The 72,089-nt window shown below is 36.3% G+C and overlaps 2 protein-coding genes across 3 annotated transcripts; both read right to left on the reverse strand.

Annotated features, from left to right (window-relative positions):
- Positions 1-26,541: 26,541 nt before the first annotated feature.
- Positions 26,542-42,470, reverse strand: LOC129001298 (protein yellow-like). Of its 2 annotated transcripts, XM_054428547.1 has the most exons (10): positions 42,250-42,466; positions 39,511-39,721; positions 37,669-37,818; positions 34,879-35,060; positions 33,305-33,431; positions 32,102-32,365; positions 31,190-31,343; positions 30,317-30,449; positions 28,936-29,106; positions 26,542-26,787 (listed from the first exon to the last, which is right to left on the reverse strand). In XM_054428547.1, exons 1-10 carry the CDS (start codon positions 42,250-42,252, stop codon positions 26,632-26,634), a joined length of 1,551 nt encoding a protein of 516 aa, XP_054284522.1. In that variant the 5' UTR covers positions 42,253-42,466; the 3' UTR covers positions 26,542-26,631. The 2 variants fall into 2 exon arrangements, with proteins under 2 accessions (XP_054284522.1, XP_054284524.1); XM_054428549.1 differs by lacking the exon at positions 28,936-29,106 and having other exon boundaries at positions 42,250-42,470.
- Positions 42,471-47,533: 5,063 nt separating this feature from the next.
- Positions 47,534-54,959, reverse strand: LOC129000910 (uncharacterized). Its single transcript, XM_054427990.1, has 7 exons — positions 54,817-54,959; positions 53,721-53,831; positions 52,171-52,641; positions 50,265-51,311; positions 49,510-50,116; positions 48,519-48,664; positions 47,534-47,732 (listed from the first exon to the last, which is right to left on the reverse strand). Exons 1-7 carry the CDS (start codon positions 54,868-54,870, stop codon positions 47,568-47,570), a joined length of 2,601 nt encoding a protein of 866 aa, XP_054283965.1. The 5' UTR covers positions 54,871-54,959; the 3' UTR covers positions 47,534-47,567.
- Between the last annotated feature and the right edge of the window lie 17,130 nt (positions 54,960-72,089).

Below are 72,089 nucleotides of genomic sequence, written 5' to 3' on the forward strand. Positions count from 1 at the left end.
CTTAACAGATTAACAGAATCATATTATACTGTGTAGTATTAAAAATGTTTGAAGTATTGCGACCATTGCAACTGTCGGCTACTCTTTCACCACTTGAAAACTCTCTATATCAGCAATCACAGATAGCTCAGTGGTAAAGTAAGAGGCTCATAAGTCGAAGGACCCGGGTTCGAGACCCGTCTGGCCCAAAAAAATTTTGTTCTAGTTTTTTTTCAAAATTTGTTTTTATGAACTATTTAATCAATTTACTCAACTAATAATTATGCTTTTCGTACTAAATCTTTATTATTTTGTGTGAAATAAAACGGTTGGACAATGGTTGGCTGGAAAACAGTTTAAAGAGGTGACATTTCTACCGTTGGCCAACTGTGTGGCTCCACAATTTACCAACGTTGGCCCAACCATCTGTGCTACATGGGAAGCAATCAGAACATTGTGTTCTCGTTTTCCTGAGGTGCTGACGCCAAAGCTTGGAGTCACCAATCTTTTGGAGTACGAAATCCGTTTGACTGACACCCGTCCAGTTCGTTCTCATCCTTACAAACTTGCTCCACCCAAGATGGAAACACTTCGTGGAATCATCAATGAGCTTCTTGAAAATGGGGTAATTGAGCCTTCTCGCTCAAGTTACGCTAGTCCAGCTTTTCTAGTTCCAAAGCCAAATGGCAAGTCTCGAATGGTTCTAGATTATCGCAAGTTGAATGCTCAGATTGAAATTGACTCTGTCCCTCTCCCTGATTTGCACTCTGCGTTCGATTGGTTCGGTAAGGCCAAGTATTTTTCCGTCTTTGATTTGAACCAGGCTTACCATCAGATTCCTTTGAAACCTGAATCTCGACCTCTCACTGCCTTCTGCGTTCCGTGGAACTTGTACCAGTTCACACGTGTTCCCATGGGCCTAGCTGTGGGGGCCCAGACCCTCACCAGACTTCTGGACTCCATCTTTCATGACGTCAAGTTCAAATTCGTGTTCAACTATCTTGACGATCTTTTGGTGTACAGTGAGAGCTTTGAAGACCATCTGGTTCATCTTGAGGAAGTCATGAATAGGTTGCTTAGGACTGGCCTTACCGTAAATCCCGAGAAAGTTAGTTTTGCTCAGGCTGAGATTTCTTTCCTAGGTCATCTAGTATCATCTCGAGGTGTCTGTATCGATCCGGCTAGAACCCAGGCTATCAGGGATTTTCCTCCTCCCAGAGATGTCAAAGGCATTGCCCGTTTCATTGGCATGGTGGGTTTCTACCGGCGTTTCATCCCCAATGTGGCTGAGTTGGCGGCTCCTCTCAATGAGCTTCGGAAGAAGGGCGCCAAGTTTGTTTGGGGTGAAGCACAACAGATGTCTTTTGATCTTCTGAAAGAAGCTATCATGCAACCTCCGGTCTTGGCGATGCCAGATTTCTGTCAAAAGTTTGTTTTGCAAACCGATGCTTCCTCCGTCGCAATTGCGGCTGTGTTGTCTCAAGAGGTAGATGGTGTTAGGCAGCCAATTGCGTATGCCTCACGCACTTTGAACCCATGCGAAAAGAAAAGCTCTTCTGTGTATGAGTTAGAGTGTTTGGCTGTCGTGTTTGGAGTGAATAAGTTCAGACGTTTTTTGGAACACAAAGAGTTTTTGCTGGAAACCGACAACCAAGCGCTCTCGTGGCTCCTTGCACATCCTCGCCAGCTTGGGAAAATTGGTCGTTGGGTGGTCCAAATATCTTCCCTCAAATTCCAAGTGCAACATGTTCGAGGCACGCAGAATGTGATTGCTGACACTTTATCCAGGATGTACCATTCACCTGACGACCAACCTTCTGATCAGGAGGAGCACACAGGGTGTGCCGTGCTCCTGGAGTTTCCCCTCGCCTTTTCTGAGTTCATCCCACATCAGCTAAAAGATCCCGAGCTGGCTAAGATCATTGGTGAGCTTCAAAATGGGGGAGCCCACCCCCCATATTTTCTGTCCCAGGGTGCTCTTTGTTGTCGAGACCGACAGCGAGGTAAATCCAAGGTTGTGCTGCCTAATCTTCTTGTACCCATGGTCTTTGCGTACTTTCACTCTTCCCCTGTGGGTGGGCACTTAGGGATTCACAAGACCATTGCGAAGGTTAGGGACATGTTCATCTGGAAGGGTATGGACAGGGACATTGCGGCACGAGTGCGTTCTTGTCAAACATGCTCGCTAAGCAAGCCTGCTCAGAATACCAAGTATGGGTTGTTGTCATCTGAGGTGGCGGAGAGACCTTTGGAGAAGGTTTTCATAGACTATGTAGGGCCACTCCCACGTAGCAAGTCAGGAAACAAATTCTTGCTTGTTTGTGTGGATGCCTTCTCCAAGTTTTGTTGGCTTTTTCCTTTGAGGAACGCCACTGCACAGCTCACCGTGCAGGCACTTCGTACCCATTTGTTTCAACACTTTGGAATACCCGCCACCATTGTTTCCGACAACGGAACTCAGTTTGTTTCTCACCTTTTCAAAAGAATGTGCTTTGGGCACGGTATCCGCCATGTGACCACTTCTCCTTACTATCCACAGCCTTCCCATGCTGAGAGGTTCAACAGAAATCTTCGATCCGCTCTCATAGCTTTTCATGCTGACAAGCAGACCACCTGGGATCAGGAACTTCCTTGGATTCAATTTGCTTTCAATACTGCACACCATGAGAGTCACAAGGCGGTCCCTTTCGAGCTGTTGTTGGGCTATCCACCCAATAATCCCTTGGCAAATGTGTGGAAAATTGGCGACCTTCTGCCACCCCCTGGTGCGGCCAATGTCAAGGCAACTTGGCAGGCGGCTAGGAGGAACTTGATCAGAGCTAGGGAATTGGTCCGGAGGAAGCACAATCGAGGTCGGTTGGACAATCCTTTCCAGGTGGGAGATTTGGTTTTCTGTAAGGCTCATCCGGTCAGTTCGGCCGTGGACAAGAGAGCCGCTAAGTTGTCTCATGGGTGGTCAGGTCCCCACCGCATCTTGAAGTTCTTGACTCCTGTCTCCGTGCGGCTTGGAAATCCGCAGACTGGAGAAGTTTTCCGGAGGGCTCACATTTCTCATCTGAAGCCTTTCCGGGGAACAATTCCGTAGGTCATCTTTCTTTACTCTTGTGTCTGAGTGGGAAGTGCACTGGGCCAGAGAGCTTGATCACCTCTTCTGTCCCTTGTGCGCTGCTGAAGATTTTTCCCTAGTAAATTTTCCAGCACTGGCCAGTGCAAACCCTGGGGGTGAGTAGTCCCTCCAGTTGAAAGACTTTTGGCGTTCCCCACTTCAGACACTTGAGTTGATCTGTGGTGTTGAGATCTTCTAGAATTGGGAGAGGTTGTTTTTCTTTTTTTTTTGGAGAGGAAGTCCTCCTTTGGGGGGGGGAGGTTGAGCCGTGACATGCCCACCAAGCGTCCCACCAATGTCACGCCTCAGTGTTTTTTTTTATAGTGTGAGTACTGGCTTTGCGCCGGAACTCAGTCGGTTTGGGTCGGGCAGCAAACCTGCAACCCAGAGTCAATGTCCGCCTTCTGTCACATTTTCACCAGAAGGCGTGCGACTGTCAACCATCTTAGACTTTGTGATTGTTTGCATAAAAAATTGTATCCGTGTAAATCGTTTTTATGCCGTTGTTCCTCATGTTGTTTTATTCAACTTTACAACGTTTTGATCCAGTCATGTAGATAAGTGTTTTGCCAGTCGTCAGATGAGGTCCCGGATGGAGGGTTTTCAATCGGCTGCTGTCCTCAGAGAGGGTCGCCCGGGGGGACACTCTACCTTCTCCCTCCGCTGCCTACAGCCCTGCTTCTCTGGGGACCATTATGTCGTCTTCCGCCATCCACTTTCCAAGATGGATCACCGCCGCCCACCACTAGTGTGATGTGACAAAAATGTGCCACCATAACCGCAAGTTGCCTTGAACTTTATGAACTTTTTTTTAATAAAAAAAAAGGATTGCTTTTTTAAAGGGGCCCCAAAATAATTTATTATTCCATTATTGAATTTTGATAGTCAACGTTATTTATTTAATTGTTATTTCTTTATTGTTGAATTCATTGAAATATTATAGGCTTTGTTGACAACTGTTTGTTTGTTCTTATATTCACCCACGGCCTTTCACTTTTGTTAGGGTTGTGGGGCGACCACTCGCACTGTCACTATGGGGGGCATGCTTCCTTTAGTTGTTCGTCTGGGGGCGGTGCGAGGGGTCGGCTCAAAGTTCAACCTACAAATTTACTTTTTTCAGTCATGTCCTTGAGCGTAGCTAGGTCACTTTGGTGGTAATCAATTAAAACGTTTAATGTCAAAGTAAATCTGTTACTTCCTGTAACTAAAGCAGCGGTTGACACGCCCAGTCTGAAGGTCTAGGCTAACTTGTAGACATTAGTGTACATAGCCGTGTATAGTATATCCTTCTCTCTCCTGTCAATAGACAATCAGCTGTTAGTACTGTAACTCAATCTGGGTAAATATTTACACTGAGCTAATCCTAAAAAAATGATCCTAAAAAAGGTTTGTAATTGTAAATGTTTATCAGTGAAATTACAGTAATTTATCGGGCTTGAACCATCTCACTGATCTCCTTGACTAGAATATTCTTATAAATGTAGTATTATAAGAAATAATAAAAAAAGTCTGTTGAATAAAATAACTATGAATTGTATATGGTGACATCGATACATTTCGTGCATTCTACCGTTGACTGTGAAAGGATACTGAAATAGGACATCTATTTGAACAGGTTGGTGCAATTTCGTTTATTATTATTCCTTCTATTATTATTTATAATAGAGTGTAGTTGAATAATCCATCCGTAGTGTCATAGACAAAAAGAATTAAATATAGACTGTCAGCCGTGCTGCGGTTACCATGGTTACCATAAGTTCGGGCGCACACCGCTGTAGTTTACGTAGCGCGTACGCTGTAACTACCGTGGCGATCCCAGCGGTGTGCGCCAGAACCTATGGTAACCGCAGCACAGCTGACGGTCTATATTTAATTCTTTTTGTCTATGGTAGTGTGCACTATTGTCAAAATTATATTTTCCCGTGTACTAGTTTTGATTACTATGGTGGTTGATTTTACTTAAACCTTAGGTGTAATTTCATGTATGTGTGGTAAAAAGTTGCCATATTCGACTGAATTGAGTACAATTGAGATCAGTGAACTCTATTGGTGGATCAATTGAATTAAGTGAATTTATATTCTAATCCCGTCTTCTTCTCGTGGCGTTTCAGACCAGAGAGCTGAACCGTACTGGACTGAAGCTGTTATGTCCTCTCCAGCCAGAAAACCGTCTTAAGCGATCACGAGCAACCGTCTTAAGATCATAATTCTATAGTTTTAACGTAACCATGTGGTATCTACTTTCATTAATAGTCAAAGAGTCTACTCTAGCAGCATAGATGGATGAGAAAAACTAACACTTCTATAAGAAAGCTTGGTCCATCTAATACATGTTTAGATCGTTAACACTTCTCAAACATTCTAATGGTTCCACTGATGACCACAACTCGAGGAAGTTTGCTAAGACTTCGCCTCTTCCAATTAATTTGCTCGCTTTCTCCACTCGACTCAACCGCCCTTCAATGTATGTTACGTAAAACGTTCAAACCCGCAGACGATCTCACATTTCCTGCTCTATTTGGGCTTGTGATAGTTAAATATTTTGGGAAAGTCTAAATTTTCGTTTTAATGAGATTCAAATTCTCAACGCCAGGCTGTCAAAATGTAATGTGTTAAAATATCTTTAAACATATGGAACGTGGGTTTATTAACTGTGATATTGCATTACAGTAACTATAAAACGCACATCTATTAAGATACAAGGTTCATTCCAACTCGTAATTCTCACAAATCGTGCAATCTCAAATTTCAACATATGTCATTAAAATGCATTTCCATGACCTTCAGTTAAACCTTTGACTATCGTTAAACTAAAATACAGTCATCAGGGTTTGAAGCATTTATTTAAGAGTGTGAACAAAAATGTTGATACCATCAATTAATTTGTTAATTAATTAAGTTGTTTCTCGTATTGTAACATGATAAAAATTCTCGTAACTTGTTTAATATGTTATCATTATTTTCTAATATTTTGTAGCATTGTTTTATTTATATATTTATATTACTCTCCCTTGCGTCTTTTACATCTTCCCCTGGCACAATACATTCAAGTCAGCCGATTTCTACTGCAATCCGTTTTTATCATTCACAAAAGTCGCCTTACAATAAAAATTGGCCTGTTTTAGCGAATTTCCCTATAGGGAAGTAGCTATTACCGTAGGTCTCATGGTAAGACTTAGGCCCGGGACCGATTTACTTTTTCATTTTGATGTCCCCAGAGGCCAAAAACACCATTCGTTCAAATTTTTATATATGTATATATATATATATATAGATATATATATAGATTTATATATATATGTGTCCGTGAACACGATAACTTGAGTAATTTTTATCCGATTTTGATGAAATTTGGTTTGAAGGTGTAAGGCGGGATAAACTTGAATGAGTTCGCGATCCAGCATGATCGGACCATGGGAACAGGATTTTATGGGGGGTTTTATGGGGTAAAAATTGGTTTTTCTCACTTTTGACCCTCAAAACACAAAATTTTCCAATTTTTCTCTAAACCTTCTTAAAGAGCTTAAAAAAACAAACAATTCAGTATATCAAAGTGTTTTTGTACGGTTATTGGTTACGGAGAAAACTAAAAAAATTTAATTTAAAATTCCCATGTTATTCTTATGGAGAATATTGTAAAATGTTGTAGTTTGCTTGTTTATGGATATCTTTTGATCAAACTTGGCAAATATATTCATTTTATACTAAGCAATAATTATTTTACTTAATACACACTATTTATTAGTTTCCTTGTAGCAGCAAACCTAGGTACTCGTTAAACCTAATGTTATTTAAATAGATCAATTGAAAATCAATTCAGCCAAATGGAAATTCGCTTAGACGGCAGGTTTGCTGCGGCGGGGGTATTTAGAAACTTTAACATCATCGAAAGATTTTTTGAAGAACGGGAAAATACAAATACAGTATATTTTTTTTTATTAAAAGGGTACAGAAATACACAAATAACCCGAAGGAAAAACGTAAGCAAATCGTTATAAAATGGACATTAGAAAAGAACATAAATCCACCTTGTGCAAAACGGAACATAACGACAAAATTATCTATGTAAAAAAGTCACTTGTTCTACGTTTACTGTCCAAACATTGATGCTATGTTTCACTTTTTACTGTTAAAACGTCGATGATGTGATTCACAGCAGCTATATTTATGTTCTACTTTGTAGTCCTCCGCCATGTTCCATTTTACTGCCCAGGCCTTGCTCTTAGCGGTAGTCATTTCCTAACCATCCTTTCCCTAGATAATTACCCAAAGGCCAAGGTCGGTGATTAACCACTGAATCCTTCGACGATCAGGCTGAGGATGAACTGGGTCATCTCAAAGATTATATCACTAGTGTTTGATAGCTACACTACAATGTACTGTGATTAACAGCTTTAGATGTGGGAAAAGACTCCACGAGTGTTTCGAGGTGCATAAGACAGAAGAAGTACTGTAATGTAATTTATATTGTTAGCCAATATAAATAACGTATTAATAATTCAAATCCAACAAGTTTCATAGTTCCATAGAATCGGCATAAAAATGTTTGAGACTTATGATTACATTTTAAATGTTGTAAAAATAATAGTTCCAAAAGAAGGCATAAAGTTATTTGAAAATGTACCTAGCTTGAGGCAATGTCATCCAACGGTGTATTTAACTTGACAAACAGCATTTAGTATATGTATTTACTACAGCAACTTTTATGTGTATTTACCGCCTTGTAAGTCAACAGTATAAGTGTAAATATATTAATTATAAGTGTTATTAGACGTATATATTTTTGTTTTTTCATTTAGTATTTTATGTATAACGAGATGTTACATCTAAATCGAAGCATAGAACAAAGAGCTTCTCTTTATTCTGTAGTGAAAGATAACAAGTTAAAACATCGAAATTCGACATGTGGAATAGAAGTTTTTACATTTCATACATGCTTTGACATCTAAGAGCCATAAAGTAACTAAAAGGAGTTACATGTTTTTATTCGTCTCTGTTGCATTTTGAATCTTCTTTTTTTAAACCATAGACGAAGCAGATTTTTAGGAGTTAATGTGGCCTACTCCTACTGTTTTCTGTTTTAAGATTCGAGACTGGACATGTAACTAATTAGTAATTTATTTCACTATGTCGAATGTCCTTTTGAGGGATGAGGTACACACATTGAATTGTAATGATTCTCTTGTTTCAAATATATAGACTTTTCCTTCAGTTACCTAACAATGTACATGTTCTCTCACTGATTTGAGAAAGCAAAGTGGCCAATTCGCTCATCAGTGAGACAATGTTAACATTGTCTCACTCTAATTACTTTGTCTCACTCCAGATTTGCAACGTGAAGGCACGAAATAGTGGGCGCGTATCATGCAGGCAACGTCGTATGCGCGCGAAATACGTTGGCAGCACTGGCTGTAAATCAGCTGGTCAGCTGTTGTACTGTTGTATTTGTCACTTCACATTAAATGTTATATTAAAAGTTCACTTCTGTGTAAAAATAGGTTATGTTTCTTCACAAATTTATTTGTTTTATGGTAACTGTAGGAAAAGTATAGTGTGCAACTCTAGTTCAAAGTACAATTGCCTCACTCGAGAAACCATTCCTCACTCTGAGTAAGGATTTCTCTAGAGTGAGTCAATTGCTCACTTTTCTCACTAGTTGCACAAATAACTATTGATTCATTATCAGTATCAGAGAATGTTTACATATTTGTAAAAATTCTATTTACAAAAAAGTTAGCAATGACATATATGTCGTTGCATGACAAATATATACAACATTAACTGTTTGGATTATTTTCAAAGAGCCGTTTAGCCTCCAAATTACTGTGCTATATTTAAAATGGTTTCAATACCTCTTAAGATAATCCTTGGTTGCAGAGTTTCGGTTCTTAAGTATGAACCATCATCAGGCCTACAAGATGTAAAGTAATCTTTCCATTAAATGTCATCTTTAAATTTTAAAGATAGTCAACCGAGTTCAATAAATAACACACACACACGCGCGCGCGAGACACAGCAATAAAACGGTCATACTCTGTGAAAAACACGAAATACCAAACAAAAGGACATTGACAAAAGCCAACATGACCGGGCGTAAGTAAAGTATAGACTATTTGATTTGTTAAATTACCTAAACAAATAAACAAATCCCCAAATAAATTATTTGTCTTTCCATTTTCTCAGTTTGTTAATAAAATACGATTGTTTTGATGAATGCATTTTATGATCTAAATCGCAGTCTAATCAATCGACCTAAGAGCCCCATTCCCATGACAAGACACCATTAAAGGTCCCATATCGTCCCACGTGAGGTTTATAACACTTGGATCAACCTACGTTGTAACATGGCGCAACATTGGACGAAATACGGGTCGATGATCTCCTGAGTTATCAGATGATTTTGACTTGATCCGAACAAATATTAAGAATCAGTTGATTTAAGCTACTTCTATACCATTGTTAGCGAATTTCCCTATAGGGAAGTAGCTATTACCGTAGGTGGCACGGTAAGACCTAGAACCGGGACCGATTTACTTTTTCATTTTGATGTCCCCAGAGGCCAAAAACACCATTCGTTCAAATTTTTATATATGTATATATATATATATATATATATATATAGATTTATATATATATATATATACGTCCGTGAACGCGATAACTTGAGTAATTTTTGTCCGATTTTGATGAAATTTGGTTTAAAGGTGTAAAGCGGGATAAACTTGAATGAGTTCGCGAACCATCACGATCGGACCATGGGAATGGGGCTTTACGGGGGGTTTTATGGGGTAAAAATTGGTTTTTCTCACTTTTGACCCTCAAAACACAAAATTTCCAGATTTCTCTTTAAACCTTTTTAAAGAGCTTAAAAAAACAAATAATTTAGTATATAAAAGTATTTTTGTTCGATTATTAGTAACGGAGAAAATTAAAAAAATTGTAAATTTAAAATTCCCATGTTATTCTTATGGAGAATATTGTCAAATGTTGTAGTTTGCTTGTTTATGGATATATTTTGATCAAACTTGACAAATTTATTTATTTTGTACTAAGCTATCAAAATTTTACTCAAATACACACTTTATTAGTTTCCTTGTAGCAGCAAACCTAGGTACTCGTTAAACCTAATGTTATTAAAATATATTTAACTGAAAATCAATTTAGACAAATGGAAATTCGCTTAGTTGGCAGGTTTGCTGCGGCGGGGGTATTGAAAGAAACAGTGATTCACACTAATTAAGTTCGGTAAAATTTTAAAGCGGTGAGGTTACTACGGTTGTTTTTATTGTTCATAAATTATATAACATCAAGATAAGATCATTAAAGGAGCACAGAATATGACTAATTATAAAAACAAGCTAACCATTTTGAAGAATCGGAACTTTTACGACAATTTGAAACATGTACCATTGAATTTCATTCATAATTCAATTGAAAATCTTACATATTAAATACATCTCCAGGAACAATAATGGATCACTATCTTCTTTGAGGATTGGCCAGATAAGGTAATTTTAGTTGGTCCGTTTTGGGTATAATAAATTGCACCCACTGAATTTACTAAAATTACACAGAAAAATATTTTTGTTTAAAGTGGCTCTTTGCAGCTAGAGAGCAATTCAATCATCGTTTGATTATTTCTAGTCAAGCTAAAGGAACCTGGCCAATGGTTTGTATTCCCTCGATACTACAACAGTGGTTTGTATTTTGAACATTAGCAAAGTTTTATTTGGACGGACTTCTACAGGAGATTTAAACGAAGATGTACTGCGTTTTGAGAATATAACCAACTAGCTTTCATGACGACATACACCCACTTTAAGGCACCTTATGCAGTCTGCTACGTATAAAGTAATGTCTATGACCTCAGAAACCTAACAAATTTCAAATTTACAAAATAATTCGTGTCTAACGTTACGTATTTGTGTTTTGCCCAACTTCATGAGATACTTTGTAAGCTGTGATTTATCAATACCTAACATAGCATTTTTTTCAACAAATCTTCGCTGAGTGGGCTGAGCCTACTCCAGGTTGTTCTGGCCTCAAGATGAGTCCGTAGGTGTTTACATTCCCGGAACGTGTAGCGATTTGCCAGAGACTGAGTTAAGATTTCGAAATTCTCTGAATGGTCTCCAACCCACGACATTGGGGCCGAAGACCATTGCAACTCTGACGCAACACAAACGTTCGCAAGAAAATTCGTTTGGTTTGCCTGTCATTCACTCCAGTTTATTGTCAGCTGTCAACAATAGGTTGGTAACTCTGTCGTTAGACAGGTGTATACCATGCCAATAAAACTAATTGTGTTTATTTCACGGGAAATTGGTTCGTTCATACCCATTGTGACTTGGCAAAAGGTTATGTAAGGTGTCTATTGTAGGTGTGAAAGAGAAAATAACAGGAGATATACTATTATAGATAATTTTTTTAAATGCACTTATTTTCTATATCTTGCTAATATTGATGCTGGGATGTATCAGAATACAAAATATGTATCCTATCAAGACTCTGAAATAGTAACAGGTACAGTATTCATAATGCCTCAATATAGAGCCGTTGTTTGGAAATATATTTTAATTTTACTAAGCGTGATTTTACGTGCATAAAGGGTGTAATAATGCTAAATACTTCTTGTACACCATAAGCAAACCATTTCCCAACTTTATGTTCTACTTTTAGGTTATTTTTAATTTGTTACATTGTTTAGTTTGCCTTTGTAGCTTTGTTCGTCTTATTTTTATTGATTCTGTACAATACATGATTAGTTTCAAAGTTAATAAATATCTACTTGACTAGCATCGGTTGATCCTATGATACGACAGTGGTAAAATACGTCTTTTAACAATATTATACAGTATATACAAAACTGCAAAGATGTTATATTTTTTCAAAAACTCTTCTTTTAAAAGATAAGTTAAAAAGCTATAGTTACCGGTTGCTTTAAGTTGTTACTGAACAGAAGTCCAAAGAGATGTGGCCTTTTGAACCCACGTTTGGCCAAGCAAATGTTTAAAGATTGCCAAGACAAACAATTAGGAGTTTAATGGGCTTGTTTGTGAACGTTTGCTCTTCTGACGGTAATTTGTTTGCTGATGTAAAAGCTCTACGCAACTCGCTCTGACAAAAAAATATTCCTGGGAATCGGAAACATCGTTTGATGGAATGCAAAATATTTTTTTTAAGTTCTCTGTATTTTTTCTCTAGGTTGTTCTGATCTACTATGGACATTTTGCAATAAACATTAATATTTATTTTCTTAATTAGAGAGGTAGTTTCTATCATGAGGGTGGTGGGGGTGTTCTGTAGTTTATATAATCCAAGTAAATCCTGGTTTACAACGATAAACAGAAATCATGGTTTTTATTTTTGACCCCAAGTCTTGAACTTCAAAATAGTTTCCCCATCTCGTGTAGGAAGTATGTTCCGATGCATATTCTTATTTAACACGATTTGAAGAAGAAGCCCGAGGAATAAATGAACCAACCCTTAAACCCGTTTGAAGGGTTACAATTTTAATACCTACGTAATGATGTATTACATGGGAAATGTTATTATGATGGCAATTACAAAAGTTAAAAGAAGCTTCAACAATTGGCATGCTGTTCAGTAAATTGTATTCCACAATCATGTAACAAGATAGAAACTGGACTCTCTTATTTACAAGCAAATTAAAATACTAATTTCCAAAGACTATTCTGAAATTCGTAAATAATACTTCCAGTAGCCATAAACCAAGATAACCATTCATTTGGCCCCACTTCATTTCAGAAGATATTAAGTTCACGAAAAATACCTGAACTTCCATTAGCACGGTTCAAAACAACGACTTGTCATGCATATATTCAACCTCTAACAAACATCTACATTTAACCAAACCTCGCAACGGTAATCAACCATGATCGGACACACAATACGGACATTACTCAAACAAAGTCGCTGCAAGATTTATGACCAGATTATGATTCAGAGAGGAGTCTCGATAATTAACTAGATATATTTCCCACCTGACTACGATTTGGGTCCCACGTGGACATAAATATGAAGTGGTCATCTGAAAAAGGCGGAACCAACAATGGTGAAATACAATCGCTGTTTCGGGACGCCACCGTTGACACGTGTAGGCGGTTTGCGGAGGTGGGCTCCCTCAGGGTTGGGTTCTGGGACCAAATATTTTGACTTCACGAGTGAATTCATAACGTTTCATTTAACGATTGGTGAACGAACTTAAGAAGAACGAGAAACAGTTTATATAAACAAAAAGTATGAAAAGACGTTTGGTGAGTAAGAAAGGGCATTTGGCTAGCCTACAAGTAACACAAGACACAATTTATAGGAATATCAAAGTCAATTTAAAATTCGACTTAACGTGGACACATAGCTGAAATACAATAGCTGAAGAACAAAATATTTAGAGAAGTCAAATGAAACAGTTTATAGAAACAAAAAGTATCAAAAGACGTTTTGGGAGTAAGAAAGGGCATTTGGCTAGTCCACGAGTAACACAAGAAATAATTTATAAGAATATCAAAGTCAATTTAAAATTCGACTTAACGTGGACACATAGCTGAAATACAATAGCTGAAGAACAAAATATTTAGAGAAGTCAAATGAAAATGGCACATAAAAAAGCGAACACGAAAAACATATTTAACACCATCTATTCAACTCACGATAACAAAGTAGGGAACTCGGAAATGTATTTGTTGCTCGTAATGAGGCGAAAAAAACTCATTTACTAAATCCCTCTTGTTTACGATTTACCTCCACTACGTCACACCTTTGCACCTCGTGCTGTATTTCAACGGTTGTTAAGAGTTACAAATTACCTGTTACAAGGAGCCCCGAATAAGGAGAACGCGGAGGCGACGTAGGGACTTTGAACTGCGATCAGGTTCGAATAGTCCAGGTCATGGAACTGGCGAACCCACGCGCAGTGATTCACCCTGGTGCTAATGTTTGGTGAATCAGTTAAAGTAATATCGAGATTCACATATTCGCATTGACTTTGCTCTTTGCATATTGCCAGTAGATTTAGGGTAAAAGATGGGAGAAATATTTATTCTGTATTAGCACAATTTAAGCTTGCTGCATATCAGAAACGTGTTTCAGATGCAAAACTGGGATGAGGAGTCTGCTAGCAGTATGCAAAATAATGGTTATTTAACTTTTAAAACCTGAGTTTTACTGTGCCAACCAATGCAATATCGGGTCAGTATAAGTCGAATCAAATTCGTTTGAGATAGGTTGATAATACATTGCATTGGCTAAGGCTTGCATAAAATAAATACAGTTTTACTTTTGGTTTTTAGGCTAGAGATAAAGAGTAAGATATTTACACTAATTATCACTACGTAGGTACCAACACATCACTGTAGTTTACAAATTAGTTATCGTTGGTGTTGCACCTTATTTATTAGAGCCGTCCGTATTCAATTTAAGTGATGTCTTAACTCTGTATAAGTTTTGCTTTTTCTGTCTGGATTCCAAATATTAGCTTACCCGGTATGCTAAGAAAATGATAACCTATTTGAGTAAAACATTTGTTGGGCAAACCATCATGAATTGTTTACGCCTTTATATTGTTTATGTATCAATAGTTCGTGGCCTTTTTTGGATTGTTGTGTGTATGTCTGTTGGTAACGCATTAATGTCCTTATTTCTCAGTGTTTCACGGAATGGACAAGAGCACCTTTGATACTGAAAATGTCAACCGGAATAAAGTGTTAAATGGTGAGGTTGAGGTAGTACTTTAAATACGTTTAAGTTAACCGATGTGGAAAGTAACTTTCAATTATAGGCCTACTTTAGGGCTACGCTTCATGGATCTATAAAACATTTTTTAGTTTAATCATTGGACATATGGACCATAACGATCCGGGTGACATTTAATTGCGAAGCATTTATTTTGGCTTGAACTGTCAGATACTGTATTTGCGAAGGTTTATATATAATAGTTTTGCCAGCATATCTGCAAATATGCAAACTAACTGCTGTTCTTAATCTTAATATAAGAAGGTTTCAACTGACTACTATAAGATCCCCGTGCGTAGAACGGGCACACAGCTAGTAACCGTATGTAAAAGGGTTGTACCTTGTACAGTGTTGAAGTTTACGTTTGAGTACGCTGAAGTTAGTTGAATTTCATAATGTCAGTATCACTTGTTACTGACTTAAACAACCACCAATACAGACGCAATTTCAATTTTTTTGTTGGGAGTCGCCTGTTTATATAGGGTGTTTCTATTTTGGTATCAGTAGATTCTATTAATTTAGTGGAACTTAAGGACAAGTATTTTTTTTTTTTTTTTTTTTTTTTTTTTACTAGATCCTTGTATTTGGCCACGACAATTTAAAGGTCAGGAAACGTTTTAAGAAACGAATAGTTATATTCAAACGTAGGCTACATCGGCTATATTTCACATTTAGACCAGAAAATGTATTTAAAATTGTGTTCAGTTTATTCACAAGGGTGCTAAATTCATAAGAGAATGTGTTAGAGCGAATATTGAGAGTTCAATATTTGTTGAATTGGTTTCGACCCGATCGTGATTCGCCAATTTTCACCTGTTGAATTATTGAGTTTGGTGGTTTGTGTACTTTGGTGTGGGTCAAGATATCAGAGCGTATGTGAACTTCTTGTTGGATGGATAAGACAGTACGAATGTAAAATAAGGAATATTTTCACTGCTATAAATAATTGGACTCGTATCAATGGAGTATTCAATAAAATCGTGAATATTAAACCGTAATATTTGTACCGGTAAACAAACTTTTTTAAAACAAACATTTCGAACGTGGTGTCGAAGACACATTTGCGACAATGCCACACTGGAAATTATCATGAATCAAATGTTGAAACTAATGAACGTTGTTTCTTTACTAAAAGTGAACATATGTAGAGAACTGTTCTAAATTTATAAAGTTATAGATAGTGCTGAAAGTCCACAAGAATGTATTCTATTGCTGGAATGGTTTAACAAATCTAAGTAGTGTTATATAGTCAATGCTACTACTTAGTACAGATTAGTGAATCAGTACGCACGGGACTCGGGGATAAATAGGTAATGGGACTAGGAGGTATTGGGTTAGGACGCCTCGCTTCCACCGTCCCTCTTTGAGAGCTCTTTGGAGGCATTGTGGCGGGTTCCTAAGCTCGAGCTAAATACGTTGATCTTTTGTAATTTACATAAAATTACTGTGATTACAAGCTGCATTCTTGGCTAAAATCCAAACATAACAAAACTCGGGTTAAGCGACATATAATTATGTCACACTGCTCAGGATATTGTGAAATTAATTGTTGGTACAATATTGTTAATTGGCTGATTTATGTTTAAGGTTTTTTGTTAGCATCAGTGACAGAAATAATCCAAATGGTGCTGATTACATTAAATCTACAAACAAAAGTAGAAATATTCTTTATTTGAAGAAACACCGACCAAAAATACGTACTACAGACACAATTTTTTGAATATTACGCAATTCAGCTTATGTTACTCAAATATTGAAAAAAATTGTAGCCTACTGCATGAGAGCCTTGTGTAGTCTGTTTAAATTAACTCTTCTTTGATCAGAATTATTTATTGAAAGCCAAATACGAGTATTATGAAGGGTGACATCATTGTTAGATGGAAAACTGTTGTATAACGAAGAGCGAACATAATAAAATTGATACTATAGAACGAGAATTTCACGGTACACGTTGGTGTTGGTATTGAATAACTATGATTGTTACTGAATCTATCTCAATCTTTTTAACTCTTAATATAGCTTAATATAGCTTAATATAGCTCAATATAATAAAAAGATCCAATCTTTTTAACTCTTTTTAACTCAATCTTTTTAAGTCTTACTTATCAGACCGCAGGCAGCAGGTTGATGTTGCGGGTATATTGTCAGATGAGAGTGAGGTTTTTTGCGGAGTGCCCCAGGGCTCGGTGTTAGGCTCTGTTCTTTTCCTTATAATGATTAATGATTTGGATAAATGTATGTCCTGTACTTCTGTGATTTATGCGGATGACTCCACTTTCTTAAATAGTCAAGGTACCTTTAGTGAACTCATGGTGCTGTCCAAACTTTCCCTCAATGAAGCTAGGAACTGGTTCAGTGTCAATGGGTTTTTTATGAATCCTGAAAAGACTCAAACTATTGTTTTTAGGTTAGGTCGCACACCTGAGGAAGAAAAGAATTTTTCGTCAAGTGTAAATTTATTAGGCATAGATTTGGATAGTGATTTAAGCTGGTCAACCCATTTATATAACTTAAGTAAGAAAATGTCAAGAGTTTTATTTTTAATTAGACGTCTAAGAGATTTTGTTCCTCCTTTGTATGTTAGATCTGCGTATTTTGCTTTTTTTCAAAGTCTGTTAAAGTATGGTCTGTTACTGTGGGGTAACTCCACCCACATTCTAATAATTTTAAAGCTCCAAAAAAAGGCTGTAAGACTGTTGACCAATTCAGGGTTGAGGGACCATTGTAAACCTCTTTTTAAAGCAACAGGTATCCTGACAACTGTAAATTTGTATATATTAGAGTGTGTTATTTTTGTAAAACAAAATTCACATTTCTTTAGCTCAAGAAATAATTTTCACTCATATTACACAAGGGGAAGATCTGCTTTGGATAGGCCCTACACCAGACTAACAACAGTACAGCAAAGTTTTGCTAGTATATCAGTAAAAATAGTAAATTGTTTTGCAAGTGAAATACTTGACATTCCTTGTACTCGGCTAAAACAAAAGTTGATGGTTTGGCTTGCTGACCACCCTTTTTACAGTCTAGATGAATTTTTTGCAGAATACAATTGTAATGGTAAAATTGTTATCTAGTTCTTACTTAGTCCCTAGTCAACTGTTACATAGTCTTTCAAACACTTGTTTAAGTAGGTACCTCACTTTTGTTTCATATATATAGTTCTGTGTTTTTCAAATGATTTTAGCTTTATTTTCTTGTTGTCTTTGTTATATTTAAGTTTAGTGAAGATTCCATGTTATAGACCATGTTATACTATCTAGAATCTATGGCCCTTTTTTTGTTAACGAGGTCTATTGTAACATATGTTATTTAATGACCAATAAAGATTTATGATAAGATTTATGATTACTGTAGCCCGTTTATAGTGTAGCCCCCTGTGTAATGCTGTTATATCAACAAAAGTATATTCAGAGGAAAATTAATGACGTTTGAAAAAAATATTACTAATTTTGCACTTCCTTGTTTCTTCTTCTTCCTTATAGACTTCCTAATATCTTCCTTGCGTATCTTCCTAATATAATAGGGTTCAGATTTCTGTACTTCCATTGTTCATTTAAGTTACTTTTCCTAGGTAAATTATTTGTTGTGTCGAGTTGTGAGTAAACTTACCTGTATCAATTGTGTACGTTGTTTTATTTCTTCGAAATCCAAATAAATATTGTAGTTGCAAATAAGTATCCTGTAAAACATTTGAAAGAGGATTTCTGCTTTTACACATCCCTAAGATGTTTTGAACTACTACTATTAAATATATCGTAAACAAAACAACTCCACACTACAAATAGACCAGACATAAACACAGCTTTCAATTGATCCCAGCCATTGATGTAGTGAAAGTCATCATCCAATTGCAAGATCTGAAGCTCATTTTTCTATGTGTCCACGATGGTCATGTTAAAGAACATGTTGTGGATTTTCGGCAGCCAGTACAATTTTCGATCCAACTCTTGGCCACCAGCATACCGGGCGACATCAACCTCTTCTGCACGAGTGGTGGATCTTTCAAAAAGAATGTTGGGCTGGAAGGCTCTACATTGATTTGTTGTTGTTTCCAAGTTACAAGTTAAATCTCTATGTTTATTTATTGATTACTACCGGTATTTATTATTATTGTTATTAATTATTAACGACTATACAATTTATTCTATTCTTTGATAACTATTTATACAGATTTATCTATTTTTAGTCTACATCTCGCTCACGTTTTTGTTTGTTGTCATATTCTTCCTATTAATTAATCAAGACAAATTCCATTGCATGTTTTGATTGACCCCTAAATTGGTTTGTTTAGGCCTACTGTTGATAGCAAAATAAAAAAAAGTTTCTCCCTATTTATTCTGAAGTAGCTTATTTATATGTAGGGCGCTAATTCGACTAAATTTTCCTTTATTTTAGGATGTTTTTTCGACTGTGCTTTGATATTTGGTTCTAATTTCAATGCACAAGATAATGTTTACACAATTAGATATTTTATGAGCTACTTTTTTAAGTGGAATACTAAAAACATCTACTAAACAACAAATCGAACTTTAAAATCAATGCCACTATGTGCTATCTATCAAACTGGATAGACAACTCTAGTCTGCATCGTTGAATCGGACGGAAATAACCTTAAAATTAAATACGAAAAAAAAACAAAAAATTTTTAATTTATTAACTTATAAATCAATAAATAGATAAATCGCAAAGGGAGTAGGTTTGATATATTTCTCGGTTAAGGATAAAATAGGAATAATGATCATGGAAGTTAGTAAGTTAGTATTTTTGTCTAAGACTTTACATTGATTCTTTCCGCCTGCAAAATAGCCAAGCAAACATCTATTCAGAACACGATTAAAAGTGATGAAGTCGATCTGTCAAATTTTGCTGTGGTGGCTAATATTGTTTCTTAAATAGCTCAAAAACCGTTGATTTTACTAAAGTTTCACATAATTTCGAATAAAATAAAATAAAATAAAACCATTTTGTTTTATGAATTTGAAAAATTGTCATAATTTTTTTGTAGCTTTGTCTATTTGTCATGAATGTTTTTGCATTTGTAACTTTAATCACTAAAACAAATTATAGGTGAAAAAACAAAATGGCAGCTGTGTGAGAAACTAAAGACTTCCGGACAGTTTAAATACGAAATCTACATCTTTTTTTAATTAAAAAAAATTCTAATACTAGACTGACTCTTCTCCATCTTGATACATAAGATTTCAAATTAGATGATTCAGCGTCTCAGGTTTTAAAATAATATTGTGATACTTGTTATGGAAAAAAGAGTAATAGTATTATTCCTATGCCAATATGATGAATTGAAAATGAAAGTGCTATAATTGAATTGGTTTTTATAATACACGTTGGCTAATTAACGTTAATTAAGACGGGCGTGGCTATAATTAAAAACATTTACTACGGACTAGCATGTCATATTCTTGCATTTGTACCATCACAATGTAACACAAGTTTATTGCTTATAAAGAGGAGTTAGTTTCTAGGGATCGACATTTGTAGTTCATTTTAGATCAATAAAGCTATTTGGTACAAACATATCTCTATTTCTAAAGATGGACATTGCATCATCATCCGAAGTAAATGAAGATCAAAAATATTCAAACGAAGACGTAATGAGAAGGATTATTCAACTAGAAGATTCTGTGAAAACAATAATTTCAAGCTTGGAAACCAGCAAGTCACATAATCCTACAAAGCTTAAATCTTCAAACCATATTGAGCTAGAAATGATTGACCGAAAACATGAACTTGATCATTCAATTCATGATCAGAATTATTTTCCAAACTTTTTCATTCGAGAGTTGTTTCAGTCATTGAGTCTACCGGGCATAAAATTTCTCGTAGGGAAGAACCAATGCTGGCTTCATACTTGTTTGTGGTTGTTTGTTCATATTCTTGCTTTATTAACAAGTTTATCCCTCATCAAGATAGAGTATGACAGATGGCAGGATTCCCCTGTTGTCACAATACCTTCTGGCAACGTAACCTATGTCAAGGAAGTTCCATTTCCGGCGATGACGTTTTGTTACCCGCCATCTCGCAACATCAACTACAACTATACGCAGATTTTGGAAAAATGTTTTCTGTGCAACAAGGAGTTTTGTCATTTCAATAAAACGTGTAGTTTTGAAGAAAAGACAACACTTGCTGTTTTTTCATTGATTTCTCATCAATTGTGGTCAAAGTTTACTCCATGGGCAGTGTATACAAGGTATAGAAGATCAATACAAAGTGAACTATTTTCAACCTACTTTACAAACAGTTTTGAACTTAATGATCTCGTAATAGATCAGATCGCAGATGATAAATGGAGTGAGAATGAGTGTCAAAAGTTTTTATCACCCTTGGGTTTGTGTTGGACCATGAATGGTCTCTACCATGAAGATATTTATAAGAAAGAGGTGATTAATTCTTTACCAATAGAAAAGTATGACTGTAATAAAAAATCTAAATTTAATTACTTGGGAAAAAATTTGACTTTAGACAATATGGTATATCATGGAGGAAACATTTCTACGACACCGGTTTACACGAATGAAACTATTATGTTTCACATTATGTTCTTTTATTTAGATGATGAAAATGACCAAGCCTTGTTTGATGTAAGAAAACCAGGTAAAATCTTTATACACAATCCGGTTGAAATTCCTTTCACATTTGAAAATCAAATCCCAATTGAATACAACAACTTTCAACAGATAACAGTAATTCCTCGCCTAGTGACTTCAGAAAAAGGTCTTGAGAATTATGATCCATCTGTTAGAGGATGTTATTATACAGACGAGCACCAGTTGTCAATGTTTAAGCATTACAGTCAGATGAACTGTGAGACGGAATGTCTTGCAAACTGTTCACTCACATACTGTGACTGTGTCCCTTATCATTTACCCAGACACAACAGTTCTGTACAGGTTTGCATTGCAGAATGTATTATTGTAACAAAATGTGATTGTGATTGTTTGCCTAGCTGCAATTCTCTATCTTATGATTTTAAAGTAAATACAGAGCGTGGCTTTTATTCTATTACTTTGGGTTTTGAACGAAATAGATTCTACAACTCAAAACTCAGAGTCAGTACTAACAGCCTGACTCAGTTCATGGCGTATTCTATTGGCATTGTTGCAGTTTTTAACGGCTTCAATATCTTGGTTGTCTTTGAATTGTTATACTTGTTGACATTTAAGCTATGGAGTTGTATCAAGGGCTATTCGCACTAATGTATTGGATGCATGTAAATTTTTGGCAGTAAAATAAATGTTCAATTCTGTATTCCTTTTTTTAATTTTAAACGTTAGTGAGATTACCTATCTATGCACGACATCTTCATCTTAACAAACCCAGGGTGTCCGTGTCACATGGATCTTATCTGGTATGTTATAATAAACGGTATCAGCAAACTGACACATACTTTCTTCCATAAGCTTGTAAACAACCTTTATCATGGGTAAGCGGTGGAAGTATGATATTCTATAGGGATTAATCACAAAAGTTGCAATAACTTTTGAACCGTAATTAATTGTTACAGCAATGGAGGGCTGCACTTTTTTTGTTAAGAATTATAAAGCCCATAACACATTAATTTTAAACAAACCCGGCTTTTTTCCTAAAATCCGATATTTTGTTATTTTATGGGAAATAACATAAGTTACAACAACTTTTGAACCGTCCTTTTTACGGAAATGGGAACTGTACCATTCTGTTCAAAATGTTAAGGACCATAACATAATAAATACAAATTTTGAAAAAATGAAAAAACGCCTGGAATTTAGAATTGATTAGTACCTACGTACCAAATTTCATCAAAATCAGACGACAGGTGTGGCTGTAGCTCTGTACACATCCACACACACAGATATCACTTTGAAAAGCACTTTTTTCAGCTGCAGGGGGGCCCAAAACGATATATCCATTTAAAACTCAAACTTGAAAATTTTGACGAAACCAATACTTTCTCCATATACATATACAGTATAGAGGGGGAGAAACTAAAAATGTTTACGTCTGAAAATCCACAGTATCAGCAGTCTGACACACAGGCCTACTTTCTCCCATAAGCTAGTTAACAACCTTTATCATGGTTAGGCGGTGGGAGTAAATATGATATTTTATAATTAAAATCACAAACGTTGCAATAACTTTTAAACCGTAATTGTTGCAGCAATGGAGGGTTGTTCAGTTTTTTAGAATTATAAGGACCATAACAAATTAATTTTGATCAAAACCAGCTTTAAAAAACATCCAATTTTGTATTATTTTATGGGGGTTTTATGGGAAAATAACATAAGTTACAATAAATTTTGAACCGTAAGACACACACACACAGACATCACTTCGAAAACCACTTTTTTTTTGTTCAGGGGGACGCAAAACGGATATATCCACGCAAAACTCAAACTCAAAAATGTTGACAAAAACAATGCTTTCTCCATATACTGTACTATGTATAGGAGGAGAAAGTAAAAATGACTTTCCATCACTGAACCTAAAAATCTGGAATCACATATATTACTTGAATGAAGACATCATTAGAGTTGAAACTAGTTGTTGATGAATGATACAAATGAATTTAAGAACGTAGCCCACTACTATTTATAAAATATCACATGACGTGTTGATTAGCTGTTTCTTGTCGTTGTTTATTCTAATTATTGTACCAAACAATGCATTTGCTTGGCTATTTAGTTTTTTTTCTTTTTTTAGCGAATTTCCCATATAGGGAATAAGCTATTACCATGGTAAGACCTAGACCCGGGACCGATTTACTTTTTCGTTTTGAGGTCCCCAGAGGCCAAAAACACCATCCGTTCAAATTCATATATATATTTGTGTGTGTGTATGTGTCCGTTAGCGCGATAACTCGAGCAAAAATGATCCGATTTTGATGAAATTTGGTACAAACGTGTAAACCTACGTTTATTCAAACGAGTTCGTGAACCAGCATAATCGGACCATGGGAACAGGGGTTTATGGGGGCTTTTATGGAGTAAAAATGGGTTTTTCCCATTTTTTACCCAAAAAACAAAAATTCTGCAATTTCTTCCTAAACCATTTTGTAGAGCTTAAAAAAAGAAATAATTTAGTATATTGAAGCGCTGTTGTATGCCTAACGGTCACGGAGAAAATTAAAAAAAAGGGTAATTTAAAATTTCCATGTTATTCTTATGAAGAAAATGAAAACTATTGTAATTTACTTGTTTATGGATATAATGTTGATAAAATTTGGCAAATTTATTTATTTCATCCTATACTATTGAAATATGGTCAAAAAACACTTTTTACCTTCCCCGTAGCAGCAAACCTAAGCACTCGTTAAATCTCATGTTATTTAAATTGGAAATATATGTCTTATTTATGGGAATATTTTAGTAAAAATGTAATCAGACAAGTTGAAATTCGCTTAGTCTGCAGGTTTGCTGCGGCGGGGGTATTTAAATTTGTTGCTGTTGCATTTTACTGCTTGATAGATTTCAAAATGTTCTAACGCTAAAATGATTTTATTTCTATTTTGGCATCTATGGAGAATTTTTAGATTATGTGTTTATAGTGGAAGATTTGTGATTGCTGTTAATTAGATTACCTGCGATGTTTGAGTTATTTTGGTTTTTGGCAGGTGTTTTGAAAGAACACATAGTTTGTCCATTGTAATAAAAGGAAGTTATCCAAAAAGTACTCCAATAAAAAAAAACATTCTACTTAACCTATTCAGTGCTATGCAACAATATATCGTTGTGAGTCTTTTTCCCGATAAGTGATATGGAACGATATGTCTTTGTTCGTGTTTCATCCAAAAAGTGCTAAGCGACGATATAATGTGAGTTTAAATGAGCATATCGGTTAACTCGGTTGTAGTTTAGAAACAGCGAGGGTTTCTTTCGATTCCTTATATGATCGAGGCCCGATATATCGTTCCATAGCACTTTTCAGATGAAAAATTTTATTTTTACCGATTTTTTTCTCGCACACCAGACTTCGCACCCGTGGCAAGCCTAGCACTTTTCGGACGAAATAAGTAAATAACTCTAGCATTTTTCGGAAAATAACAAAAAATATTCTAGCATCGAAAGGGTTAAAGCAAATAAAACAACTATCATTAAGTATGAATATATAAACTCAAAAATTACTTTTCTGATCATTTTTTTACAAAAACCACATTTTTTGCCAAATTTTAGATAGTGCAAGAGGTAGTGATAGATTGTAAAAATCGGTTTAGTTGGACGGGTAAAAAAAACACTTATTGTATTGTATCTATATATAAATGCGAAATTCCAATCAACGCACAGGCCAAACCATAGCACCTAGAAGCATGAGATTTTGCATACATATTCCTCTCATAGCGTAGGCAGACAATAAAGAAGTGATTTTACTAAATTCCCAATGGAAGGTCACTGGCCCCACAGAGGGTCAAAGTTAGCATGGAGCATGGAGTTTGTATAGGAAAAATAATTTGTTTTGGGTTTTTGTTTACATCTTTACAATTTATTTAATCATCAGTTGTTAGAATAAAAAAAAATTACTAAGGTTATTTCGGACCAAATAAACATCATAGTTGGGTGCCAGTGAAATTAACCTAATTAATTGTGTGTGGCATTTTATTTTTATCAATTTCTAATAAATGTGTGATTAGTGTTGAAGAAAGTAGAATTGAACTTAGTTTTTATTGCATTTGAATTTTTGAACTTATGATATTGTTCTGTTAATATTTTTTGTAGTTGTTTAAACCGTCTCATAGTACGGACACTGAGGTTTTAAATGTAAATGGCGGGTTCGTTCCACACAATATCATTCACATCACAGGAGATGGTGTGTGTTTATTTACTTCACTCTCATTCTTAATTTACCTTACACACATAGATTCACTAATGTGCGCGTTGAACATGTTGTGAGAAACTGAGTCTACTTCTCAGTCTTATCTCACGACAGTGACGGGGATAATTAACTTAATTCAAGAGAATACTTCAATGAAGTGTATAAGCCGTTTACCTTTGGTGGGTTGAGCTGGATGACAACTATTCACATATTTTGAATTCGAGGTTTATCAAAATGGTGAATCGGATGTCAAGTTTGGTGATGAACGTAATCCCTTGAAAAGACTCCGATTTACACAATCCCTGTCTAGCGGGCACTTTGACGTTTATCTTCACAAAAATGTAATTGATGTGGGATGATCAATAGTGATCACCGGATGTGCCCAAGGGGAATCGGTTTTTATACCACGACTTCCCCTGGTTCCTATGGAATACCCGTTTAAAGGTTGCAATTCCCTTTGTGTGCTTCACCCTCACCATCAACAAAGTGCAGGGACAGTCACTTAAGATCGCAGGACTAGACTTGAGAGAAGATTGTTTTTCTCATGGAGAATTTTATGTTGCATTTTCACAGGTCAGCTCAGCCACGAGTCTGGTGATGCTAGCACCTTCTGAGAAAACAAAAAATGTTGTATACAAAGAAATTCTGTAAATAATCAAAAATAGTACGATTAATGAACAAACTGTTAACAGCAGTTTTAACTATTATCGTAAAATGAAATAAAAAAATTTAAATAATTTATTGTTTATTTAATGTGTTTTATTTTATCATAATCTGGTATTTAAACGCTTAAACACTAATGTATTAAAATTTTCAACCAATTTGAAAGCATCCGTAGCCAACACGGGTTTTCCCCTAGTTAAGTATAAAAATAAAAATGGTAATAATAGTGCAAGTTTATAAAACAAAGAGATTTAATTATTTTACTCCTATAAAGCTGTGTGCACCATATTGGAATTATTATTATAACTAACTCATATCACATATCAAATTGAATCTTCAAAGATAATCCAAGCCTCTTGATCTTCATTATCTTCCTTTTGGCTTGTGATGGCAGAGTCAAATAATTGGGTGAGAATTTCATTTTCACTTTCACTCCAAGCAACTTCATCTGGAAATACCAAGTCCGATTCAAGTGCCACCTAAACAAGGAAAATAGATTGTTTCAGACTTTGCTTGTCCTATATAGTTTTTTTTCTATCTTTAAATTCAAGGATAGGAGTGAAAATATACTATTGATATTTGAATACCACTTTTTTTACACTTTTAACAAGAATTTGCAACTGTTATAATCCAACATATTTTTATGTTTAATAAAATTGCTTCCTCATCATAAATCTTTCAAATCAATTTAATATAATTACAATGTATGTAAACATTGTGCCTCTCAGATTAAAAATATTGTTAGAACATTAAATAGGGCCTACAATTTTAAAGAAATCTACATTAGATTAATGAACAACATTCTTCAAGAAAAAAACTTAACTTTTATATTTCTTAAATATTAGGCTAGCATTTACAATACAAACTGTAAATAGTTTGGTGAAACGAAAATTTTGAACACAAGACAGAACAATATAGTTCAGAATTCATAAATAGCGGGATTTCTACCTTTACAGGCAATAAAAGTAAAGGTGGTAAATGAAGAGGGAAACAAAATCATTAATGTTGATGCCATGTAAAGTTGTGTTTCTAAATAAAGATGTTTGGTCTGTTATCTTCAGTACAAAAATATAATTATGTGGATGTTATTCCCTATGATTTTAAAGTCACCCTTACTTTTAGGATTCACATTATACCTAAATCTTTCTTGAATCTGGGAAAATCTGAAATATATTTATTTTACATCCAACACTTAAGTTTATTAGGACATGAAACACATAAAAGCCAATCTCCGCAAGTATAAATATTGACCAGATCTATAGCACAACAATTCAACAATAATATTACAGTTTTTATTGAAGTACCCATGGTTAATAGCATATGAGTCCTAAAGAGTTCTATTCTTTTTAGAAAACATTTGACTAAATTATGTGGCATCAATTTGTACTAATCTGTTATTAAATTATTGATAGAAAGATAAATTGCAGGTCCACAAGTGTTTAGAAGTGTGAACTATCAAATGACTACCTACTTCTACTTGTCAAAACTATATGAACCTTATTTTGTATCAAAAACTTTTAACTTAAGAACAATAATGATACAATGTGCTGAAAAGCGAAGCAAACAAAACAACAGCAAACAAAAAGCACCTAACTATAAAAACCACACATTTTTCATCTTAATTTGCATTATCTTGATGTAAAGATTTGATAGATCATCCCTTTATGGCTGTGGGATTTTGGCATGCTAGTTATATTAGATTAGGTCTAGAAAACAATAACTTGAACTTACTTACATCATTATTATCAACAAAGCGTAAGAGAAGGCAAAAGAGTAATGACATATATAAGAATATTTAGTATTTATTTTAAGAGTACATGGATGTCTTAAATAACTTATTCTGTATAAAAATCTAAACAAAAATTGTAATAGTCAAGGGTAAAAATCAAACAAAGAATTGAAACATTAAATGGGAATTTTCTAAAGGACAATAAATTATTGGCACATCCCAAAACACTTGCCTGCGACAAAAATTACTGCTACATCTAAAAACATGTGTCAGAAACTTCAGCATTGAAATGCAGAAAGTACAATAAATTACTAACTCAAATTACAATGTGCAAGCGAAGAAGATTCCACAAGTTTTTTAAACTATTTTAGCAGCTTTAAAGCAATAATCAGTGCTTACAAGTTGTGATGAAAAGCAGTGAAAAAAGCAAAACCAATGAGCATATAGTAGATATCTGATGTAATGTCTCCATCTAAAGTGATAATCGGAACTATTCTTAAACATTCATAGAATATAAAGTCATTTGATAATAATTCACTGACATAAGTTATTCATTAAATCCATAGGGCCATTAAGTTCAATGGTTATATTTACAGTCTTATTGTCTTGTCAATTCTAATTTCAAATTACTCTCTCATACTCTACAGTGAACATTATATTTACTTTAACTACAGTCCCCAGTGTTCAACCAATGATTTCAAATCCTATTCAGGCTTAAAATTTGCATAAATCTCCTATTCACGTTCAAAAAACTAAATGTCTTTCCTTCCCTCACTATTTACTATACACTCAATGGTATAGCAGCCTAATCTTCAAAACTGAAATTGTTGTTGTCAAAATCAACACTTTCAGAGTCAGGCATGTATTCATCCTCAAAGCGATTGTTTAGAGGATCTACTTGGCAACTTGTTCCTCGGGTGAGTGAGACGACATCGCCGACCAACACTCGGTAGTTCTCCTCGTTCTGTGGAACTCTCTGTGTAACGTAGTTCTGCAGTCGACTGGTCGCTACGTACAACTTGTCTCCGTACACTTTGATCCCAGAGTTGAACTGAAGCGTTCGATCATCCTGGAAATTAGTGTTATATACCAAACAGTTAAAGAGAGTGATTGTAAATTATATTTGTTATACTATATCCCTACATATTACAGTTGTAATATTTCAATTTGGTATAGTATAGAACTCAGAATTGTGAAGTAGCACACATTCTTTCAGCTAGGACTACTAGTCGGCTTTTAGCAATGCAGTTCAGACAGTCCTTCTGCAAAAGGGACATACGGACATAAACCGACCCTACCCTCAGTGTTCCTGGAATTATCATTCGGACCTAGGGCGAGGGTGGTGTTTGGGGTCAGTAAAGAGTATCGAGTCACTCAAGATACAGTTGTATTCACATAGCATCACACAGGACTTGAGAGGCAGACAATATTCCATAACATTAGTGCACCACAGAAACGTATCACTACACCCAGTAAAGGTATTGTGCTTGCATGGTTGTAGTGAAGGCTTTATGATTCTCTCAATCATAAATGTATTGTCATGTGAGGCTCAAGGAGTGGAAGACTCCAGTAAAATCTTCACACAAGTTCAGAACAATGATTTCTTTTTAATTTACCTAAATAAGCACAGTAGAGTGCTGATTATCCGAATACCGGTCATTCAAAACGTAGGTTAATTGAAATTCAAATTTACCGTGATGCCAACATTACGATAGCGGCCAAAAAGATTGCACGGGTTGCAAAACTTTGCATACCTAGGTATTTACTAACCGCGATGTAAAATATCTGGAATAGTATTTTTAATAACTACGGTATCTATTACTTATTTAATACGCAAGCAGGATTTTTTTGTGACAATTACTCCTCCGAAACTACTGAACCGATTGACATGTTCTTGGTGTCATTGGAAAGATCGTAACGTGAAGTTGTGCAGGAAACTTTCTTTTTAGGTAAATAATTAGAGAGTGAGGTGCTGGGGCCCTTTAAAGTTTCGTATCTCTCCATAAGATTAACATGGGAAACAAACATTGTTTTGGTAGCTGTTTGCGCCACCAGTTAACAACTCTTATCTTTTTTCAAGTCTGAACTGGCATATTAGTTAAGTCCGGGTTGTTTTTAGATAGGCCTAAACACCATAGGGGCTCATCCATAGAAGATCTCAGGCCCTTATTATTCAGCATTGAACGTGTTAAGGCGTATTCATAAGTACCTTCCCTTTTTGTTGGGAAACATCATGAATGAAGAACATTATATCTCATGAATAAATATGAAAACACTACCTTGGCCAGGATGGGAATATTCCTTCTCGAAAACTGCATTCTAGAGTTCCAACAAGCTATTTCGTTGCTTCCCAGCAATCCAAAGAACATGATTCCCTCGTTGTTCATAGTAGCAGCTGCCGACTGGCTAGACCTGTATCAGAGTAAACAAACAACTACCGTAATGTAAAAAGATTATGGAACAAACTAAAAATAGTTTGAAGCTAAGTATAAAATTATCCGCTTAAATTTTGTAATATGAAAAATAGTGGTTTCCGCAGATGGTTGAGGAAATTTCACATTCTAGAGATACTATTATCATATTTTTAACATATTATCACGATCAGTTAATCCATAGCCTACATAAAATATACTCCCTCGTAGATTTATCATCATTATGGTTGAAGACTATTTTATAGTTTTTTTATGTTAAATAACACTTGACTAGCATGAATGGCTTCTGTTATTTCTTGTTATTTTACCAGCTTGGCCTCTGATAAAACAAAATACAGAAGCAAAAGCTACATTGTAGAGTTTATGCCCTTAAATAAGGGAAAACATACAGTTGTCATTATCTTCAAGCAAATGTGGTGCTCCAAGATCTGTTATCCTCCTAAATATATTTGAATACCCAGTTTGTTGGATAAGAAATTATAACTCACATTCACGATATGAGTATATTAATAGTTTTAGATTGAATTGGATAGTTACACTAAGAAAAATTTCATTTACTTTATTTTATGTTAAGAAAGATGGATTAATAAGCTAGGATAGCGAGTCACTTATGGTTGACAATAAAACACATTCAAGCTATACCATTACCATAAGACAAAAAACTATTTAATTATGATATAAATGTTACTATCATTTACTAAAGTCAATGCTTAACCATACCTAGTTCCACTGAAGAGGTTGAAAGCTCTAGGTTTTGCATTCATATTACTCTTCCACAGACTGTTGTTCCGGATTTCCTTAGTGTCCACCCATGACTGCTTAACACTGTCAATACAATGGAAGTAGAGTCTACGATTGCCTCGGTACAAGGGGCCTGCAAACCAACAATACTTTTTTATTTTATGCCCCACCTTCACATCCTAGGACGCTAGGTTCTAGCCTGGAACTGTTTTATACATTACTTCAGGCCTAGATGGTCACGGCATTATCACATGGATAAAATCATAGAATAAAGGTGATTTGTGGGATTTGAACCCAGGACCTTGGGCTCTGAAGCCTCTACACCAGCTCGCTTTCCTGAACCAACCATAGTACATCTAAGACAATTACAATAGGTATAGTTTCTAGTCTTCAACATAGATTATTTAAACTAAAACTCAAGCATATAATATATAATATTAGTAAGATTGTTTACAAATTTGCATCAACAATAAGTTTATTACAAGCCAGAAAAAATCTGAAAATTTAGTCAATGATTCTCTCTTGAAGGCTTATCCTAGTAATCTGTCTACAAACAAAGCTGGACATCAATTGCTTGGCCTTAGCTTTGTGATGGGGAGATATAATTTAATTCTCAGCTTCGCCTTGGTTGTTTAACTTAAGCTCGGGCCAAAAAAGTCACTTTACGCCCTAGTGATGAATTGCCTAGTTATTGTATTGTCTTACTAAACGATAAAATGTGTCTGTTTATGATATTTTTTAACGATTAAACCCACTTAACGACAACCGAGCAAGACTCAGTCCCCCGGTAGTTTTATGTTTAATTTATTAACTGTTCCCTTACAATAACGAGAAAAATTACCATTGACATAGAAACGTGAATAAAAAAATAAATAAATATCAAACACTTACCAATAGCCAGTCCAAAGATTCCTCCCATAAGGTCAAACGAGACTCCGTCCACATTGAACCTCGACTGGTCCGGGTATGGGAAGAACAATACGCTGTTGATCCTCCAGAACTCCTGCTTGTTGAGGTCAAACACAATCATCTTGTAGGCAATGGAGTCAGCGATGTACGCAAAACTGTCTGAACAATCTTGCCTCCTCACGTCCACAGCGATGGTGACAAATAGACTGTTGTCTGCTACCATGTTCTGTGGGATGTGGTATTTGCCTGCGCAAATAATCATGTGTGTTGAAAAGAGATCTGCTGAAAAGAGATTACTATGGGCAATCCTTTTTTTTAAGAGGTTGGCGGTCTCTTTTGACCTTGCATTTGCCCGTCTACATAGACTAACTGCCCGTGCAAGGAACTTATACAGCAAAGCAAGAGGTGAGCTGGTACAGTACGAAGGTGAACTGTACTGATAAAATGTTTGCGGCAGTGAACAGGATCCGAATTCACGACATCGCTGCCTTGGGCCCGAAGTCTGTGACACTACTGACTGAGCCACAGACTCACCAACCCTGGACCCTTAGGAAGTACCAAACATCCCATTATGTGATTAAAATCACTAAAGTTGTCAACTTCCATCTCATCCGAACATTGTTTGACTATGGTTGACCCTCCCACAATTTTTGAGCCATAAAATCAAATCAAATCAAAAAATCCTTTATTCAAACAGTACATTTCTATACATGAATTGTGTCAAGTCAAGAATAAACATAACTATACATTTGGCAAATTTATTACACTAATTAATTAAGAGCTATAATCTATATGTATACACTTTCTCTCCTACAACTACTTACTGTTCAACCATTACAACTAACTATTGATTTGACATACTAATATCTAATTGAAAAAGTCCCCAATCTTGTAGCAGCATAAACAACGAAAACAGTTCATACAGTCATACAGTTAAATATGGGTAGCACAAGTACGGAAAGAAAACCTGCGTGTGAAGAACAACCTCAAAGATAGACGCCATAAGTGCACTAATGTTTATGCCACCAAGTCACCTTCACCCTGGACAAGTGTCGTACTAGATTAGTTATTATTATTTTTTTTAAGCCGTTTAATGGTCCTTATCACTCATTGATATGTTCTTTTTTAATTACTACATCACTGACTTGACCATTAAAAATAAATTGATATAGATGAAACACTCACCAATAAGTCTGTTATTGTTGTTGAGGTCATAAATCAACACTTGAGGAGGACAGACTATCTTACTGGCCCCAGCAAACACGTTGTTGTTGCCACTGTCGAGTACCCATAGTCTGCCACAGTCGTCAACCTGAAAAAACCACAAATATATTATGAAGTTGATAAATGTATAAATTTAACTACAGCAACGTGAATACATTGATTTTTTTTATTTTGTATAAAAACATGTTATCTCTAAATGATGAATAGTGAGAATATATATTTTTTTTTCATTTGGAAATGATTTCTTATGCTTATTTTCCTCATAAACTTGTAAAATAACTAGGATTGCTTTCGTAGCAGTGAAAGCCAGTTCGTTCCATGGTTTTTATGTTTTTAACAAAGCAATAAATAATTAAAATACTTATAGATATAATGGCCAGCCCAAACTGCCGCAATACGCGGTCTGCGGTATGGGTACCTATTTATACCGTCTCGACAGATGCACCGCTAGCTGTATGGTAGGGAGCCCACACTGGCGCGGTACGCTGTACGCGGTACTTCTATCAATGGACCAGTAGGCACGCTGCTAACTCAATTGACAACTGCTCTACACTGAGAATATGTATACCGCTGAAATACCGTGCAATACTGGAATACTGTACCTAAACGAATACGTTTTATTTATGACTGTGCCTATTCGATCAGGGGTCGTTTTCAAATTGCGACTTAAATGTAAATTAAAGACTTTCTCTGTATTATTTGATCAGTGGTCATCGTCCAAATTTTTTCCTTTGTACTGTGTTTAGGTCGTGGCTCGATTTTAACATATAGACTATGCTATTCTTTGTTTTGTTTACATTTACGTCGTTATTTTGTAACCATCATGGCAACCCATAAGGCCAATGTTAAAATTTAAAAACTTTGAGTTACTTTTAAATTAATAGGCATAAAAAATTGTAATTTGTTTCGTCCAAACCATTTAAACATTTGACAAAACAACCTTGGTAAATTTGGCTAAAATATGTTCAGCCGTTATTGAGATTATGTGTTAGAAAGTTTGCATTGAAGTTGATCCCAAAGGGCTTTGCTTCGCTCCACTCAATAATAAAGAATATGTGTAATCAAATAGGAAAGTATCCGGTGAAACGTATAGTACTATGTATAACACTGACAGTAAGCGAAATTTAAACTTTGTTGATGTTTCCTCAAATCTTATTTTGTAATAAAACTTTCCTTCCATAGGGCATATCCCTTACATATCCAAATCATATCATATTAGCGTAGTCATATCGTATTATTTACGTATACAAATTGCACATTTGGAGTGGTACACTTGTATAGTTGTAAGTGAAGGTTTACGGTTAAGTTATTCCTGGTGCCTGTCTTTCCCAACAGAAAATCAAGACTTACGGTACTTGTGACAACTTTTGCTACTCAGTGAAGAAGTTCCATGTAAAAAACTCTCTTAATAAGTACCAGTAACTATTTTCTTAGCCTGATCAATAAGGTGTTTAACAGCTCAATAAATTATTGAAATCTTAGAGGCCTTTGGGTATTAAAAGAAACAAGTAGACGGTAAACTGATCATATCTTACATGCGTTCTGAATACAGAGGTGATAGAGCTACCACAGTCCCCGGTGTGGCTCTGCCAGTCAGGGAATGGAGCCAGCAGGTTGGCACCACTGCGCTTCTGATTGGTCACTGTCGCCAACGTTACAGGCACTCCGGGCCGAGCTCTGGGCAGTGTCACAAACACTGTCCGCCCTGATCTACTTTCTGAAAACAACAATAAACTTATGATAAGTTCCTCCTACTTTACTAGGCTGCTATGCCAATCTCCAGTGGCTGTTTTATGTGCAAAACGATTCATTAAATTAATTTATAAGAAAGGGTAAGTTTTCAAATAGTTGCGCAAATGATGATCACACGTAGGTCATATATATACACCTAAAACTAATTTTCACTTTGTGAAGCATTATTGTTTATGTACTTTTTAGGTGTATATACTTTGAAAATGCCACAATTGTTGCAAAATGTGAAACAGTGACTACCGTACTAAACCACATCGGGTTAGGCATATAAAAGGCACTTGACAAAAAAATTGACTAAATTAAAATTAAGTTCTTAAGTTAAACTGGGTAACACTATTTTTGCTTGAGTTATCGTGCTAAACGGACACATAGGTGACATATAGGTTAACTGTAAGAAAGGACAACGAGGTCCTAAGTTCGTATCATTAAAGAAGGATTTTCATTTCATTTCATTTTATATAGGTACAGGGTGTTTCAGAATTTGTGTCGGATATTTTAGGGTATTGTTCCTGGGTAAGAAACAAATCCCAATACCTATCATATTTAATTTGACCGGAAGTCCTTAGTTACTCACACAGCCGCCATTTTTTTTTCCGCTTATTAATTTTTTTCTAAAAAATGGTAAGAGATACAAAATTGAAAATTTGTAAAAACATTTATGAAAATTTATAACATTTATCATATGGCAGCTTTAGTAATTACGTGACCGCTGGAGGTTAGATGTAGTGCATGCCGAGGCATGCGGCCTAAGTCTGCCACAACAATCTGTCTGCGTCCGCTTTGCAAGTTATTTTTAAACGATTTTAGATTATTTCAAACAATAATAAAATATAACATAACCCTAAAAGTGTCTTTTTTTATCAATTATCAATCATTAGGATGGCTTAAAAATTGCACACCTATTTACAGTTTTTAAAATTTTTTATTTTTTAAACATCCTAATTTTTAAATCAGCTGTGGTTAAATTGAACATATTTGTTTACAAACTAATCAGCTGATTTTATTTTGTCTGAAGATGTTATTGTTTATTTAATGTACCGGTAGTCAGTTCCTCTAACTTTTCACACTTACTTTTAAAGTGTTCTCTCACTGTATAAGGTTACCCGAATAAACAATGACATCTTCAGACAAAATAAAATCAGCTGATTAGTTTGTAAACAAGTGCGTTGACTTTCACGAAAGCTGATTTAAAAATATTGGGTGTTTAGTGTGAATTTTAAAAACAGTAAAAAGCTGTGCAATTTTTAAGCCATCCTAATAATTGAAAATTGATAAAAAAAGACACTTTTGGGGTTATGTAATTTTTTATTATTGTTTGAAATAATCTAAAATCGTTTAAAAATAATTTACAAAGCGGACGGAGACTGTTGCATTGTTGTAGCAGACCTAGGCCGCATGCCTCGGCATGCACTACATCTCTCTAGCGGTCACGTATTACTAAAGCTGCCATATCTCAGTTAATATTCATCCAATCTTAAAGATTAAGGTTTCAATCGATTTTTAATTAAATTATCTTAAAAAAGTTATTCTTGTAAACTGTTTGTAAACTAAACGCTTTTTGAGTAATTTAAGAAACAAAATTTTAAATGGCCGCTATTTTGTTTTATGAATTTTAAAAATGTTCATAATTTTTTTGTAGCTTTGTCTAGTTGTCATAAATGTTTTTGCAAAGTTTCAATTTTGTATCTCTTACCATTTTTTAAAAAACAATTAATAAGCGAAAAAAAACAAAATGGCAGCTGTGTGAGTAACTAAGGACTTCCGGTCAAATTAAATATGATATTTGGATTTGTTTCTTACCCAGGAACAATACCCTAAAATACCTACACGAATTCTGAAACACCCTGTATATGTGCGAAGGTAATCAATTATTTTATGGCTATATTTCTTTCAAGGTACAAATAAAGAATAGCTATGCCATAATACCATTGAGATATTATTAAAGTAAACGGAGCTTGTATTGGATGTACTATATATTAACAAATAAATTCTTCCTCACCGTATTTTAATCACACCTCAATAAAATATTATTAACTCGTGCCTAATAGTTACCACCAGCCTTTCCTCGGCACATATTGGTTTCCTCCAATTAGTTTTCTGCTTCATCAAGTCTGCTTTAAGTTTTGATGGAATGTTATCAAAGGCCGAGGTAGACATACGCATGTATTGCACAAATTAATATTCATGCTTCTTAAAAACTGGAAACAAACAATGATATTCACCATGCACCTCCCTTATTCACTTCATGCACCCACTTCGACTGGTTGAGTACGCATAAGCACTAAGCATGCAAAATTAAATGTTTTTAAGGTGTTTTTGCTGTACAGCAAATTGCTTGGGAACTACTATTTTGGAAATGAGCGAGCTCCAGTTTGTGTCACTGTATGTGTGTGATAACAGTCGCTCCGCTACAGCTGACCCTGGAGAGCCCCACCTGCTCCGCTCTTTTGTCGCTGTATGTGCGTGTTTTTACCCATACTTGTTCAGATTAAGCTATCAATATGAATTGTCCAAAAAGTAACTCAAAACTAATATTTGTAGCTAGTTTTGTCTGATACATGTCATGTGCTTACCGTATACATCAACATCGAGGATCATTGTGTTGTTGGGGATGTAACGTCTGGAACGGATGGCCTCTTCTCTTGCTGCTTCGCTCGGCCAAGTGAAGTCTGGGAATATCCAACTATACAAGACTTGCATACCTCCTTGCCTCCCAGGGGACCCTGTACAACAGAGGAATTCAATCTGTAACCAATAGTTGTTATGACTTATTTGTCAACGGCAATGACAATTTAATTACATAGCACTTGTGTTTATCTTGGCCATTCAAACTTTTTCCGTTTCATGTAAGGAATTGGTCTTAACGTAACTACACCATCGACACTAATTATGTATAGGTACTTAAAATTGTATATGATTGAATCAAGATGTTTTGAATTGAATCGCATATCTACCTTTTGTCAGAGAGTGTGAATTGATAGCCCAATGACAAATGGCATTTGGGTAAAAGATCTACCTACCTTGGAATTTAACCACTAAAACACCACGAAGCTACCCAGACATTGTTATTACCACACACAATTCCTAAAGGCTCTTAATGAATCAAACCTACTGCACCTTTTATAAGGTCCAAAGAGCACATGTTGGTGAAAATCATTTGTTTACTTGTGAAATCAATTAGGCTAGCTTTGTGAATTACTCTATTTACATTCAAACGATAAAAATAAAAACTTTGATAGAACTGTAAGTTGTACTATAAGGAGCTTCTTAAATAAAACAAGATGTGCTGCAAATGTTTTAACACTCTACTAGAGGACCCATGCTGCTCCGCAGCATCGAAATAAATTTCATATCTGATAAATAATCAAATTTATGATGTTTGATTGAGTAATTCAGTATCTTGACCTTAAGTGATTAAAACAATCAATAGGGTGGCACAAATTAATGCCTATCTACTGATTATTTTGAGTCTAAAACAGATAAAAAAACATAAACAATTCTGGAGCTATTGATTTTTAATTATAGAAAACCTTTTAAAAATTCACCTTTATGTTGGTTGTTCACCTTGTGTTTACTTAAAACTCGTCTGATTTGAATAACTAATACCTTAAATGACAGCCAGTATTTCACTGAAGGTTCTTAGACCAAAATATATTGGTTTATATATAATTATAACTGGTGAAATACATTTTTAGTCGAAGTAAGAATTTGAAAATAAATCAAATTTATGTTTTTTGATCGAGTAATACAGTAGATAAATGCTGATGCTTGATATGAAATATGTGTGCATACCTTCAATTTGATACCTCAATCAGGAAAATCGGTCAGGTAGAAGAGCTAAACGAACTCGAAAAAGAAAAACCAATTTTTTTTAAATGTAAGATAGGCTAAGTTTAAATGTTGCTTTCTTGATATTTCACAAAGGACTATTTGTCGTTATGTACAAAAATGAAACCCTAATTTTATTAGTATGTTGTTTGGTCATTTAGTGTGTAGAGCTTCCCTTGCACTTTGGCCATTTGAGGTATGAAATACTGAATGTTGGTCCTATAATCTTACTCTTAAAAGTTACTCAAGGGGTTTCACTCAACATTTTTGTTTTTGGCACTGTGTGTGTAGCCAAAACTATGATGTCATAAATATTGGAAGGATTCAAGAACACTCCAAGCTTGTGCTTCGGAGTGAGCTACAATTTAAATTTGACAAATGAGTTAGATATTTAAACTATTTTACAGACATCATAATTATACCTTTCTTCTCCCGTACTTTTGTTTAGAATTTCATTTTTATAGTAGGTCTACCTATATAATATTTTGAAAAGAGAAGCATTGCATTAGCATTACTGCACCTAACCCCCTGAAAATAAATTAGACAATTCATCATACATAGTACAATTCAAAGCTGTATGAATTTACCGGGTCGTGGTCTGTAGGATGGACTTTCTCCGCTTTCCTCAAACACAATGGGTTGCTTGCCAGTGTTGAATACCCCCGAAGACGGGGGTGGCGGGCGGTGGTGATGACCATAGTGATGATGAGGGGGAGGAGGCGGAGGGCCGTAGTGGGGGTGAGGTTCAAATCCAACACACAACTGGCACGCCACCAGCAACAGGAGATAGTGGACTACCTGCAACAATAGCCAAACGAAACATAACCACTATATCCTAACTAGTGCAAGCTGACAGACTATACTTTCTCACCGAATCAATATAACAAAGTTCTTCTTCTTTGTTCTTTGTTTTTTCCATAAAATGTTATACCTGTATTGAAACTTCCCTCTTAAATATCAAAATATTTAATTAACTGTTACCCAGTGATGTTCTCTAGGATTCTTGTTAAAACATGCAACCAAATTTCAGCCCAATCCGTCCAGTAGTTTATGCGTTATTGAGCAACACACACACACACACACACATACACACACAAACGCACAAACTCACAAACTTTCAGATTTATTATATTAGTAAGATTGTACTATGTACTTGGATGAATAATTAAATAATATTGTCCATTGTCTATTGTCATCTTGCGAAAGGGGATCTTTAATGTTCCCATAAATTCTCATAGTATAAGCATAGACTAACCAACACAAGTAGACTTCTCATCCCATTGTAATTTTTGAAGCACGTTTTTCGTGTCTAGTTCATGTAAGTGACACAAAGGCGCTAGTGTCGATGAAACTTTGTTTCTATTATTTTAGGGTTAATTTCTTGATTTGTGCTTTACTGTTTGGTTATATAACTAGGGGACAAGTTATTGTTTATGATTAGATCGTATTATTTGGTTAAACGAGGTTTTAAATGGCTGTAATAACGGGAAACAAATTGTAAACAAAACACGACCTCTACATAAACCGTACATGAACTAACAATAAAATTGTCTTCAGCTGTTCCATAAGGATGAGAAATCTACTAAGGGAGTATGTTTTATCTATGGTATAAGAAACTATAGTTCAGCTGTTAGATAGCGACCTGCACGCTAATGCTAACCAATGCTAGAGGAGGTTGCTATCTCAGCGGCCTAGCTTTTAAAGATAAAATAGCATTTCAGTTGTATCAGATGTGGCTTGTTCAACTTTGTACTCTTCAAGTAAATAACTGGTTACAGCTGTTTATGTAAAATAATCAAACATACTCAGACATACTACATTCCCCGTGTTCAGTCTGAGTTCAAGGTTTGCCAGCAATCATTATAATTTAATTATCTACTTCAGAGATAATTAAGATGTCCAGATTGTTTATGTTAACTGCCTGAAGAACCAGTTTTTCAGAACCACCCAAGATCAACCTTCAGCTCTTCTTTCAATTACACTGTTGTGAGGAGGTAGAAACACACTTGTTTGATTTTCACATTAGGCCTACACATGTATACTGTTTATAATACCAAACTAACAGGACAGTATGATTATATTTTTTACATAAGCCAGTATAGGTGTAAGTGGGTAAAGTGTTTGCAAATAAGGTTTCCAGTTCCAAACCAGAAAAAGGATTGATTAAACTCAACTGGGTTGTTATGATTAATTTAAGGGATTATGTAATCAGTTTTCCCCAGATGTTTCAAAAATGTATGTCCACTATAGGCCTATTCAAATGAGGTTAAAGTAAAAACAGTTTAGTTCATTTGTATACTCGAAATAGTTAGATTCTGTTCTCAGGAGTTAATACATAGTAATCCAACAATATAACCAAGTGAAATTTTTGTTGTTAGTTGTTGTAAAGCATTTTTTAAATATTTTCCCTTACGCAGTAAACATGTACGTAGCTAATAACTCAATAAAGTAATTTTCATAGGAAATCATCAAAATTTCAATATACCACAATTTCATTTTCTGCAAATGTCAACAAAATTTTTTCAATACCTACTTTATAAATTGTGTAAAGTTTCCAAATGTACTGAATACAAATGGGAAAGTTATGCAAAATCAAACTTTTAAACTATTTCGTGGGACACACTGTGTAGTACTCTAGTTAGATAATACTTTGTTTGTACTACTGTAGGTCATCTAAAATCAACTTGTTATTGTATTGGTAAGAGCTTAACATTGTTTTGTTGTTTTTGGATGGACTTTCCTCTAAAATAAGAGAAAGTTATTTTAGTAGTTATTATATTGGAAATGTAGAGCATGGGACATCATACTTCTGATGCATATTTCCTGTAATTTTATTTAAGTTGTGTATTTTTTAGAATTTATTTCAGAAAATTTACTAATTTGTATTACTGAACTGAGAGTATACATTCAAGACATGCACACATATGGAACGTATTTATGAAATTTTGTATTACATGTAATTTACATAGGAACATTAAGCAATGAATGGAAACTAAAAACTAATTACCTATAGTAAAAGCATTGACTTATTGAATAGTCAAAGGTAAAAGTGAACACTGTAAACATCCATGATTGTTGTTTCTCTATTTGGATAATATATTCAAGTAGTAAAAATAATAAAATGCTATACAAATAATTTATGAGCTACAGTAGTAACACAAAAAATGTAGGTACACTTTTTCAAACATGAACTTTGATTCCCATTATCTATTTGTGACCATTGATAATTAATGAGCCCTATATAGTCACAATTCGTTGATATTCATTGGACACAAAACTTTAAAAATCTAAATATTTACAGTAGACCTATAAATAAACGAACTCACCATTATCAATAATTGAAGAGTGAACGCTTCTCACAAAACAGGACAGGAAAAGCTTTGCTTCACTCACTTCACTTCAAACTAATCAGAACCAGAGTGCATTGGACTAAGTTTCGCGCGACACTGAGCAAGAAACAAACAGCTGATTGGAGATTGACCGATGACGTAGACGATAACGGGCTAAGGCCAATAGGGGATTCCGTCTGTACACATTAGTAGGACAAAACTCACGGGAAAACCAGTTCACTGTCACTGAAACATTTACTGAAACGAGGACAAATACCCTACTTGATCTGGCAGGTCTTCTGCTTTACTTATAAAGTCCAGTTTTCCTTACATTTGCATATTCAGATTACAACCAGTTATTAGTGGTACATCCTGTTTTCAGTTTTCAAATTGAACAAAAATTATCCTAATTGGCTCTCAAGATCAATAATCGGCTTAAGAGATTAGTGTTGTAGTTCAAGTATTTTAAGAAAGTTTGAAATTCCTCGATTTTAAAGTCCTTGTTTGTAGGTAACAATGTTAATATTCACTAGACAGCCATGCGTGGATTTAGCGGATTCTCATTTACAGATTCGTCAATTTATTATTCCCTTTAGATATAATGTTGAAAAACGACAACATGACAAAACAAAACGTTATAATTACTACAAATATTTTACCCTACAGCATCTAGCAAATTGATTTTTCTTGGAGAACCCCCTTTAACTTTTCATACATTTATGTACGTTTTTAAACATGACAGCCTTTTTGTTTACAACACCATAATTGAAGATACCTACCACTTACGTATTTTTGAAGGTTGAGGTACCGGTAATAAAAAATAAAATACACCAAGAGTCCTGCTAAACCCGGACGTTTGGATATAGGCCGAAGCCGTACTGTCCGGAAAAAGGGTACTCTACCTATAAATTAAAAGCCAAATCAAAGCTACAGCTATGGGTTCTGAATCACTACCAACCGGGAACGAATTTTGATGCCTGGAAAACGTTTGGATTTTAAGTGCATTTGGTATGGAACCGGAAAATCAATAACACTCTGTGCCTCTGACAGAGCGCTCATTCTTTCTTAACGGTGTTCAGTTTGGTTCTCTTTTGAAGTCGTCGTGTCGTAAGAAGAACGCTACCACGGGAGATGATGAAAGGGAAAGGGCGTTACCGTCATCGAGAGATAGGCCTAATCACGAATCACGTTTATTTCCGCGATCGCGGGGATGAAGGGTGTAACCGTGAGATTATCACGCATATTTCCGCGATCACGAGAGATGATGAAAGGGTGTTACTATAATCGAGATATAGGCCTAATCACGGATATTTCCGCGATCGCGGGAGATGATCAAACCGTGATAAAGAAATAATCACGGATATTTCCGCGATCGCGTCAGACAACCACTGTGTTGTTGTTATCCCGGAATCATAATAAAATGACCATCTGCCATCTACAATCATCAAAACGCATGGATTAAACCTTTATGCAGTTTTACATCATTTTCGCTTGAATAAGGCTATGCATGTTTTACTGTTTTGTGTATTCTTTGTTGCAATAATTCCAAAATAAACTTTTGGTTCACTTTCTATATGCTATATATGTAGTCATATTTAAACTTGAAAACAAGGAACTCATCACACAGGGTTGGGTAGGGATTTATCCCTACTTTTAAGATTGCACTGTGAGTTGTGGAGGTTTGCTGGAGGAATGAGGAATGGGGTGTGCTGGAACAGTCTATCTATTGTTGCTGTGCAACTAGCGTGCGCTGCAAACTTGTTATCCAGATGGCCTGCCGCAAATCTGTTACATTTTAGTGTGGGTGGTAGTGTTAGTGTTAGTGATAGTGTATTGTGAAGGGTATTTGGAGGTCAAAGAGCTGTCCGAACTCCTGAAAACATTGACCTTGTCAGAAGATCGATTTTGTAGTCCCCTCAACGTTCAGCTTGTAAGCAAAGCATGATTCCGTACTGGCTGTCTAATCGTACTGTACTGTGCCTCGTATTCTCCATGAGGACCTACACCTCCATCTATATAAGATGGTAGTTGCTTATGAACTCACACAACGGGACTGGCAACAACGAATGCAGGCATATGAAATCTAAAGTTTGGTTCTAACATTTTTGGTTGTCTTTTAATGTACCTTCAAAATTAAGGATACTTTCCTGCCCCACCCTGTAATCAATTTTTGAAACAAAAAATATAAACTAAAAAAATAAACAAACACACAAAAGCATAAGTAATGAAAAAGGTATAAACACTACTTTTACTTTAATATTCACATTGTAAGTTACTTAGAAGCACTTTCAGACACAATACAGCAATAAATTCTAGATATTGTGTTATCAATGATTAATATCTAGCCCTTAGTTAAAGGTTAACAACTACAAGTTTTAATATTTATTACGTCTATTAAAGACAAGATTTTCTGAAAGACTTCATGGATCAAGATATCAAATTAAAGAGTTGCATTGTATTACCAACACTTTGTCCTTCAATGTGATGAGTCATTGCCTGTTATATTGTTAGGAAAAATGGACCTTCAGCCAAACCATTAAAAGGAGTAACGTATAACAATTTATTACATAATTCTTTCAAACATCCAACTTTTACCCATTCTAACCTAAATATATCAGGTTGTATGTTAAAATAATATATAATGGTTGTTTTTTTATTAACTTCAAAAACTTGTGTCAGTGTGAATATGTTTGGGTGATTCCAGTGGACTTTTACCAAGGTTCAATTCCCGATGAGAAACGTAAATTCCCTTTTCCTACAGTCACCCGACAAAGTTGGCTTCCTTGTACTGTTTATAGTACAGAAAGCTGCTAATTGCTGCATATTTATACTTTGCCGTACGGTTTATACTTTGCCGTACGGTTTATACTTTGCCGCACATCAGGATTCCAACGAAACAACACAAAACAGCGTGGTTCTATTATGCACGTAATCCGTGTACGCTTGGAAATAGGTTGGCAACACTTAAAGATAATAATACTATGAGCAGCTGATTGACTATTATAACTACGATTTAACCTGTCATTTCGTGTTTATAGTTTCGGTATTTCTGAACTTTCTGGACTTTTCTTTTAAACGTTTTTAAAACATTCCTACAATCTTAATAAACAAGAAAATACCTTTGAAGCATTTTTTAGGCGCGGAAACCACTTCAAATTACAAAAACATACGGAACTATATTCTCAAAACGCGGAGCACATTTCTTGCCGAGGAAAAATAGCGGAGTGATACGGACCGTGGGTTGGGTACTACTTTCTCTAGGGCGCCATTTGTCTTGCCAGCTGAACCTAAAAACGTGTTGTATAGTGTTTGAAAGACTAATTATTTATATGCTTTATAGTGACTGTAGGAAAAATATAATGTGTAACACGAGTGAAAAAGGCCTTTGCTGCACTCGAGATCATTCCGCATTGCTCTCGTGTGCAGCAAAGTGCCACTTTCACCACTAGTTACACAAATAACTATTGAAAATCCCAACAATAATCAACCTACCAATGAAGGTTGCTCTTGAATATTAAGTAGAGACTAGAGTTAGTTGGGAAGGTAAGAATCTGTGGATCTTAAAATCAAAATAGGTAGCCATGGTAAACCCCATTCATTGTTGTCAAGTTAAACCAATATTGTGAAATATTTTGTGTTTAAATAATTATTCTATCCTAAAAAAAACTAATGATACCATACTTAATAAAATATATAATTAACTGTATAGGCTGTTTTATCCTGTATTCCAGTGTGAGATTATGCTTTTAATGCCGATTGATATTAATTATCCACAGTAAATACTGGTTGTGTCAATTTCATTTTTCAAGCATAGAAGATGTGTGTATTTCAATGAGTTTTTGACCTCTGATGACATCAAAATGAAAAAGAAAATTGGTCCTGGGTCTAGGTCTTGCTGTGCTACCTGCGGTAATAGCTTCTTTAGGCAAGAAGCTTCACCGAAAACACCTTATAGATAAAGAGAAATTCAACAAAGAGTGTTAAACACTATAACCATTGTCTATAATATGATACTCCATTCAGAAAATTTAGGCGGTTTGTGAGGAAGTAACCCCACCACTTATTTTTTATTATAGTATACGTTGCAGCTGATTCTGATTGATTTGGCAAACCTCAGCTGTTGAGCTAAAGGTAGGATCAAGTGGAAGGGATAGATTTTTGCCCTAAAACCACCTCAATTTCGTGAACGGAGTATAATTCTAGATAGAAAGGAAAACCCCGTACAGGAGTAAGTAAAATGTCACATAACAGTGTAAAACCCAAACCATTGTCTACCATTACAATTCTCGAAAGAGTGAAAGGAAATGCTTAACAAAATAGGAGTGAGTTTCGGTTGACTGACCATGAAGGCTTGCAGGTTCATTACCATAGATCGTGCAATGATTGCATACATTAGTAATGACCTTCATTGTACTCAGCCTTTCAATAATTGCTCAGGCTTTGATATTGAACCTGTCTATGCAAAATTTATAGTTTTGTGCTTAATACAGGCTACTTTAGTTGATTACATGAAGTTGAATACATAGTAAATAGAGAATGTATTGTTTTCATCAAAACTTTTGAGTTTGAGTTTTTGGTGAAAAGAACCATTTTTGTCCCCCCCCCCCCCAGCCAAAAGAGTGGTTTTTGGAGTGATGTCTGTGTGTGTGTGTGTGTGGATGTATAAAAATATCCCACAAACAGTCCCTTGTTTTATAGAGGTTTATCGTTTTATGAATTAAAAATAACAGCAAAAATTAGAGATTTCTTTTTAAATCATGTGGAATTTACGGCCAATTAACATTTTTATTTTTTTCATACCTAAAATTTGTTGAACAGGTGTTATAGCTGTCATTTAGTAGTGGCTTAGGATTAATATAAATCATTAGCCAAAACACTACTCTTGCAATGTCAACTCTCATGGTGGAAGGAAAAAACATAGGTGTGCTATTCCCACATATTCTGACGTCACTCGGATTGCAAACAAAAGATCATCTGATTGTAACTGTCAAATTAGTATTTATTTGTTTTTATTTGATTGTTATTGTTTTTATAATAATAAAAACAATAACAACCAAATCAAAACAAATACATATACTAATTTGACAGTTACAATCAGGTGATACTTTATTTGCAATCCGAGTGACGTCAGAATTTGTGGGAATAGCACACCTATGTTTTTTCCTTCCACCATGGTCAACTCTACGATGATGACAGTACAGTATTATTTTTTTATACTGCTAGTTACTCCTAAGCTCTCCAAATAATCAGGTGGAATATAAAAAAACTTTCAAAAACAATAAACAATATCCAAAATACTCTTTATTTACATTACTCTATGCTCTCTTCACCACCTCAACAGTCTGTTCTGCCGAAGACTCTTCAGATCTGGATGAAGATTTGGATGAAGAATAGATCCTCTCATAGGTTGTGGCACTGTCGAAGAATTCATTTTCAATGTCATCCAGATATTCTTCAGAAAGGCATTTTGAGCTTGCAACCTATATAATACACACAACAGTTACTTATAATCTTATAACCACTAGATATTATTTTCATATAAGTTAATTAATAGGTAAGTTAACAACAACTAATTCATCTTAGAAACTTATAATTACAATATTAGTAACACAGCTCATTATTTGAAATTCAATTCTTGGAATTATTTTTTAAATTTTTTATTCAAAAGCTTATGCTTTTGCTCGACTTAAGTCAACATTAAACTTTTATCCATTCAACCTGAATAATGTTTAATAGAAACTAAGAGTTTATTTTAGTTGAGATTATGAAAATAATTAATCTGATTTCTAAACAAAAATGTGATGAAAACAAGGTTACGTTTCAAGATCACATTCCATTTGAACAGGAAAAATGTCAAAATTATGTTTATAAACATAACATTTTTGTTTGATACAAATGATTAAGAAAACTGGACATCAATATACTCTGAGTGCTTCTAGTTATAAAATAGTATGATTTGATATAAAATTATGTGATATACAAGTAGAGAAATTAGAAGGATACCATACATCTTTGGGGGAGCAGCTAGTCTAATGATACAAGTAGTCTTTCTGTCCTAAAAGGACATAAAAAAGTTCTAACAACAATCAATGGCTTTTGTATTTGTGAAAACGCCACACCATAGCGATTTTGATCACTCAAGCTCAAAAGGTACATTTTACATTTATAAAACAGATGAGGATTAAACTTTTCTCCGTATCAGAGAACTACATTCACTAAAAGCCAAACTAAACTAAATTGTTAAAGAAGAACTGTAAGATTCTAACCTTCTTGAATGTGAACTCAGTCCAGCAACCACAGCCTCCGGTTGTCTGCTTGATGAGACGGACTCTCTTGATGGCGTTGTCTTCACTCTCTCCTGTTAGAGGCTTCAACACCTTTGTCAGCCAGGTAGAACAGCCTTCAGACTCTCCTGGAGATTTTTTTTTATAGATTTAGGGTCATAGTTTGTCAGGGAAAGCTTCTCAGGTTGGAGAAAATGTTTAAGTATGGCTCTGAATCAGAGAAAATCCATGTTTATCTTATTGACTGTATCAAAGTTGTGCTAAAAGACTGTTTGGTAACCTTATGTTTATGCCAGACACAGAATACCACAAATTATTGCCTTCTCTTCTAATAAAGTCAAAGAAACAAAATCAGCTGGGAAAGTAAAATTACAAGTTAATTGGCAGTCACTCCAATTTAATTGATTAAACTGTAAAATCCTTTCTACGGCTTAAACATTTAGGAAGGTGTAGGCTTTTGTAAGTAATATAATAGATTAAGCAACACAAAGACTTCTCATCCCATTGTAAATTTTGAAGCTAATTTTTTGTGTCTAATTCATGTCCTTACCGCACTTCACTGCTCATTATAGTGACAAATAAAATTTTGTTTTTATTATTTTAGGGTTAATTTCATGATCTATGCTTGGTTTTTTTTTTGTGATATAACTAGAGGACAAGTTAGTGTTTATGATTAGATTGTTTTATTTGGTTAAACGAGGTTTTAAATTACTGATAACAAGGAACATATTGTAAACAAAACACGACCACTGCTGTGCACCGGACGGAACTAACAGTAACATTTTCTTCAGCTGATCAATAAGGACGAGAAATCTACTAAGGGAGTTTATTTTAACTATGGTAATACCTAAGGCATAAATTTATGAATGGTTTATCACTACTATATTATTGACCTATATAATCTTACTTGTAATTTTTAATATTTAAATTTGTTTGGAAAAATCCGGATTTTAGAACAAAAATTTACGCTTACCCTTCTTGTACCAAGCCTCGAAAAAGTTCTTAGTGAAGCCGTAGTACTTCTCGTCATACCACACAGGACAAGATGCAGTGGCCAGTTGGATCAGATGGATCCTCTTAGCCCATAGCTCATCGGAAGTGTCGACCAGAGCGTCCTTGGCCAACACTCGTTGAATGTATTGCTCGTAGCTCTCACACTCCTTCTTCTTGTACTGTACTTCGTACACCTGCTTGGTAAACTTGTCATAGAACTGCTCGTCTGTCCAAAGAGGCAGTGAGGGGTAGATGGTTCTCACCAAGGCCACCCTGTTAGCAGTCTGTTCCCAAGACTCCCAAGTCTCCTTGGTTACAAGACGGCCAAAGTATTGCTCATCAGTCTCGTTGGGCAGTTTGCTGTATAGACAAGAGTAGTACTCCTTCACCAAGTCTAAGTTCTTGGAGTCGTACCAGAGAGAAGCAGAGGGGAACAGTTTCCTCACAGTTGTCAATGTCTTCACGTACTGGTCGACAGATTCTCCAGGAGATTTTTTGGTGAGCCTCTTGAACCAGGAGATTTCATCCTCGTCCTTCTTCTTTCCATAGACCTCTTCGATTTGTTCCTCTATAGTCTTTTCTGGCTTCTAAAATTAAGAATGAGAGTTGGTTTGGTGTTGTTTACAACATTTTTAGATCAAAATCGGACATAAATAAAAATGTTTTTGATAAATTTAAATTCTTAATTCTGGTCTGAATTTTTTTCTTGTACGGAATAATCTACTATACACTTACCTTGCTTTCCTTTTTGTCAGAGGTCTTCTCCTTTGTCTTTTCTTTTTTTTCTGTCTCCTTCCTCTTCACCAAGACAACTTGCACCTCCTTGTCGGCTTCCTTAGCGCAGGACTTGCCGGAGCCAAACAGACGTTTGAGAACTCCACCCACAAAGCTCCTACAGTCGGTATAGATGTTCTCCAAGTACTTCAGTCTGGTTTCGTAAGTGACATCAGTCTCAATGGGTGTTCTCTTAGTAACCCGCTGCAGCCAAGATTCCTTATCCTCGTTCGGCAATCTCTTGTAAAACAGACGGTAAAAGTCTGAAACGGGTTTCAACAAGGTGTCAGGAATATCAATATTTTTCAGGGAATCTTGCACTGACAGAATGAGGGAGCATCTCTTCACATACTCGTCATCAGATTCTTCAAAGTCCCTCTTGAAAATGTGTCCCAACCAGATGTTCACCTCTTGTTTGCCCTTCTTGAAATAGTTGAGGTAATAGTTCTTGATGTAGGGCAAGTTCACTTGGCTGTAGAACAAGTCGGTTCCACGGTTAACCCATCGGCAGATGTTCATCCTATTCAGGTAGTTGTCCAAAGATTCTCCAGGGCCACGAGTGGTAATCCTCTTCAAGTAAGACTCGTTGGACTCGCTCGGTTTCTTTGCTAAGATGAAGTTGTAGAACGGAGCGGTGAATTGGAGGAATTCACAGTTATTCCAGAGAGGAAGGTTGTTGAATACCCTCTGGAGAATTTCTATCCTCTTGACAAAGGAAGGGAAGTCCTCAGATGTGGACTTGGTTGTAAGCCTCTTGTAATAATCGTTGATGCTTTCTTTATCCTTCTGAGCGTAAGAGAGTCTGTAGTAGTCCTTGATCAAGTCAATGTATTCACAGCTGGTCCACAGAGGAAGGTTGCCAAACCTTGATCTTATCCTTGTCAGACGCTCAACATAGTCGCGGTCAGATTCTCCCTGAAGTCTTGCACAAATCCTCTTAAAGTAAGAGACATCATCCTCCTTCTCACATGCCCTTCTTTCGTATTTGGTCACAACGCTCTCTCGAATCTGAGAAATAACAAAATCTTAGGTTGCATTTCTACTCGTATGTTCAGCAATAACAGACATAATATGTAACTGCAGAATAAAAGTTTGAGAAGTTTACTAACTTAGAGGAAAATAGATTGTTGTTTTAGATTGTTATTTAGGATTATTAAAGAGCCTAATGGTGAACTACGGATATGTTACATTAAATATCCACACAATAACTTTGCCATACAATGGTCAAGACCGGAACTTGTAAACCCCGCATACCTGATGACCAGAGCGCGCTGATGACCAGAGCGTGCTGATGACCAGAGGGCGCTGATGGCCAGTGCTTGGGCAGTAATAAAATCGTAAGCCATAAAGTTGCTTAAACCAGTTCTACATACGTTTTCAATATTTTATGGTATATTGTAAATAATTGAGTATGTGAGGTATTTAAGAAAAATGCTTAATTCTTAGTGTTGTGTCTCTATTTTAACTTTTGGTATCTTTTCCCGACTAGCTGGAATTCCTCAAACTTGTCACTCTTCTGGGACATTACACCAAGTTTGTGGTACTGTACTATACAGAACATTTTTCAAGACTGATTCAATCGAAGAAAGAGAGGGTAAGAACTGTTATGTATTCAATTACCAAGAAAATTGTTCAATGTTTCAATTCTACTGAAGATAGTTTTTAAAGATTTTATACATACAGTTAATAAATTAGGTACGTTTTTGTTACATAAACAGCAACAGCTCACTATTAGTCTATTTGGAGCATTTCACACAAGACGTAACATATGTAATTTTCTTATTATTATCGATCTCATCATGTTTCGTATTTTAAAACAATACACACTATTAAAAATAATCAGTTCACCTTTTTGGAAACAACTTACATTCTCAGAAGGCCTGATGGCACAATTGTAGGCTTCATGACGGAAGAAGTACCAGTTTCTGCAGTCGCTGTCAAACTTGATCCTCCTCCAGATGTCCAGCTTGGGATAGGCCTTGAAGACACAATCCAGCCTCTTGATGAAGCTTCCAAACTCTTCATTCTTTCCGCGTCTCAAAATCCTTGCAAAATATTGGTCGTTACTTTCTTTGACCAATGGAATGATGCTCTCCAGCTTGCCGTACCTGAGCGTGTAATATTTGCTGGAGAGTTTCCAGAACTCAGTGTTGTCCTTGCACGGGAGTTTAGGGAAGAGTTCGTAGATTTTATCGATGCGCTCAACGTACTTCTCGTCGCTCTCGTCTTTGTACTGTTTGTATATTCTTGTATAGTAGCTGTCGGCAGACTCCTTCTCTTCTTGGGCAAACACCCTGAGAATGTACTGGTCATAGGATTCTCTTGACTTGAGTGGCGGCTGAAAGTCAAATGATCTATAGTTTGGATTGACAAAATTATTAAACATTTTTATTTATTTTCTAGGTATATAGGCTAGATTGGTAGGAAAATGTTTCTTTGTTATGCCTATTTAAAATGAAAAATAAAGAAATTAACTAGGAAAGTTTTAGTTTAGAAAATTTAAAAATCATAAAGTGTTTTTTAGATGAAGATGAGCTATAAAAGTGAATATTTTAAATAAAAGATTGTTTCACTTAATTATCAAACCATTTATAATGATAAGTTTGATGGTAAGAGCAAGTTTTATTTACATTATACCTAATGATAAACAGTCTAATTAATTTTGTTTTGAACAATAATCTTGAACACTTTTGGTTATTCTGCTCAAGTGTGTTTTTGTAAAATTATACTAATTTATTTAGAGGATTTTATTTTTAAAGAGTTATTTTAAAAGGAAAAGTTAATATGGATAAGAAAAACCACATTTTAATTATGTATAAGTTTTGCTCTTTTTAAATAGTAAAATGGATATGATAAATTAACATAATTTTAGTTCCCTCCCACATTCTCTAAACCTGTTAAAAGAATAAAAACTCAATTTTTACAAAGGAAAAAATCAGATTTTACTATGCTGGATGTTTCTTTAATAAATCGATTCTGAGGTTGGTCTTACACAAGGCCAAAATGATCTTTTCTGATAAAATGTAGTGCTTCCAACGACAAAGCAGACTTATCCAAAGACAAAATGAATACCGCCTGGAGCATAACTTTACGCAAAAAATTTAAGAATAACCAAATAAAAAAATAGTTTAAAAACTTTGAAATTTTAGTTAAATATTTTTCACCAGAAAATAAATGTATTTCCAAAATTTGCATGATATAAATCTATTCCAATACTGTAAAATACAAACCAATTAAATGTGTCTTTAAAGCCACCAATGTCCCGTGGATAAAGTAGTATATATGTTGAAACACTCAAAAAATGCTAAATACAACCCTATGTATTGTACTGTTTGACATTGCCTATTATTGTTATAAGTTTAATGGCATTAATAAATTCTTATTGAGTCTTATTAACGATCTAAAATGTCAACATACCAGAGGACAGGAATCATCCTTGCTGATGACATTTTTCACAACTTTCACAGCTCCATTGACAACTCTGTTGGCAACAAATGTGCAAGGGCAGACAACTGGGATGTTGACAGCCTGTGAACAAAACAAATCATACAGATTTTTATTCATAAAAGTACATGTCTTGTCAATTTAACCAATGTTCTCGACAAAAGGCTAGTAAATTTAGGTTGCTCTCCTTTTCTCATCAATTTGTGTGTTTTTGAAAGGTTTTATGCAGGTTTGGTATCATCAACAGCTCTTTTTGGTATCAAGCTCTTTTTAGATTACAAAACCTAAAAAACACAAAAGCTGTACAATAAAACACATTAGTAGTATGATTTGAAAATCCTTGCTACATGTGAATAGGGAATCTGTATTTTGAAATGTAGATTGGAATACTGGTTGGGACCTCCATCATTGATGTAATCAATAACTTCTAAAATCGTTAATTTTAGTTGAATATAAAAATACCAGAAATGACACATTTTTGTACAGACATTTCTTCAGTTAAAATCTGAAACCATGAAATATGTACTATGGTTTCTGGATTTTGAAAAAGCCAATTTAAGTTCAATGAACCTATTTAGTATGCAGTGTTCAAAACATTGTTTGACATTGGTAAAATCAAAACCAACCTTAAATTTGTTTAAAAAATGAAAGCTGTGCTCACAATGTAAACTTTAAAGGATTTTCAAAACTTGAGATTGATCAAAACAATCATGTGCCCTCTTAACCGCATTGTTAGAATGGGTAGTATAAAATGGTTCATGTACGCCAAATATTATATTTGATTCCAATAGAACTCCTCCTACAATATTTGAATTCATATAACATTCTCTGAACAGCTATGACAACTATTTTCAGCTTACTAACTTCAAAACTAGTTTATTTTCAGAACAAATATTTACAAACAAAACCAGTACTGGTAACCTGTTATTTGATTACACAGGAAAATGTAGTGATTCGTCTTTATAATAAAACACAAAAATATAAATCAAAGATCATATTTAATAATAGCCTATAGAAAAATAATACAAACATAAATTAAGTGAAATAAATTAAAACAAATTAACATTACCTGAATCACAACTGGCGCTGCTAGGCAGCAAAGGATAACAACTCGTAGAATCATATCGGTGGTTTATGCCCGGCGATTCACAGAGCAAAACGACCAAGCTAAAGGAACATTTGGTTTTAAACATCTATCAGCTGAGACCACCTGTTCATTTGTAAGCAATATATTTAATGTCTTCATTTAAGGAGCAAGTGGTTCATCAGAATCTGTATTGGTTCACAGTTTGTCGTCACATTTAGGTCATATCAGATCATTTATTTGACAACAGACAATCAATTTAGTTTCCTGATACGTACTTTGTTGTTGTTTTTATTGCTCATCTTCATTCTTGGATCCGGATTTGAAAAGGTTGTTATATGAAACATGTTAGGGAAAGCAAAATGTAATTAGTTCTTGTAATAAAATGTACAATTAGTTAAATTTTGACTAAATCAAACAAACATTAGAAAAATACTTTTTTTAATATTTTTAAATGAAATGGCGACCATATGAAGTTATGTATTTTAAGCCAAGTATGAATGGAGAGAATGAGTGGCGTGATCTTGTAGTCTTGTTACTGACTAAGTTTGACATGTTCCTAAAGGGCAGGACTGTTAATTAATATCCCATACAGCTAATTGCAACTAAGGGACATACAGTATGTAGTGGAATCCAAATCACGTTTGGCTTATAATTTACGAATTGGTCTAATTATCAGGATAGTACTGCAGATAGTTGTAGTACTCACTAGTGCGGACTATAATCCACAAAAGGGAGTATCACATTTACAGATCATGCCTATAAATATCAACAATTTGTGAACTCCAAGTTCACAACAATTACAGGATGACACCGCGGTCCCAGTCAAAACACTAGAGTTTACATCCTCATAAAATCGATTTTTTTTATAAAAGTTCAGTATACTCCTCTCCTTCCACAGCTAAAAAAGAAATTTCACAAAAAAGCCTTGAGTTACTTTGTACTAGAGATACGTTACGTAATGTACGTGTGTGTTACTCAAAATATGAAATTTCCATCACTTTTGTTATTTTAATTATTAAATTAAACAGAAAGATAGATGTGTGCTTGGTTTGAAAATAAAACTTTAAGTTGATAGTTTCAAACCTCCCAAAATTCCAACTCATACCTTCAAAACCCCAAATATTACCAACTTTTACAATTTTCAAAGATGATTGAGAAGGGTAGCTCCCCCAGGAGCTTGGGTGACGTCCCTGTGTCTAATAACACTTGTAATATTTACACTTATACTGTTGGGTTACAAGACGGTAGATACATATAAAAGATGGCAAGTGTTGATAGATTTTGATGGGACACTCAAATCTTCATCAAACCCAATAGGCAAACGAGACTAATGTCATGTCAATGTCAGACCAATGCCATTTGCCTATTGGGTATGTTGATGATTTGAGTGCCCAATCGAAATCAATCACCACACTTGCCATCATTATGTATTTACCGCCTTTGCCTTATAAGTCAACAGTATAAGTGTTAAGTGTAAATATAGTATTACAAGTGTTATTAGATGTATGTCAGCCACTTCAACGAGGAAACAGAGCATTGTGATCATTTTAGTTCTAGGTTAAAATAGCTATTCCCAAGTTTCAAAAATTCTACTGCAATAAATAAGGTAGGAGAAAAAAAAAATAAAATCTATGTATAAAACTTATTCAAATGATTTAATACAAACAATACAAAAATTCAAGGCAGTTTTTACTTGAGAACAGTTTGTGCAAGACATAAACAACGAACTAACATTCAGTTTTCAGTTTACAATAAATTACTGAAAAGCACACCAATAACATCAGCACCTAGGAGTATAGTTGGTAAGGATAACTCTTAAGTTTATTCGACAAAGGAATATTACAGGTAAAACTAAGATTAATATACAAGTGGTTCCCTGAACATAATAAGTTGAGCGGTATTTGAACTGCGGATGAAACTTATTGATACAGAATATCAACTATTGTATATGGATTTCATTTTAGATTTTTTAAATTGTTTTACAACTACTGCAAGAACACATAGATTGTTTGAGTATATAAATCTACAAACACAGTCCCTCAATACATAATATTAGTTCAACTCCATATATTTCCTTATGAGTGTGTCAATCAAATTTAATTTAAAAGGCAACATACATTTTTGAATAGTCCTGTCAACTACAAAATAAGGAATAACATGTATTTTTAATTAACTCTTTAAATACAAATATCATACCATAACACTATCACACATAGTTTCAAATTCAACAATTTTAAACTTAATGAAAGACTTTAGTTATACACGTTACATTTAAAAAATTTAAGCCAGTTGTGGAACCTGCAATAGAGTTAAATCCATTTAAAACACTAAAAGCTACTAATACTGAAACAATGCTGTAAAACTCTAGTTCTATTTAAACAATGTTCAACGTTGAGGACCAGTGTGCATTTCATTATACAAATATTACCGATAATGCAGTATAATATCCTTAGAATAAACTTCATAACCAACACCATTAAAGCCAACCCAGAGTCATTTTACCAATTTTTAAATTCTTGATATCAAAGCTAATTTATAGTAGTCATCTACTTTACGTACATTTAATGCAATAAATAAATACACAGAATTATATTTTCATCTTATATATACAAATATTGAATAACATCAGTCCTATATCGTGCCACTTTTTATAGAGAGATTCTTAAAACTTTTTATAGATTAACTAAAATTCAACAACACATTTTTGTATGACTTTTAATATCAACAATATTGCTTTTAATATCCATTATGATATGCTAACGCAAACAAAATGTGAACAGAAATTTTTCAAGAAGTTCTTAACTTAGGTATTTAAGAAATATAACTAAGAAAGTTGTAGCCATTAAAATATTACTTGCCACTTGTTCTTGACACCAACGCATCTATAAAAGCTACAAAACATGTTATCAAAATCCTTATTACTAAGATAGTTCTTGCCTATTTGTCATCTATTTTTTATTATAAGGTGATTTACAGCTTAAGGAGGGTTTCAAACCACAGGGCTGCAATATTACCACATAGCAAACTGCCATTCAAAAATCGAAACCAATTATTACATTTATTGATAAATGTAGCCTCTGGATTACCAAAATACAGCTTATTACCTATATAAAAGGTCAACAATTTCTAGTTTTAGTTAATTTTTTTAAAATGAGTAACCTATTCAACCTCCAGATCTATAGACAAACAAACTTTGCATAAGTGTTGAAATTGCCACACACATTATTAAAGAATTCGACTCTACTGTAAAGTATCAATAAATATTGACCCTCAAAATCTTGAATTTAAGTCTAACTAAATAATTTCTTACGAGCGTTGTAGGCGTTATGGTAAGCTGTATAAATAGTAACTTTTACTGTACAAACCACTTTGTTTTTCGGCAATGCAAAAAAGTTTTGCAATAAGTGTAGATACAGTAGAACCCCTCATATCCGGCCACCACGGGACCAAGCCCCTGGCCGGATAACGATTTGGCCGGATAAACCAACCTACTATGAAAATGACAATTCATACCTAATAATAATAGGTAATCAATATATGCAATCAAAGTATCATTTAATTCTGTTCTGGGATCATTTTTAGAAAAATAAACATGTTTGTAAAAAGAAAAAAAAATTGTAGGTTAAAGTCATTAAGTAATGAATGTACAAATATTATGATTTCAGGTAACAAAACCTATTAAATGGAGGTAAAAATGACAATAAATTGTACTTAAAGATCATTAGGACTTAAATGGTACATGCATTTCTACTCAACATTCTTATCCATTTTGTGAAATACAAAAATTAATATACTGTACTGTACTAACCCCACTTTGGAAATAATCAACCAACTGATCAGAGGTTAGGCCTACTAGCTCAACTGAGTATAGTGACTCAGCAAATAAATGTATATACAAACAGATAAGTAAAGAGAACAATTTAAAAATTTATTTTATGACTTGAACAGTCACAAAGACTAGTGCTTGCACCTAAACGTCTGTAAGCTGTGAGAAAAACATTTTGATATTGGCTTCCTGGAAGGGGCCGGATAAACAGAGGACCGGTAAAACCAAGGCCGGATATGAGGGGTTCTACTGTATAGACATTTTCTTCACAATTCACATTAATAGACACCAGACATAAATAACAGCATATTTATAAGTCTTGTTGTGTGCGTTTTTTTAAAGAATTATAAAAAAATGACAAAGGTATCTTAAACTGTTGTATTCCCAAAAATCTAAAAGTTAGAGGGCCTACAAAGATTAGACATTTTCAAATAATTTTTAAGTCAGGAATAAACAGGGATGGGCAAGACAGGAGTTTCTATCTCCTCAAAAAATTACTGAAAGTTAAGATTTGTTACCTTATTTATGTTAGATTCTTAAAAAATTTTAATGAATCCCAATGAACAAAATATCAAATAGCATTTTAAAATAATTTACATAATATTACTGAGAGTTATTTGAAAATAAGTACTAACATTATGATTATAGTAACTAAGAAAAAATAAGTAGGCACAAGCCAGAGGTATAAATTTATTTTTTAATAAGATTCCTTATATCCTTCAAAAGATTGTAAATACAGTAGACACTCTATTAAGCAAAACCCATTTATAACCAAAATGGAAATACCAATTAACCAAATCAGCCAGAAAAATCATTTTACAGCTACAGTAGCTTGCAGCATTGGCGCTAAACATTCTAGCTGTCGCGTCCTACATAAGGAAAGAGAGAGTTGAGTATGGTGGGAGCAGGCCAGAGAGAAGGGAGGCAGGGATGAGCGGTGCGATCTTGTAGTCTTGTTACTGACTAAGGCTGACATATTCCTTAGACACAGCTGTTAATTAATAGCCCATATGGTAACTAAGAGACCTACATTTTATAGTGGAATTTGAACCAAATTTTTGCCTTGTAATTTACAAATTGGTCTAGTTATCAGGATAGTACTGCGGATAGTCGTAGTACTCTATAGTGCGGACATTAATCCACACCAGTGAATATCGCATCCACAGATCATGCCAATAAATATCCACAATTTGTGACCTCCAAGTAGCTTGGGCATATGTGACTAATTTGCTACTCCACTCTTTCCCCTCTACTAAACCAGTGTGACTCGGATGGTCGTTTAGTTTTGCTTATTCAAATATCGTTGTACAATATACCTATGTATGTAGCTGTATTGTAAACACATCTTGTATTGCATAAACAGAGTAAACAATGCATTGGTTAATTAAAGCTGTTTTTAAACCTAAACGGATATTTTTAAGGCCTATTTTCTCATTTAGAAAGTGAAAAAAAAATCAAGTTTACCCCAAAAATTTTAGCTGCTGTATCCAAAGTGGTCTTGCCCCCCTTTATTTTGGATAACAGAGGTTCCAATGTATTTGGAAAAATATCTGTCTAAGTTGTTAGTCCCACATATGTTTATCCATATTTATCTCGGTGTTTGCATTAGTTGTTGATTACAGGTTGACACCTCTGCATATTTCATCACGTGGTGTGGCATCTTCATGGTCTTCTTACACTGATTAACTATAGAAATTCCATTGGTTGGTCTATTTACATAGATCTATTTACCTATGCGGCTAAATTTGCATAATAATAAAGAATTGTGAGATCAAATGTTCAGATTCAATACAATTTAAAATGTTTATGGGGCAGTGCTCTGTTCCATGCATTAAATCTGATTTACATTTAATGTACAATAGTAGGCCTACTTAGCAGCAATATTGTTTTTTAAAATTTGTAATTTCGTTAAAAGAATAACAATTAGCGTACATAAAAATGTGATATCACTTGTCCAATGGATAACCCACAACATAGGAGCAGCCATTTAAAATAAATGAGTACATACAGAAACTACTGAGCACAAATTCTTATTTTAACAGAATTCCTTTTTAAAACAGATGGTGTAAAAACCGTCTTATCAAAACAATCTAAACCGGAAGCATGAAATATAGTTTAGAATTGAAACCATTACCACTTCGTGTGTAGTCTACCCTAACAGTCTATTCCACCATGATCTTCCAGCCTTGTTGCGTTGTGACTGCCGCGAGGTAGAAACTCGTACTTGAAACTCTCCAGTCATATGTAACAGTCTTCTCACCGCTGTCTATGTGAACTCGAACTCGTGAGCTTGTCAGTGGTTCACAGGTGAATGAAACTCGTGAGCCTCGCACTAACGGTGGTAGTCGAGTAGTTTTTTCCACTCCATCAACAAACACTAAACCTAAAAAACATGTTGTAATAAAATACCACACACTGGTCATAGCTTGTAAACTTCTAGAAACTCGAATGGTGTTAATCACTATTACGGCAAAATAGCTGTAGCACCAGAGGCCTACTCTGATGTCAGACTCGCTACTGCCGACTGAAAAGTTACAAGTCAGGATGATAGAAGTGGTGCTCGGGAATGACGGGGTCCAAATCCTACTTGTGACTTAAGGAAATACCAAAGCCACCGACTGGCTAAAACGGGTGTTCTCCAAGGAAGACCTTACTTTGTCTTAGGTTGACAATAACCTAAATAAAATATTGGTGGCTGTCAGTGTACTCTCTGGCCTAGGCCCTACAGAAAGTTGTAGAGAAGCTTTGTGGAGAAGAATGTTGTATTAGCGGCAAAACATGTAGGTCTACTGATTCAACATAAAAATTGGATTAGGCCTACATGCCAAAGGTAAAATAATACTATTATGTTGGTCTTTAAAGTAATCCAGGAGCCCAACATGGAATTTAACAATTTAGTTTTACTCCATTAGAATAACATGGGAATTTTAAATGTAGTTTTTTTTTTTGAATTTTTTATGTAACCTTTAACTGTATACTAACGCTTCAATATTCTAAATTATTTTTTTAAGCTCTATAGGATCACGATGAAAGCAGGACATTTTCATATTTACTTAAGGATAAAATTAACCCATACTAATTTGATTTAACCCTTTACACTCATGCCAAATTTCATCAAAATTGGGCAAAAATTACTCTAGTTTTCGTGTTTACAGACACACTTATATATATAACATCAAAATGAAAAAGTAAATTGGTCCTGGGTCTGTGTTACCTTGCCACCTACAGTAATAGCACACACATTACTTACAAAAACATAGCTTTTGACAGACAACATATTATTCAATGATGTTATGTTCTCTTATCATTTAAGTAATTATCAACAACATAATATTGTGCAGTGATAATTAAGGAGAAGTGAACTTCTTGTTAAACGTTTATACACTTTTGAGTCATGAGGGAAAACTGAAGGTAAAACTTATTAATACTATAATTCCACTTACCTTGTGAACTGAGGAACAAACAGCCTCTTTGGATTAGAGTATCCGTAGAAGAACCGTCGTCTACTAAACCAACCCCTGCCTCCAACCCTTGTACTTCTGGGCACTCCAGTACCTATCAGAATCAAAAGGCTATATTAATACTCCATTAGTTATACTGGGGAGCGAGCTGGTCTAGTGGTAGAGAGGAAGACTTCAGTCCCTGAGGTCCCGGGTTCAAATCCTACCATCTCACCAATGAATTTTATCTAAGTGATTACACCACAACCCCTAGGCCTAGCCTGAAGGAACATGAAAATCAATACAGGGCTAGTGCCTATTGTCCTAGTAAGAAAAAAAACTCCATTTGTTAAACTAGACATGTATCCCAACCCAAATCATGCATGATAATAAACAACTAAACCACCAATATAAAAAAATCTGTAGGCTATGACTGTTTTTGTCTTTGGTTACTGTTAGAAACTTGCCAAAGAAGATCTGTTAATAATAAAAGGAATGAGAATAATAATTTGTATAACATGGTTGCTGTAGTTGCTCAAAGTATAAGCTTGTGCATTGCATAATCAAGAAGGCATTATGTGGTTTTCTACTCAAAATAGACAAATGCATGTTCTTGAAACTAAGAGACAAAGCTGGAAACTTACTATAGGTACTCTAATAAAATCTTATATGGTCTTTGGAGTTAGTACACAAAAAACCATATACCAAGTTGTAACCTAATAGAAAAATCATTACAAACTTTTTTTACATTGAAAAACTTTACAAACTAGGTACACTTATCCAAAACTAGTGAAGATGCATATCTTTCAATTCAAAAACACAACAGTTAGCAAAATTACACCATCTAGAAAATCCTAAAAAAATAGAGCACTAAAAAAAGTCTCGTAACATTCTGGCTGCAAGTGTTTTAATAGCATACTCACAGTAAACTCTGTAGAATGTTCTGGTCCAAACTGTTTAGAACTAGAGAGCAAGACTGAAGGCACGTTGTCACTCTTGGTAGCGATTTTACCTTCCACGCTAGTCGAGTAGTGGGGGTTATTTGAACACCAGCCTGAAATGGATGCATGATATTTAATAGATTTCAAAATAAGTAAAACTATCAAAACCAAAGACAGGTTTCAATTATAATCCGGCATAAGAAAACACTTTTGCAATTTACATAATAATTAATCACAAAGGCTCGGATACTTATACATTGACTATTTCGGACTAAAATCCAGTTTTGAGCTTTAGTTCACTGCCATAACCACGACACTAGTGGTGGTAAAATATAGGAATTTGATTATTTTATATTTTGATCAAACTTGGCAAAGTGACTTATATTATACTAAGCTATTATTATTTTACTAAACCCCACACTTTATTACTTTCCTTATAGCAGCCAACCTAGAAGATACTCGTTAAACCAAATGTTATTTAAAAAGATTTAAATGAAAATCAATTCAGACAATTGGAAATTTGCTTAGCCAGCAGGTTTGCTACAGCAGGGCTATTTCCTTCCTTTTTTGTCATATCAATTTCCAATATTTACTTCCACAAACACAAAGTATAGTCATTATTTTCCGAGATATTGATTCTTTTTTTCTCGACACGAGAATACGAAAAATAAACAAACTGTGATCATTCAAAATCTACAATGTTCTGGTCATCTATATAATTATAAATTATAAACGGTTCCCATTTTTTGTCACAATTCTCCTAAAATTGCCTGTTATTCCCGTTCTCAGGTCGGCTATACATCCTGGGTCCAATATAAAAAATACAACAAATAGACTGACGTAAGATCTAACAGTTACATGTAGTCTTTCATGTTGATGCATCACTTACGGAAGGCAGGTAGCGACGTGGCAGCAACTCTAGGTAGACTCCAGGCACACCAGTCACCTCTCTCATCCTTGCAACAGACTCTCAGAGTGTACTGTGTTCCTGGGTAGACATCTCTCACCACACAGCTACTGTCTGCTCCCTAGACACATTCATGTATGAACTAAACACTTGCAGAAGGTAGGTAGAGTGGTGGCAGCAACTCTAGGTAGACTCCAGGCACACCAGTCACCTCTCTCATCCTTGCAACAGACTCTCAGAGTGTACTGTGTTCCTGGGTAGACATCTCTCACCACACAGCTACTGTCTGCTCCCTAGACACATTCATGTATGAACTAAACACTTGCAGAAGGTAGGTAGAGTGGTGGCAGCAACTCTAGGTAGACTCCAGGCACACCAGTCACCTCTCTCATCCTTGCAACAGACTCTCAGAGTGTACTGTGTTCCTGGGTAGACATCTCTCACCACACAGCTACTGTCTGCTCCCTAGACACATTCATGTATGAACTAAACACTCACAGAAGGCAGGTAGAGTGGTGGTAGAAACTCTAGGTAGACTCCAGGCACACCAGTCACCTCTCTCATCCTTGCAACAGACTCTCAGAGTGTACTGTGTTCCTGGGTGGACATCTCTCACCACACAGCTACTATCTGCTCCCTAGACACATTCATGTATGAACTAAACACTCACAGAAGGCAGGTAGAGTGGTGGCAGCAACTCTAGGTAGACTCCAGGCACACCAGTCACCCCTCTCATCCTTGCAACAGACTCTCAGAGTGTACTGTGTTCCTGGGTGGACATCTCTCACCACACAGCTACTCTCTGCTCCCTAGACACATTCATGTATGAACTAAACACTTGCAGAAGGTAGGTAAAGTGGTGGCAGCAACTCTAGGTAGACTCCAGGCACACCAGTCACCTCTCTCATCCTTGCAACAGACTCTCAGAGTGTACTGTGTTCCTGGGTGGACATCTCTCACCACACAGCTACTGTCTGCTCCCTAGACACATTCATGTATGAACTAAACACTTGCAGAAGGTAGGTAGAGTGGTGGCAGCAACTCTAGGTAGACTACAGGCACACCAGTCACCTCTCTCATCCTTGCAACAGACTCTCAGAGTGTACTGTGTTCCTGGGTGGACATCTCTCACCACACAGCTACTATCTGCTCCCTAGACACATTCATGTATGAACTAAACACTCACAGAAGGCAGGTAGAGTGGTGGCAGCAACTCTAGGTAGACTCCAGGCACACCAGTCACCTCTCTCATCCTTGCAACAGACTCTCAGAGTGTACTGTGTTCCTGGGTGGACATCTCTCACCACACAGCTACTATCTGCTCCCTAGACACATTCATGTATGAACTAAACACTCACAGAAGGCAGGTAGAGTGGTGGCAGCAACTCTAGGTAGACTCCAGGCACACCAGTCACCCCTCTCATCCTTGCAACAGACTCTCAGAGTGTACTGTGTTCCTGGGTGGACATCTCTCACCACACAGCTACTGTCTGCTCCCTAGACACATTGATGTATGAACTAAACACTTGCAGAAGGTAGGTAGAGTGGTGGCAGCAACTCTAGGTAGACTCCAGGCACACCAGTCACCTCTCTCATCCTTGCAACAGACTCTCAGAGTGTACTGTGTTCCTGGGTAGACATCTCTCACCACACAGCTACTGTCTGCTCCCTAGACACATTGATGTATGAACTAAACACTTGCAGAAGGTAGGTAGAGTGGTGGCAGCAACTCTAGGTAGACTCCAGGCACACCAGTCACCTCTCTCATCCTTGCAACAGACTCTCAGAGTGTACTGTGTTCCTGGGTAGACATCTCTCACCACACAGCTACTGTCTGCTCCCTAGACACATTGATGTATGAACTAAACACTTGCAGAAGGTAGGTAGAGTGGTGGCAGCAACTCTAGGTAGACTACAGGCACACCAGTCACCTCTGTCATCCTTGCAACAGACTCTCAGAGTGTACTGTGTTCCTGGGTGGACATCTCTCACCACACAGCTACTGTCTGCTCCCTAGACACATTCATGTATGAACTAAACACTTGCAGAAGGTAGGTAGAGTGGTGGCAGCAACTCTAGGTAGACTCCAGGCACACCAGTCACCTCTGTCATCCTTGCAACAGACTCTCAGAGTGTACTGTGTTCCTGGGTAGACATCTCTCACCACACAGCTACTGTCTGCTCCCTAGACACATTCATGTATAAACTAAACACTCACAGAAGGCAGGTAGAGTGGTGGCAGCAACTCTAGGTAGACTCCAGGCACACCAGTCACCTCTCTCATCCTTGCAACAGACTCTCAGAGTGTACTGTGTTCCTGGGTGGACATCTCTCACCACACAGCAACTGTCTGCTCCCTAGACACATTCATTTATGAACTTAACACTCACAGAAGGCAGGTAGAGTGGTGGCAGCAACTCTAGGTAGACTCCAGGCACACCAGTCACCTCTCTCATCCTTGCAACAGACTCTCAGAGTGTACTGTGTTCCTGGGTGGACATCTCTCACCACACAGCAACTGTCTGCTCCCTAGACACATTCATTTATGAACTTAACACTCACAGAAGGCAGGTAGAGTGGTGGCAGCAACTCTAGGTAGACTCCAGGCACACCAGTCACCTCTCTCATCCTTGCAACAGACTCTCAGAGTGTACTGTGTTCCTGGGTGGACATCTCTCACCACACAGCAACTGTCTGCTCCCTAGACACATTCATGTATGAACTAAACACTCACAGAAGGCAGGTAGAGTGGTGGTAGAAACTCTAGGTAGACTCCAGGTACACCAGTCACCTCTCTCATCCTTGCACCAGACTCTCAGAGTGTACGGTGTTCCTGGGTGGACATCTCTCACCACACAGCTACTGTCTGCTCCCTAGACACATTGATGTATGAACTAAACACTCACAGAAGGCAGGTAGAGTGGTGGCAGCAACTCTAGGTAGACTCCAGGCACACCAGTCACCTCTCTCATCCTTGCAACAGACTCTCAGAGTGTACTGTGTTCCTGGGTGGACATCTCTCACCACACAGCTACTGTCTGCTCCCTAGACACATTCATGTATGAACTAAACACTTGCAGAAGGTAGGTAGAGTGGTGGCAGCAACTCTAGGTAGACTCCAGGCACACCAGTCACCTCTCTCATCCTTGCAACAGACTCTCAGAGTGTACTGTGTTCCTGGGTGGACATCTCTCACCACACAGCTACTGTCTGCTCCCTAGACACATTCATGTATGAACTAAACACTCACAGAAGGCAGGTAGAGTGGTGGCAGCAACTCTAGGTAGACTCCAGGCACACCAGTCACCTCTCTCATCCTTGCAACAGACTCTCAGAGTGTACTGTGTTCCTGGGTGGACATCTCTCACCACACAGCTACTGTCTGCTCCCTAGACACATTGATGTATGAACTAAACACTTGCAGAAGGTAGGTAGAGTGGTGGCAGCAACTCTAGGTAGACTACAGGCACACCAGTCACCTCTCTCATCCTTGCAACAGACTCTCAGAGTGTACTGTGTTCCTGGGTGGACATCTCTCACCACACAGCTACTGTCTGCTCCCTAGACACATTCATGTATGAACTAAACACTTGCAGAAGGTAGGTAGAGTGGTGGCAGCAACTCTAGGTAGACTCCAGGCACACCAGTCACCTCTCTCATCCTTGCAACAGACTCTCAGAGTGTACTGTGTTCCTGGGTGGACATCTCTCACCACACAGCTACTGTCTGCTCCCTAGACACATTGATGTATGAACTAAACACTTGCAGAAGGTAGGTAGAGTGGTGGCAGCAACTCTAGGTAGACTCCAGGCACACCAGTCACCTCTCTCATCCTTGCAACAGACTCTCAGAGTGTACTGTGTTCCTGGGTGGACATCTCTCACCACACAGCTACTGTCTGCTCCCTAGACACATTCATGTATGAACTAAACACTTGCAGAAGGTAGGTAGAGTGGTGGCAGCAACTCTAGGTAGACTACAGGCACACCAGTCACCTCTGTCATCCTTGCAACAGACTCTCAGAGTGTACTGTGTTCCTGGGTGGACATCTCTCACCACACAGCTACTGTCTGCTCCCTAGACACATTCATGTATGAACTAAACACTTGCAGAAGGTAGGTAGAGTGGTGGCAGCAACTCTAGGTAGACTCCAGGCACACCAGTCACCTCTCTCATCCTTGCAACAGACTCTCAGAGTGTACTGTGTTCCTGGGTAGACATCTCTCACCACACAGCTACTGTCTGCTCCCTAGACACATTCATGTATAAACTAAACACTCACAGAAGGCAGGTAGAGTGGTGGCAGCAACTCTAGGTAGACTCCAGGCACACCAGTCACCTCTCTCATCCTTGCAACAGACTCTCAGAGTGTACTGTGTTCCTGGGTGGACATCTCTCACCACACAGCAACTGTCTGCTCCCTAGACACATTCATTTATGAACTTAACACTCACAGAAGGCAGGTAGAGTGGTGGCAGCAACTCTAGGTAGACTCCAGGCACACCAGTCACCTCTCTCATCCTTGCAACAGACTCTCAGAGTGTACTGTGTTCCTGGGTGGACATCTCTCACCACACAGCAACTGTCTGCTCCCTAGACACATTCATGTATGAACTAAACACTCACAGAAGGCAGGTAGAGTGGTGGTAGAAACTCTAGGTAGACTCCAGGTACACCAGTCACCTCTCTCATCCTTGCAACAGACTCTCAGAGTGTACTGTGTTCCTGGGTGGACATCTCTCACCACACAGCTACTGTCTGCTCCCTAGACACATTGATGTATGAACTAAACACTCACAGAAGGCAGGTAGAGTGGTGGCAGCAACTCTAGGTAGACTCCAGGCACACCAGTCACCTCTCTCATCCTTGCAACAGACTCTCAGAGTGTACTGTGTTCCTGGGTGGACATCTCTCACCACACAGCTACTGTCTGCTCCCTAGACACATTGATGTATGAACTAAACACTCACAGAAGGCAGGTAGAGTGGTGGCAGCAACTCTAGGTAGACTCCAGGCACACCAGTCACCTCTCTCATCCTTGCAACAGACTCTCAGAGTGTACTGTGTTCCTGGGTGGACATCTCTCACTACACAGCTACTGTCTGCTCCCTAGACACATTGATGTATGAACTAAACACTTGCAGAAGGTAGGTAGAGTGGTGGCAGCAACTCTAGGTAGACTCCAGGCACACCAGTCACCTCTCTCATCCTTGCAACAGACTCTCAGAGTGTACTGTGTTCCTGGGTGGACATCTCTCACTACACAGCTACTGTCTGCTCCCTAGACACATTGATGTATGAACTAAACACTTGCAGAAGGTAGGTAGCCTATTAGTAACCTAAACTTAGTTCCACGAGGATCTGCAGACCTACCTGATATACGTCTCTGTACACTGCAGCGGAATGTGGTGGCAGAGGTGTTGGATGAGCCCCAACTGATAATTGGAGTCGGAAACATTGGTCATCCAGGCCTCTTTCCTCCACCTGCAAAGGCACAATAGTTATTCAGCATTAATAGTCATTAACTAGAGTATTAATTCTCTACTTCAAGTGTACTAACAAAAATACAAGGGTTTATGGGCTTTATTTTTCCTATAACATTAATTTCATGTAGAATAAAAGTTAAGGTGACATTTTTAAATCTTGTAGGCCTAGTTATGATTCTAATAAATGTATGTAAAACCAACCTCTTCCCAGTTGACTAAGAGAGCTCCTGGTTTCTCTACAATGGATGTTATTTGCACTGGACCCATCCTCGAAACAACCCCGGCAGAGAGAATCCTGAAATTGGCGACAATTGCAATTAATGTACCCGATAAACCTTTACCTTTTTTTGATCTGGTGGAGTAGTATTTTTAACTCTCTATCATACTATCGCTAACCATACCAAAATGTAGGGATGGACGGGTCCCGAAATTTCGGGAATTTTTCGGGAAAAAAATATTCCCGATTATCGGGACGGGATTACATTTGATTCGGGAATTTTTCGGGACGGGATTTAGTCCGATCGCCGGCGATTTTGCCGCTTCGCGAGTGCCGATGATGCCGCTATTGCGAGCGATAGGTCCGCGAACGCAAGAGACGAAGTCGTTTCGATGATTGCGCCGTGACCGCGGAGTCATAACGACGATCATGCCGTGACCGCGAGTCAGACCGACGATCGCGCCGTGACCGCGAGTCAGACCGACGATCGCGCCGTGACCGGGAGTCATACCGACGATCACCCCGTGACCGCGGAGTCATACCGACGATCACGCCATGACCGCGGAGTCATACCAACGATCACGCCGTGACCGCGGAGTCATACCGACGATCGCGCCGTGACCGCGGAGTCATACCAACGATCGCGCCGTGACCGGGGAGTCATACCGACAATCGCGCCGTGACCGCGGAGTCATACCAACGATCACGCCGTGACCGGGGAGTCATACCGACAATCGTGCCGTGACCGCGAATCATACCGACGATCACGCCGTGACCGGGGAGTCATACCGACGATCGCGCCGTGACCGCGAGTCATACCGACGATCACCCCGTGACCGCGAGTCATACCGACGATCACCCCGTGACCGCGGAGTCTTACCGACAATCACGCCATGACCGCGGAGTCATACCGACGATCGCGCCGTGACCGCGAGTCATACCGACGATCACCCCGTGACCGTGGACGCATACCGACGATCACCCCGTGACCGTGGAGTCATCCCAACGATCACGACATGACCGCAGAGTCATACCGACGATCGCGCCGTGACCGTGAGTCATACCGACGATCACCCCGTGACCGCGGAGTCATACCAACGATCACGACATGACAGCGGAGTCATACCGACGATCGCGCCGTGACCGCGAGCCATACCGACGATCGCGCTGTGACCGTGAGTCATACCGACGATCACCCCGTGACAGCGAGTCATACCGACGATCACCCCGTTACCGCCGTCATTTTGACGATCGCACTGTGACCGCGAGTCACTAGTTTCTATAGGTACCTGAAAAATTTTTGGTTTTTATAGATCAGTGCCACAAACGATAAAGATTGATTTCGTATGCCTTTTTTTGTAACTGCAATACTCAAAATTTTCTTTTTATGCACAGAAAAAAATCCCGTCCCGTCTCGTCCCGAAAATCGGGAAGGAAATAAAAATCCCGTCCCGTCCCGTCCCGAACTAAAAATTCAATCCCGTCCATCCCTACCAAAATGTTATTTAAAAACTAGGTAACGAATATATTTTTTTTAAATTATTCTTTCGCAAAACAAGTGTTGCTGGTAATTACACGTTATTGTGTCTATGATGTTGGTGTTTGGTTTACAACATTTTATGGTATATATATATATATATATATATATAGTTTCTTTAATATTTTGCGTTTATAAATTTATAACAGCTAATGTTTAGTGTTGCTAATAATTTATTTTGAGTGAAGATGGAGGGATTTGTGATTTAATTTGAAGAAGATTGACCTAAACTAATTTCTTCATTTGAATTTAATAACTAGTAATTTTCAAACTTCAAGATTGAAAATAAAGAAGTTAAAAATAAAGAAAAAAATATATGTAAATAAGGGAGATGTAAATAATGTGTGCGTATATGTTATTCACAATTTGGCAAGTTTTTCCATATTAACCTTCACAAGATTTCAAATTAATCAAAACCCAAAATTACGGGTTTCACTACTTGCCAGATTTAATAGCCTTAAACGTTTCTATAAAGGCTATTACAGTTGAATTTTGTTTCTAAAAGTGTGTGTAATGTGTCACTATTTTATTTTATACAACAAATGTAAAGATCAAAATGTTGCTAATCTGTATCCTCTTCCCGTTGCAAAAAACGGGTACAACAGCTAGTGTGCCTATATAGATAAGTGGGGACTCAAGCCCATCTGACGATACAGGTGATGTCACTAAAATTTAAGGACTGCTGCGAACACGTGAGTTTATAAACTTGAAGGATTGCCCACCTGCACACTAGGCTGTTGCGGAGAGAATCAACGTTCAGTTGAAATGAGATTGCTGGCACCTCCTCTAGGTTAGGCACAGCTGGTAGACTGGAAACAATATAATATTACATTTTAGACAGTTCTATACTCAGTTGACCTTTAACAAATTTAAACCTATAAGTTATCAGTTCCTATCTGAT

Source organism: Macrosteles quadrilineatus, unplaced genomic scaffold (genome assembly GCF_028750875.1).
Source record: "Macrosteles quadrilineatus isolate MER2022 unplaced genomic scaffold, UCM_ALF_1.0 Scaffold_8__2_contigs__length_117827958, whole genome shotgun sequence".
NCBI classification, from domain to species: domain Eukaryota; kingdom Metazoa; phylum Arthropoda; class Insecta; order Hemiptera; family Cicadellidae; genus Macrosteles; species Macrosteles quadrilineatus.

What these genes read in the sequence shown, in the direction of transcription:
- LOC129001298 (XM_054428547.1), bottom strand. An exon ending in ATCCTACAGACCACGACCCG is followed by an intron (nt 37,819 to 39,510) that starts GTAAATTCATAC and finishes TCTGTTGTACAG; the next exon opens with GGTCCCCTGGGAGGCAAGGA. An exon ending in CCTCTGTATTCAGAACGCAT is followed by an intron (nt 33,432 to 34,878) that starts GTAAGATATGAT and finishes TGGTTTTTTCAG; the next exon opens with GTTGACGACTGTGGCAGACT.
- LOC129000910 (XM_054427990.1), bottom strand. Translation starts at nt 54,870, where the DNA reads ATGATTCTACGAGTTGTTATCCTTTGCTGCCTAGCAGCGCCAGTTGTG. An exon ending in CAGCGCCAGTTGTGATTCAG is followed by an intron (nt 53,832 to 54,816) that starts GTAATGTTAATT and finishes TTTTGTTCACAG; the next exon opens with GCTGTCAACATCCCAGTTGT. An exon ending in CTGAGTTCACATTCAAGAAG is followed by an intron (nt 47,733 to 48,518) that starts GTTAGAATCTTA and finishes TGTATTATATAG; the next exon opens with GTTGCAAGCTCAAAATGCCT.